Consider the following 60,948-nt stretch of genomic DNA (forward strand, 5'->3'; position numbering starts at 1 on the left):
TGGAGCCTGCTTTGGATTTTGTGTGTGTGTGTCTCTCTCTCTGCCCCTCCCCCGCTCATACGCTGTCTCTCTCTCTTTCTCTCTTAGAAATAAATAATCACTAGAAAACATTCTTTAATGGAAAAAAATAAAATTTCCCAGTACAGTTGTGTAGTGTTCTTTATCAGGATCCCCTACAGGTTTGTTGAGAAGTGGTTTATGGCTTCAGGTAATACGTCAGGTAGCTTACTAGCATATAAGAATGCCTTGACTGTGGTGTGTTTATTTTGTGCCCAGTCATTTTCCTAAATATTTTTATTATTAATTCCAGTAGTTTTTATCTAGTCCCTTAAATTTGTTAAGGGTGCAACCACAGGGTTACAGAGAATGATGTATGGTATTTTCTTTTAAGTTTATTTATTTTTGAAAGTGAGAGAGATACAGCACAAGCAGGGGAGTGGCAGAGAGAGAGGAAGACACAGAATCTGAAGCAGGCTCCAGGCTCTGAGCTGTCAGCACAGAGCCTGACACAGGGCTCAAATTCACGGACTGTGAGATCACGACCTGAGCCGAAGTCAGACGCTCAGCCGACTGAGCCACCAAGGCGCCCCTGAGGTTTTGCATTGATTCATGAGTCAAGGGGGTTGTAGACTAGTATATTAGTGTCCTGGGGCTGCTGTAACAAATGGGGTGGCTTCAAACAACAGAACCGTGTCACAGTTCTGGCAGCCAGAAGGCTAAAATCAAGGTGTCAGTAGAGTTGGCTTCTCCTGGAGGTTCTGAGGGAGCATCTGTTCAAAACCTTTCTCAGCTTTCCCTCATTGTCAGGGATCCCTGGAGATTCTTGTATCACTCCCTGTCTACTTCCATTTTCACATGGCCTGCTTCCTCATGAGGGTTTCTGTATATATCATGTCTTTCTTTGTAAGAATCTTAGCCATTGGATGTAGGGCCTGCTCTACTTCAATACGGCCTCATCTTAACTTGACTGCATCTGCAAAGACACTATTTCCAAACAAGGTTACATTCATGGGTCCTGGGGATTAGGACTACAACATGTCTTTTTGCAGGGGACACAATTCTACAGCATCCAGTGTGCTTGTCTCTGTCCAGTTTGCTTCTAGAGCTTTGGGGCCAGTTCATGAACCATTTTTCAAGATGTCTGTTGAAATATTGCTCGTGTCTGTGTGAGGAATGGTCATGGTAACCACAGTCAGCTTGGGTCCAGGAGGCCCTGAGAGGAGCATAATCTCTGCCATCACTTAGTTACAGGGCTTTTGTGGTACCTGTAACCTGTGTTGTTCCAGGGGGTGACATTCGGAGGGAAGTAAATTTTGGCTCAATCTAATTAATCTAATTTGACTTAAAGACCCAAGGGCTCTTTGGATTGAGGCCATCTGCCAAGGGCCGTCTCTCTGTGGCAGGAACAAGTTACATCATCCTTCACCCATCTGACAAATACGTACTGAGGCCTCGTATGTGCCAGGCAGCAGGCCCTGGGCCAGATGTTGGGGCAGTGACAGGTTCCAGAGAGACACAGGTGTTGCCCTCAGGAGGCTCACAGCCTAGTGACCCCAGAGGGACCCAAGCAGCCTGGGCGTCCACAGCACTCAAGATGTTAGGAAGGAGATTCTCTTTGGAGAGAGTGTGGCCAGATGACCACCATGTTCCCTCATAGCTAAGACACTGTGGCCTTTATGATCCCTGAGGCAAACTGTAGAGGAAAGTAGAGGTTTGGGGTGGGAGCGTGGGGGGTAAAATGAATTTATAAACAGAAGAAAAAAGGGTTGAGGCGCCTGGGTGGCTCAGTTGGTTAAGAGTCCGACTTCAGCTCAGGTCATGATCTCATGGATTATGAGTTTGAGCCCCGTTTTGGACTCTGTGCTGACAGCTCAGAGCCTGAAGCCTACTTCGGATTGTGTGTCTCCTTCTCTCTCTGCCCCTCCTTCGCTCATGCTATCTCTCTCAAAAGATACATAAACGTTTAAAAAAATTTTTAAAGGACTTAAAAAAAAAAGAAAGAAAAAGAAAAAAGGCTTCACATGAACCCAGAGGGGCTTTCCCTGGCAGGATGCAGGGAAGAAAGCAGGCTCCCCCGCACCATCATGCACGTCTGCCCACAGAACTTTATCTAGGCTCTCCTGACTCCCAGTCCAGTGTCCTCAGCCTTACCCCGCCCACCCTCAGGAGCAGACGCTCAACAAACAAACAATCCAGACCCACCGTGGCTGCTCAGGCTGGGGCCACCTCAGTGGGGAAACCAAATCCCTTTCCCCAATCTCAGCAGACAAAACAGCCTGGGCCCTAGGTGTTTCCCCTTCTGCCCGGGACACCCAGCCAGGGAAAGCAAAGCGAGAAGCCCTAAATCAAGTGTTTTCAGCAGAACCGGCCCGGGGGTGGAAGGGAGAGGCCTCCACTCTCAGCGGCTGCTCCTCCTTAATGATCCAAAATAAAGCCGGTGCCAGGGAAGTTAATCTGCCCTGAGATAGGGGGAGCCACGCCCTGAGGTGGAGAGGGAGCCAGCCCAGGGCACTGCGGGGGCCCAGGAAGCTGAGCCTGGGCGTCGGTGCCTGGCCAAGGTAAACCTTGGTCTGCGATGCCCAGGAGGGGGCAAGTCTGGTCCTCCAAGAAAAGAAACCCGCTCTTTGCTTGATTGCTGCCCTTTGACCACGTGAGAAGATAAACACATTTTTTAAATAGATCTGTCATCAGTGCTGGGAAACGCCTGGTACTCTACACCAGAGAAGTCTCACAAAACAAAGAATGCTGGTCGTGATCACAGCATTCCCACCCCCACCATCCATCCTCTTCCTGCTTCCCCCCACATGCACATGTGTCTTCATGTGTGAATGCACACGCACATGTGTGCACAGACTCTTACATCTATGCGAACAGGGGCACGTACATATTCACATGTTCATACCTTCACCTAAGCTTCACCCTTCCACACACATCCCCATACATATCCTCACACATGTGTACATACATGAGTGTGCCTACATCTACCCTCACACACAAGGACATATACACACACTTTATATACAAATACATGCATGCGTACACCTCCTCACACAAAGTGTCCTCACATATATTCTCATGCATACGTGCATCTCACACAAACATCCTCACACACAAACACACACCATGCATACACATCAGTACACAAACACACACCCTCAATCCCTTGCATGTATGCACACGTGCATGTACACACATCCTGACACATAAGGGCACCTCGTATATAAAACCACATGTGGGCACACATTTTCATATCACATGTCCTCACACACAGGCACCCATAGGTTCATCCTCACACACACATATTTTTTATAATACACAAATACATTCCCTCACAGCCTCACACATGGATGAATAGCCTTACACACACACACACACACACACACACACACACACACACCACTATTTTGCTAATGCTTCTCCAGGAATTGATAAAGGCAAAGCCAATGACTTTCTTATTGGGGCACATTTCAGTGTGAAACCCATGGCCTGAGACCCAGGTCACAGATGACTGATCCCAGAGCCTGGGCCATGGACAGGCCAGGTAGGGCATGTTCCTGCTGTCCGTCCACCACAGAAAGAGTCCACTGTCTGCCACGGCTTTGGAGTCAGGGCAACATGGTTCTCTCAGTGACCTTGAACAAGTTACATAGCCTCTACGCATCTTAGATTCTCATAAAACCAGGAAGCTAATACCATCTACTTCGTGGGATTGGAAAGATGGACATGACCTTGGTGAAGTGGCCATGCAGTGTAGGCATTCAAGGGAAAGCTCGGTCCATTTTGCCACCCTGGGTTACAGTCACTATTTCCCAGGTCTTCGGGCACGTGCAAGATGGAACTGATGAAGTCCAAGTGCAGAATATGAAAGGCAATTCACATTGTTGCTAGCAAAGGAACATTTTATAAGGTATCCAGCTGTCTGTCAAAAACATGTCCAGGGATCTTCTGAGAAAGTGACTATGGGCAGACAATTTTAAAGGCAGTGAGAGAGCTGTCATTTTTTTTGTCTCTAAAGCTACAGTAGCCAGCTGGGGAAAAGCAGAGGAAAGAGAAGCCATAGAAAAGGAGATCCAAAGAAACAGAACCTGAAAGAACTCCACAAGCTGCTGCCTGAAACATCTGGAAACATGCTAACAGGCATAAAGGAGCCATCTCTTGGCACGAGCTCTGAGAGCCGCCTGAGGGAGCTGGAGCAGACACTGTGGGACTTTTCTCCTAAGCTGTTGTAGCTTCCTCCTCAAGCTGGCTTGGTGTGACAGCTGAAACACAGAAACGTGGCCCGACTTCTCTGACTTCTCTTCCTTCCAACCAACACCAGGCCTTGGGTTTTCACTCTGTAAGATACACAGTTCAGTGAAGATGATGAGACTCATGTTTCTTGGGGGGGTGGGGGGGGAACTATAACGTTGTGAGTGCCAGACACCATGGTGAGTTCTGCACATGCATCATCTCAATCCTCATGCTAAGTCTGGAGGTGGCGATGGTGTGAAAGTTACGTCCCTTTTACAGATAGGATAACCACTCAGAGAGGATGTGAGCCTTGCCCAAGGTCACAGAGCCAGCAAGGGGTCCTGGTGAGATTTGAATCCAAAGCCCATTTGTCTTCTAACTGCTGTGCTCTCCTGCTGAAGAGAAGTAAGTGTTAATCTTCCCGGCTCTCCCCCGTACTCAGGGCCAGAACCCCCTGGGGCCCAACTGCCGGAAACGGAAATGGATGACCTCAGCCAGCCTCCTCGGCTCACAGACAGCAGGGAAAGTGAAGAAGCCAGGGACTGGCCCAAGATCACGTCGTGTGCCCCGAGTCTCATCCTCATTCCCAGACTTCACTCTCCCTGACAGCCCCAGGACAGAGCTGGGGAAAACCTTCAGAGACATCTCCCAGGAAGACAGCTGAAAGGCAGGGCCAAGCTGGGGGCTCTAGTGACACAGTTATGAGGTGATGACGATGGCATTGTATTTCCCACTTTTGAGAAATGTTCTGGCATCAGACAAGTCATGGGGGAAAGCAAGAGGAATTTGGCAGGGATCTGGTTATAAGCCATCTGGAGGCTGGTGTGAGGACAGAAGAGTAGCTGCCTGTTCAGTGTGGTGTCATTGCCTGAGTTCAGTCATAGTTCTCTGTTCACAGGAGGTGTGGCCATGACTGGGGAGACTCAGAGAAGGTGGCTCTCCCCCAAATCCAAAAGCAGGCCAGGGACATTCCGCCATGCCATTTTGCAGCCTCTGTCCTGTGGGAGTGAGCGAGGGCTCATTGCACACTCACCTGCTTGCATAGAAGAGCCTCTCACGCCATTGTGTCAGAAGTGTGACATTCTAGCATAATCCACCATTGTGATGCAACTCCTGTGTGCCAGGGACTGTGATCAGTATCTTCCCCATTTCTCTTGCTTCATTCTCATCACTGTGTTGTGGAGTCAGAACAATTTACCACCCCAGTTTCCAGATTTCCACTCCAGGACACAAAGGCCAAGAGGTTTGATGAGGTTACAGAGGTGATAAGGATGGATCCAGGACTCAAATCCAGGCAACCAAGGTCCCAGCCCAGGCTGCCACCCCTGACACCATGTCACACCTGTATCACTTCCTGGTACCTTGGGTCACCCCTGAGTGTCATTCAAGCATGAATGGCCAGAATTCCAGCCGTCACAACCCCCACCCCGCCACTTTCGCCCCCGAAATGGGGACATCACAGATATTCTACCCGTCCCCTCGTGCTGGCCTTGCTCACCAACGGATGAGTCAGCTGGAATTTCTGGACATCCCAGGCTCACAACCGTGGTACCAGGAGCTGTCAGGAGGCAGGAATGCTTGGAATGTGGCTCTGTGCGCTCAGCCTACACCCCTCTCCACCCCTGCACCCCAGGCCGAATCTGCAGAGAGGTTTGGAAGGTGAATGACACAGTGTTTGTCAAGGGTTTGGGACGACAGGTGCATTCGAAGATGAAGACAAAGACTGATTCTTTTCTGGGGCTGCCGGCACAGTTTCCCATCCCTCCCACGCACGTCCGCGTTCCAGGCCCGGATGCTCTGTGCCCCAGGTTCCGGTGAAGGGCGAGCAACCACTGATTAGGAAGCGAGAAGGAAAAAAATGTCCTGGGTTCATAAAAAAAAAAATGGAATGTTCGACCCTTTTGCCCATCTCTGACCTGGCCTTGCAACTCCACCATCCTGATTTGGTCTCTTGCCTGCTCAGATATCTTTGTGAATGCCACAGGGATTTTGCCTGCACCTTCTCTGTGCAGGGCTCTGTCTGGGCACGGGGTGGAGTGGTGAAGAGGGCAGGGATCCTCCTTCCCTCTTAGAGCTTTCCCTCTGGAGGGGAGGATTCAGATAACAAGTGAACGTGCAATTACCGAAGGCAGTCAAGGTGTTAAAGGAAACTAATCAGGGCTAGGATAGAAAATGGGTGTGTGGCGGTCACTTTAAAATGAAATCCAGGGCACCTGGGTGGCTCAGTTGGTTAAGTCTCTGACTTCAGCTCAGGTCATAATCTCACAGTTCGTAGGTTCAGGCCCCACGTCGGGCTCTATGCTGATAGCTCGGACCCTAGAGCCCGCTTTGGATTCTGTGTCTCCCTCTCTCTCTGCCCCTCCCTGGCTCAAGCTCGCTCTCTCCCTCCCTCTCTTTCTCTTTCAATAAACTAGCATTTTTTAAAAATTAAAAAAAAAGTGAAATCTAACCCCCAGAGCTGTGTACCACTAGATTTGTCACCTGCCCTGTCACCTCAGCTCAGGTCATTTCCCCACCTGGGTTCCCTTCTCCCTCCCACCTTTTCAGATGTGCTTCTCAGCCTCACCTAGTCCTCCTCACCCACGTGCCACTCTGTCCTGTGGATATTGGATCACTTATCAGGGGCAGGAAGCATAGTTGTCTCACCCACTGGTACCGTGTAGGAATTCCCTCTGACAGACATGACCCCAGAACCTTTTATTTTGGTGCCTGGCACTGGGGAGCCACATAATAAATACTGCTTTAAGGAATGAGCTTCCCCACGCTCTGATGCCTGGGGAAGATTGGGAGGATGCAGGGGGGTCTGAGCAAAGAAACTGCATTTCAGAAACTCTGGGTGCATGGGAGCCAGCCTGGAGCCTCACAGATTCAGAAAGTCACATCACCCGCATGCTGTTTAGGAAGGAGGAAGGGTTGAGGGTAAAAACTGTTTCATCAGCCCCTCTTCCACAAGTTTGGGCCCACAGATGTTGCCTTGATTACCTATCAAAATGAGCAAATGCCAAAACTCACCCAAGGCCTTGCTGACGCAGGGCACTGGAAAGAGGGAAACCGCTGGGCTGATTATCTTGGCTTTATCCGCCACATCTGGTCTAGCTCAGCATCTCTGCTTCCCATCTTTAAAGAGATGGTTGCATAGTTTGAGAATCTCAGAGCTGCAGAGGCCTAAAAAGACCTCACAGCTGACCTCCTCCCTTTGTAGATAAGGGCCATGTCACTAGGAAAGGCTGTGACTCACCCAGGGCCACACAGCTGGTGAGAGGCCCAGCTGGGACCATCCCGTGGCTCCCCCCTCCCAGGCCAGAGCTTTTCCCGGTTTTCCAAGCTGCCTGTCAGACCCCGCCAAATCATTTCCACATTCTCCTCCATCGGCGGCATTAGTAAGAGAAGCTGGCCATGGCCCTTTCTCACTCCCTCCCCACCACCTCACCAAAAAGGAAAGAGATTCCAGAACCAAACAAGGATCGTTTTTCTCTCGTCCTCTGATGTATTGTACAATCCATTCCAGGCTCCCCTCTGGGGGTGCAGCTCTTTGCCCCCATGTGATGCCATAAAAGAATGTCATCTGCTTTTCCATCAATCCTGAGAACAAGAGGCCATTTCTCAACTGGGAAGTCAAGCTACCATGAGCACCAAGGTGAAGGAGGGATGTCACATGCTCCTCAGCCGAGCCCTCTCTTTGGAGAGCAGGTGGTCCCAAGACGTCACCCCATTTCCCGAGCCCCTCTGTTAGGATTATCTCCTTTCTCCCAGACTGGGTCAAGAATCTTTCTGGAAGGCACTTCACATCCCTTCTAGAATGAAGGATTGCCCATACCCACTCCATTTTTTAAAGCTGTTGTAGAAATTGAGGCTCAGAGGGGTTGAGTTACCTGCCCATCACCCAGTTAGTGAGTGGCAGGGTCAGAATTTGAACTCCAGTCTGACTACAGGGTCCATCTCTTCCTAAGACATTTCCATGTGCCTCAAAGGAGCTGTAGGCATCCCAAGACCCCCCTGCACACATGCTCAGAAATAGCACCTCCGGCCTGAGTGTCCAAAGTCCCTCATTAGAGTCATCACCCGGTGACTCAGTCATGGGTGGCCAGGAAAGGTGAGGGATGGGCAGAAGAAAGCTATAGAAGAACCCTCTCAGCAAAGGTTTGATTACGGCAAGACAGACCCAAATGTGACAGCAAGGCCCAGCGGTTCAGGCGTGGGAAGAGGGAAGGGAAACTGGGCAGCAGGGTCTAGAAGCCAGTGAGGCAGGGCATGAGGGCAGCACCAGCCGGGAGAGGGTGAGCTCCCCTCAAAACCCCGCAGGGCAGCTCCAGGGCAGGGATTGGTTTTGGGGTGGAAGGGCCCAGCGTGACTGGGAAGCATTAGTCAGCAGCGGCGGTTTATGAAAGGAGGGATTGTCCGGAGCCTCCTTACTCACCGGGCTGATTGGGTCGTCCCCAGAGCCCGGGAGCAGGGCCGGTATCAGCGGGGACTGGGAACTCAGTGCCAAGCACTGCCCAGGTTGAATGACCAGGGCATCAGGGTCCGAGCGTGGGGGCCTGTGAGTCACAGCCCTCGGCTGGCAGGCTGAGTGTCCTCATTGTCCACTCGGCCATGGGACAGAGGCCCAGAGCCCTGACAGAAGGCCCAACTCCCTCCTCTTATGTTAGAGGAAATCAGGGCTGATTCAAGGGGTCCCTGCCCTCGGTTCTCTGCTGACCTGCGGCCCCCCTATCAGAAACTCAGAGAGTCAGAGTCACTCCCAGGCGGCCCCCTGCATTCACCCACCCATTTCTTCTTCAATAGTTCACGTGCTTTTTGTTATTGGGGTGTTTTTCCCCCAATTTTTATTGTTTCCAATTGTGAAAGTAATCCGTTGAATATTATTCATTCTTAACAAAGAAGGAAATCCTGACCCATGCTACAGCACGGATGAACCTTGGAGACACTGTGCCCAGTGAAATAAACCTACGTTGTATGAGCTCACTCCCACGAAGCACCTGGGATAGTCGAAATCATAGGGACAGAACGTAGAATAGAATTTGCCAGGGACTAGGGGGTGGCGGGCAGAGAGGAGGCAAGGGGAGCTAGAGCTTAATGGTCCAGTTTCAGCACTCGAAGATGAAAAAGTTCTGGAGATGGATGGTGGTGTGTTGATGGTTGCGAATAATGCAAATGTTCTTAATGCCACTGAATTGTACACTTACAGTGCCTGAGCGGCTTAGTCGGTTGAGCATCCAACTTCAGCTCAGGTCACGATCTTGCAATCTGTGAGTTCCAGCCCCACATCAGGCTCGCTGCTGTCAGCCTGTCAGCACAGAGCCCGCTTCAGATCTTCTGTTCCCCTCTCTCTGCCCCTCCCCCACTTATACTCTCCCCAAAATAAATAAATATTTGACAAAATAACTAAAATGGGAAATTCTCTATTTATGTATAATTTTATCACCATAAACACAAACCAAAAAAGTAATCTGTTGTGCAAACAGTACATAAAAGTAAAAGATAACTGGTCGATGTCCTCATCCCATCCTCTGTTATTAACAGTTTGGAATATTCCAAACCTTTTTATATTCCTGTATGTATGTGTGACAAAAGTTGGCCCTGAGCTGGTCAACTCTCCCCAGGAGCCAGCTAGAGATAGCTACCCAGCTATGCTCCTACTCTGTCTGTCTGTCTATCTGTCTGTCTCTCTCTCTCTCTCTTTCTCTCTCTTCCTGAAGGACAACGTCATATCTGCATTTCACTCACAAACCCCAGGTGCCCCCTCAGGGCCAGGCAGCAAGGTCATGGCAAGGTCAAGGCATTAACAACAACACCATCCAGTAAGGGATTAGCCCTGTCCAGCTGGGTGCTAAGGCTTCATACATGTAAATGCACTTCACACTTGTACCAGCACCATGAGGGAGGTCTGTTTTATGCCTGTCCCAAAACCCATTTCATAAATGAAGACTCAGAGGCACTGAGAGTGAGGAAGATACTGGATCCCATTACTAGAAGGAGGCAGGAAGGGAGGTTGTACGGCCAGATTCAGCAGTGCCCCGGGCTGCCTTGCACCCTGTTCCTTGAGCAGACCGAACCTTTATAGGGCACTTGCTCCCTTTGCAGTAATCCCTTAATTTCTGGCTTCCAGAGGGAAAGGACTCCTTGTAATTTTGTTCCCCGTTTTGTCCTCCTTGAGCCCTGAAACACAGTAGGTGTTCAACAAATATTTGCGGAGAGAATGATTCTCATTCATGTTTCTGTTTGATCTTCCCCCCACACCCCTGTGAGGTAGCAAGTTAGGAAATATGATTGCTGCCGGTGTTAGTCATCTGGCTAGCGGGCGGGAGAGATGGAGTGACTTCCTTCTGGTCACACGGCCAGGCCCGGCTGCTGAGCTGGGGCCCCAGGCTTCTGGCACACTTCCCAGGCCTTTCCAACTCTGTTGTCAAGACCTGGGCCCCTGCTGTTACGGGACAAAGATATTAATTGGCAGGAGGAATCCTTTGAGTCATTACCAGCAATAATAATAATAATAATTGTAGTCATAGTCACTGTAATCTTTAACTCATGTAAGCCTCTTATCAAGGACACCATTGAGGCCCTATTATATCAGTTCTACAGTTAGGCCCAGAAAGTTCGAGCAACTTCCTCAACATCACACGGCTGAGAAGCGGCAGAGGTGGGATTCAGACTCCAGAGCCCATACACTTGTGGACAAGTTAGCATCCTCAGCTGGAACTCACGAGACTTACAACAAAGCCAGGCTGAGGTTTGGTAAAGGAAGGTGCGGAATGACATGCCTGCCATTCCCTCCCTCATTCATTCTGCCAGTCGTCCAACTTTAACTGAGCCCCCTTGTGTGCTCCACTGAGTGGCCCTAGGACGCAGCCTGAATAGGATGAGGGCCCTCCCTGTCCCAACTGAGCCTTTGGCCAGGCAGGAGAGGTTAGTGTCATAATTATGTGGTTAATTGTTTCGTTAGAGCCAAGACAAGTGTCACCAAGGAGGGTTAAGGCTCTGCCAGTCTCCCGTGTGCACAGACCAAGGCTGGCAGCTGGGGAGGGCTGCCCTGTGAGGCTGACCTCTGGGCTGGAAGCTGAAGGGTAGGTTGGGGTCAGGCAAGCAGAGCAGAAGAGCATTCCAAGCAGAGAGCACAGCCTAGGCAGTAGCGTGGCTCTGACTAGGGTGGGAAACAGTGGTGTGGCTGGAGCTGTAGCAGGAGGAAGACAGGAGTTGGGGGTGGAGGGTGCCAGGGACAAGGGCTGTATACTACAGAACTAGGGCCACTGTAATTTTTCTACCTTCACTATTATCCTCAGAGAACACAGGGGAAAGGGCTTGAATAGATTCTCCGATAAGCATTTACTCCATCACACCATAAGTTTGTGCAGCTGTTTACACTTGACAGTGTGCTTGCTGTCCTGTTTGACCCTCACAACCATCTGTAGGGAGGAAAGGCGAGCAGTTGTCAGGCCCCTGTGCAGCAGAGGAAACTGAGGCAGGAAGAGGCAGTGTGCTTTCCCAGTGCCCCACCTCCGGTATGCCTGCCTTTCACGGTGGCCTTTTCTCCTCTGCAAGATGCACTTTCCTCCTCTGTAAGATGCACTTAACAGCACCTGAGTCTCTGGGTTGCCAGGGGGGTTACATGACATAAACCAGGTAAAGGGCCAAGCAGGTAAAGGCTCAAGGTCAGTGTTCCGGAAACGACGGCTACCATTATTATCATCACAACCATAATCATTACTCTTACGGTTCCGGCATTCAGCTTCTCCCTGAGCACCTGCTGTGCTGTGTGCGAGGCACTGTGCCAGGTGCTGGGAGGCGGGGAGGTGTAGGATGCATCCCCTACTCCTAAGGAACTTACAATCTAGTGAGGGAGGCAGTTAATTAGCAACCCGAGGCAGACAGTGAAGCACCCAAGAAGGAGCCGGGCACGGGGCAGGTGTGGCAGGGGAAGCCCAGAGGAGATGAAATCTGAGATGTACTTTGACAGCAGCGTGGCCCTTGGAAATGGGAGAGTGGGCGAAGACCCGAGACACCTCGGGTTAGTAGTGGGTGTCTCTGGCACTGGAGCAGATGGAGTGAGGCTGATGAGTTAGCACAGGCCACATGGAAGGGCCTTGAACTGCAGCTCCACGTCTGTCCCACGATGAGCAGTGTGCATGGGGGATCAGGTGTAAGACTCTCTGCCTAGAGGGTCACTGTCAACACAGCAATGACAAACGTAAGGCTGCATCATTCAATGAAGTATTCAACCAAATGGAGCACATGGTTGCTCGACAAAGCATTTATTTACAATTTTTTCCCATTATGTGGCTAATTTATGCACAATGCAGGAAAGAAAAGATACAAACACATGCACGCATGCACCAGGGGGAAATGTCAAAATCATTTGTAGTTTACCATCCCAGAGAGCCCTGGTTAACCAGGTTAACCAGAGTACATCCTTCCAGTCTTCTGGCAGGTTCTGTATGCCGTGATAGGGAAGCACAGGACGGTTATGGGGCCCGGGGAAGTCTGGGATGGCGTTGGGGGTAATGTGATATTTCGACTCGGTCTTAAAGGAGAGGCAGGATTTGGAAAGACCACAGAAGAGGAGAGAAATTCCAGGCAAGGGGACAGCATGGCTAGACACAGAGCCGGGGATAAAAAACATGGCTGTTTGGGCACCTAGTCACGTGTCAGCTTCTGTTCTCATGTGTATCTCGTGTTACCTCATTTGATCTTCCTCAAACCCCATGGTAGGGAGACAAGAGAACCCTCATGTTAGGGTAAGAAAACGGAAACACCCATACTCATTGGCTGAGACATGGCCCTGGTCCAGACCCAGGGCCAGCTCAGTCCCAAGCCCAAGGAACCATGAAGAGGGGTAGCTGGGAATGGGGACCAATTACTGGGACCTGGGCACATCGGGCCCCTTGTGAGGAAGAGAGAGGAGCTGAAGGAGCCTGGGAAGTAGGCAACAGTGGAGGACAGGGCATGAGGGGACCTTCCATGTGTCTGTTTCCGTACTGCAGTGGCTTTATCAGGGTCCCACAGGTCTTGACAATCGCCACTGCCCATCTGAAACCCTGCTTCTCAGAGCACGAGTCTGCTGCCCTCCAGGAGATAAGGCGACTCTGGTCATGCGACTCTAACTGTCGGTGACCAAGCAGAAGCCACAGCAGGGCTGATTGCCAGCTCTGTGACCGTGGGCAGGTGACATCACCTCTCTGAGCCTCAGTTTCCTCATCTGTCCAGTGAAAGCAGCCACACTGTTTCTCCTTTCCCCAAGCTTGATGTCCAGCCAGCTTATGGCCACCTTCCTCCTGGCCCTGTTTCCTCCCCCGTGGCTTCCCCCTTTCCCCACAGGGCACCACCTTTGCACCGCCCCAGACACCAGGCCTTTGCCAGGCTGGGAGTTGAGTCAGACCTTGGTCCACCAACATGCTGCTGGGGTGGACGGGCCCAGACAGCCAGAGGATTCTTGTCCCAACTCCCAGCTGGCAGCCGGTGTTTGCCAGGCTCAGCTGAGGCTGGATGAGAGGGAGGGAGGGGAGGAGGGGAGCCCCGGATGGGGAGGCTCTGATTTTGCCAGGGAAGGCTTTTGTGCTCTGGAATGCCAGTCCAGGGTAGTCAGCTCTGCCAGAGAGAAGACAGGCCTCCAACAATAATGTTTTTCCCTGGGTTTTCCAGAAGGCACCAGCTGCCTTCTAATTCAAACCATCAGGAGGAGGAGGAGGCTTACATGTGCTGAGTCTCAAACACCCGTAGAAAGAAAACTGTTTCTCATGCCAGACAAGAGCCAGCCTTGGTGGGGGCTTTGGTCAAGGGGCTTCCAGACGAGAGGCTGTGAGGGCCTCCCTGGGCATCCTCATGACCAGCCCTGGCCCTCAGCTGGCATCCTCCGGAGGCACATTTGCCACCAGAGGCCATCTGTGACTCCAAGGCTTTTGGAGTAATCATCATAATTGTTATCATAGTTGACATTGACTGACCTTGTATTGTATACCAGCAACTATACTAAGTACTTTACCTTCACTATTTCTCCACCACCTTCTATTATTCCATTTCACAGAAGAGAATGGTGAGGCTCTACAAGGTCAAAAGAGCCTGCCTAGGTCCCCCAGCAGAAGTAAAGAAGTAGGCTCCCTGTCCTGGGTCTGCCTCCAGGGCTTCAGTGCTCCAGGCCCTTGATCCCCAACAAATAAAAGATATGAGGGTACACACACACACACACACACACACTGATCATTATGAGCCTTATCAACATCAAATGATGTTCATCCCATTAAATGCAATTTCCTTGAATCTCTTCCTCATTGTTAATTGTAATATCATCTCTTCCATTTAAAATTTTATGTTCGTCCTCAGGGTACCTGGGTGGCTCAGTCCATTAAGTGTCCATTCTTGGCTTTGGCTCAGGTTATGATCTCATGGTTCAAGGGTTTGAGCCCCACATCACTGTCAACACAGAGCCAGCTTGGGATTCTCTCTCTCTCCCCGCCCCCACTCTCTTTCTGCCCCTCCTATGCTCTCTCTCTCTCTCTCAAAATAAATAAACTTAAAAAATAAATAAAATTTATATTCATCCAATATATTGTGTACATAAAGCACATCCTTTTGAAAAAAAAAAACTCTTGGGGGGAAAAAAAGTCACCTACCAGGTGGCCAGGATCAAAAAGATAATAACAAGTGATGACCAAGATGTGGAGAAACTGGAGCCCTGGTACACTGCCTGTGGGGGTGTAAAATGGCATACCTGTTTTGGAAAGCAATCTAGCAGTTCTTCACACAATGAAACATAGAGTCACCGTATGACCCAGCAATTCCACTCCTCAGTATCTACCTGAGAGAAATGAAAGCATGGGGCCACTCAAAGACACGTACAGCAATGCTCAACACAACACTGTTCATGGGAGCCAAAATGTGGAAACAACCCACAGGGCTAAACAAAATGTGGTCTATCCATACCACGGAGTATTATTCAGCCATGCGTGAGAGGAAGTACTGTAGCAACATGGACAAACCCTGAAAACATTATACTGATTGAAAGGAGCCAGTCACAAAAGTCATGTATGATTCTGTTCATAGGAAATGCCTAGAATAAGGAAATCCATAGGAACAAAAGGAGATTAGTGATTGTTCAGGGTGAGGACCAAGGGATGAGGTGGGGATATGGGAAGCGGTAATAGCCAAAGGCTGTCTTTTTGAGGTTATCAAAATGCTCTAGAAATGACTGTGGTGGGGATGCCTGAGTGGCTCAGTTGGTTAAGCTTCTGACTTTGGCTCAAGTCATGATCTCATGGTTCGTGAGTTTGAGCCCCGCATCGGATTCTGTGCTGACAGCTCAGAGCCTGGAGCCTGCTTCAGATTCTGTGTCTTCCTCCCTCTCTGCCCCTCCCCTGCTTGTGCTCTGCCTCTGTCTCTCAAAAAATGAATAAAAACATTAAAAATTTTTTGAAAAAAGAAAAAAGAAATGACTGTGGTGATAGTTGCACATGTCTGGGAATACATTAAAAACCATTTAAATGGGTGAATTGTAAGGTATGTGAATGTGATCTCAATATAGGCATTTAAAGGCATTTAAATAAAGGCATTTAAAGTAAATAAAAATAAATAAAGGCATTTAAAAAGAAAAGATTGAAGATGCAGGCTTTAAGGAGCTTATAAGTGAGGGAGGGCAAAGAAGCAAACAGTTTTATTCAAGACATCAGAAAGCACAGGCCAGGGGGAGGGGGAAGGGGTCTGGCTGAGGACAGGCATTTGAGTCCTGGGGTGGAAGTAACAAGTTTAACACATAAGTAGAAATGAGTGGTAGGTATAGCACTATGGGAAGAGAGGGAACATCTCTCAGCCTAGGGAGCTGGGGTGAAAGAAGAGGCGATCCAAGGAGGCTTCCTGGAATAGGTGACATTGGGCTGCATCCAAAGGAACAAGTTGGGCAAGAAAGTGAGGGGCAGAAAAAGATATCACAGGTGGAGGGGACAGAGGCACACTCAGAGGATGTTTTGGGGACTGGGTGGGAGTTGGGGAGAGTCTGAGACAGGATTCCTGCCTGGCACAGTAGGAAGGGCAGGAGACTCCCATCTGCCCCTACCCCGCTGTATCCCCTCAGGCAAGCTCTTGCCTCTCTCTGGGCCTGCATTCCAACAAAAAAAATCCCTACCATCTCTGATACCATGATTCTCTGAGGCTGAGATTGAGGAGAAGAAGACAAACCAATGACAGATGGGGGTGCAGAAGGAGAAGGGGTTTGGGGTGTCAGGGCCTGGAAACAGAGGGACTGGGGCCTCTCAGACACAAGCTTTCCAGCTTGTCAGAGCCAATGATGACCTGTTGCCCATGGGCCACGTCCCCCACCTTGACCTCCCCAGGAAACACGGTGCCTGAGAAGAAATCGAAACAGAAACACAGGTGTCTCTCCCTGGGCAGATTCCAAGAAAGAAAAAAGTGGCTTCTAAAGGAGAGAACCCATGAGCTTTGAAGGGAGGAAGGAAACCCAAGCCACGAGAGGAAGCGAGGGAGGGGAGGTGTGAGAGAGCAGCAGGTGCCCTGGGTGTGGGCACGCAGCCCATGGCCACCCCGTTGGTCTTGTTTGGGTGAACCCAACCACGGGCAGCTTCAAAGGGGCCGAAGAATTGTGTGTTAGAGGCACAGGCCCTGGAGATGGTGGGGTACTTCCCACCGATGGTGCCTGTCAGCTTGCCATATTCTCAGCCTCCCTCAGCCATGGTGGCTCTGGCCTTTATGGTCCTGCATTTGGAGCCAGAGGATCTGGGTTCAGCTTTGGGCCCTGTGGTGTCTTAATGGCAGTCTCTGGCATGTCAGTTTGCGTATCTCTGAAATGGGATTGCCACTTCTACTCCACCTCGGCTATCAGTGAATAGGGAGGAAGACAGTCGTGTGAAAATAGTTGGCCGACAGTGCAGAAGGTGAACTGTGGGCATGACGCTATCAACCTCCTGAACTGTTCTGTGAAGTGCTTTTACCTGTCAAAACATCTTCTCATGTGTTGCCTCCTCTGAGCATCATGGCCCTGAGCAAGGAAGGCCAGGGTGTCCTTCTGTCCATTTGACAAGAGACAGAAGTGAGGCTCAGAGAAGGTGCATGACCCAGGGCACCATGCAGCAGGTGGGAGAACATGGGGATGTTGGGCTCCCAGGGCCTGGACCTCACCACCAGTAGGCCCTGCTCTCCCAAGCAGGGTCGGGGAGATCCTTATACCTTTCATACAGGAGAGAGATCACCCCATGTTCCACATCACACTTCCTTGGTCCTGTGGGGGGATGTCTGGCCTAGAGCAGGGGAGATTCACAAACATGTCCTCAGATATTTAAAGGTGACCCAGTCGGTTAAGCATCCAGCTCTTGGTTTCAGCTCAGGTCATGATCTTACGATTCATGGGATTGAGCCCTGCGTCAGGCTCTGTGCTGACAGCGCAAAACCTGCTAGGGATTCTCTCTCTCTCTCTCTCTCTGCCTCTCCCCTGCTCATGCACACTCTCTCCCTCTCTCTCAAACAAACAAACAAACAAAAAAACAAAAAAACATTTAATGTTCATTAGAAAGAAAGTATTTAAAGGCTTCTCAGGGGCTCCTAGGTGGCTTAGTCAGTCAAGTGTCCAACTGCGGCTCAGGTCATGATCTCATGGTTCATGAGTTCAAGCCCCGCATTGAGCTCTCTGCTGTTAGCATGGAGCCCGCTTCGGATCCTCTGTCCCCCTCTCTCTGCCCCTCCCCCGCTTGTGATCTGTCTCTGTCTCTCTTAAAAATAAACATTTAAAAAAATGTAAAGGCTTCTCGAGGCTCCTGAGTGGCTCAGTCCATAAAGCGTCTGACTTCAGCTCAGGTCATGATCTCACGGCTCGTGAGTTCGAGCCCTTTGTAGGGCTCTCATGCTTTGTCTCTCTCTCTCTCTCTCTCTCTCAAAAATAAACATTAAAAACTTTTTCTTTTCGTTTAAAAGCTTCTCAAGTAGATGCTGAATGAGGCTAGTTCTGGGGCCGGAACTTGGGCAAACTCTGAGAGATTACGGGAACACAGAGAAGGAACATTATGAATACACTGACCTTAGAGACGGAACAGGCTGCCTGAGGGGTAGTGAGCTTCCCATCACTGGGGGTGGGGGAGCTCAATTCAGAGGGAAGTGAATTCTGAGGGAGGTGAGCCTAGACGCAGGCTTCTCAACCCCGGCACAACTGATGCTCTTTGAAGTGGGGGCTGTCTATGTACCCACAGGATGTTCAGGAACATCTCCAGTTTTTACCCACTAATACCAGTGACTCCAACCTCCTCACACTTTGTGACAATCAAAAATGTCTCCGGCCATGGGCAAGTGTCCCCTAGTACAAAACCACGTCCCAGTTATGACAAAATGGCTTAGGTAAATTTTAAGATGCCCTGAGATCCCATGATTCCATAGTTCTAGACAAGGAACCAAAGAGTCACTGTCATTTTTGAGCCCCTCGTGGCATGCATGATGCTGACAGTCTTCCATGCATCACTGCATTTAATGTTGTAATCTGCCTTGGCTGGTCTGTCTTCTTACTCCATTCTCCCTCACTCCTCTGCCTGCCTTACTCCAGTTCTTCAAATGGAACTGTCCCAAATCAAGTGTCACTCCCCCGGAGCTCCTTCCTGCTCCCCATCTCATTCATGCCCCTCTTTGTAATTCTATTCCAGCATCCCGTTGCTCCCCTAATTAGCGCAGCATCTGAGTGCCTCAATGTCTGTCTTCTTGTTAGACAGTGGGTACCTAGATGCCACCGGGGGCTTGCTCCCCTCTGGGTCCCCACATGGTAGGGGCTCCACAGACATGCCCTGAGGGAGCCAGGGGAAGAGGTCAGCTCAGTGCATCACTAACCTATCCTGGTCCAGTAGTGGGGGCAGGGGCCACCTGAGTCTGCAGCCCAAGCTGTCCACTGCTCCTGGTGCCAAGCCAGCCCTGAGCACCCCCTCAGGAGGCCACCTGCTGCCTGCCTGCTCCCTGGCTGCTCTGACCCAGGTCTCTGACCCAGACACCCGCTGGTGTCCGGACAGCCAGCTCCACAGGAAGGACAAGGGGCAGGCCATGTAAGCAGGTCTCTCCCCTACAGGAGGAAATGACCCGGATAGGGAGAGTGACCACAGGCTTGTTCAGTAAACCCCAGGTCCTCAAGCGGGTCCCTTTCTCCAAAGCTGGAGGGAGGTCAGTCTGGGATAAATGAGGGAAGCCTGGTCAAATCCTGGCTGAGAGAGGAACAGGGCAGAGGGCATTCCTGTTAACTGGGTATTCTGATTGAGGGTGAGCTGTGGCCCAGGACGGCAGGAAGCTCATTGCCCTTTGTGGGTTCAAGCTGGGGCTTGGAATCCAGTCCCCCCACTACCTTGACCCCGTGCCATCAGCTGGTTGAACTCTGCTAAGTCTCTCTGGCCCTTGGATCCACAGAGATTTCTTGTGTAAAGTGAAGAAGATTTGAACTACATGGTGGTTTCTGAGTTTTGTGGCTGTTTTAATTTTTTTAGTCCCCTTCTTAAAGAAAAATCTTGTGTGATATCCCAACATGTAATAAAACCCTGAGCTCTGTCTCTCCGTGTGCTCTATTCCCCCCCACCCCACCCCACCCAACCCCAAAACAGTCTTGGGTTACCTCTCCTCCCCACAGGGCTCTCTCACGGCCCAGTTTGAAACCCACAGGGGTTCCCCTGAGGCCCTTCTAGCTCCAGTGGTCTGCAATTCTACAAGTGACACCATCATATGGTGGAATGCAAAGGAACATAATGGGGGGCAGGGGTGTATATGGTGGCCCCTCAGGGTCTTACAAGGCCAAGAGGATGGCTGTGACTTGGGTTATCCTTGAACATGCCGAGATGGAAAATTCTGGTCATCTGAGTATTCTGTTTATTCTGTGGGTCCCTGGATAAACAGGAATTCACAGTACCCAACAAAGATAAACTTATGGAACTCATTACCCCAAAAAGGGTTATAGGCCCAGGATGTGAGCACACCGCAGCAGGCCCTGCTGTCTGGGTGATGGAGCCCAGAGAGGAGACACCAAGGTTTGGTCCCAGCCTGACAGCAGTGGCCACAGCCCCAAGACAGCAGCTGTCCTGAGGCTGTGACTTGGAAATGTCCCACAAGTAATTTCTCCTCCCTTTGCTTAAGAAACTGAGGCTCAGATAGCTGGAATCACTTCCAAGTAGCAGAAGCCCAAGTCCTCAGCTCCCCTGTCAGACGCTTCCCACACCATCCACCGAGTAGCCGTCAGCAGACCCGGGTTTGGGCTCTTAACCTGGAAACTGGAGCTGTTGGGCGGGAGCATGCCTTCCCATCAACACATGTGGGCTCAGATGGCTCTGGGCCGATAGCAGAGAAATGAATAAAGACATGGCCTCTGCTACATCAGAGGGACAAGAGGAAGAAGTTAACTCTGCCAGGCAGCTGGTGGGTGAGCATTTGCAGAGGTTTCATTGAGAAGGGGACGCCTGAGACCACTGGGAGGCTGAGTGGTCAAGTAGCAGATGGAGGCAGCAGGGAACGGCATTTCCCATGGAGGGGAGAGCCTGTGCTAGTGAGCAGAGGCATGAGAGAAGATGTCAAAAGGATTCCTCCAGCTCTACCTGCCTTGGGTGTTGCTGGGTCATTAAGAGATGATGAGGCAGAAAAGGTATGTGTCCCAGGATCAATATCTCAGAGAAAGAATAAGGGTTCTTTTTCCAGAGTCAGATTCTTAGGCTTCAGAGACCCTGGGGCTGCCCTTGGGAAATATGTCTGATAATTGTAGGAATTTCCTAATCAGTTCTTGCAGGAGCTACAGGAGCTCTTTAGAGATGATATAGTTTCCTGTGGCTGCTATAACAAATTACCACCAACTAGATGACTAAAACAACAGAAATCTATCCTCTCACCGTTCTGGAGGCCAGAAGCCTTCAAGCAAGGTGTTGGCCGAGTCGCGCGTCCCCTGAAGACTCTAGGGGAGGATCTTTCCTTGCCTCTTCCAGGTGGCTTCTAGAAGGTGGCTCCAGGCATTTCTTAGCTTGTGGCTCGGCTACATCACTCCAGTCTGTGTCTCTGTCTTCACATGTACTCTGTGTCTCAAATATGACTCTGCCTTTCTCTTATAAGGACATCTATCATTGGATTTGGGAACCACTTGGATAATCTGGGATGATCTCATCTAGAGATGCTTGACTTAATTACATCAGACCTTTTTGCCAGATAAGGTCACAGTGACATGTTCTGGGAGGTGGATGTATCTTTCGCAGGGGCCACCAGTCAACCCGCTACAGGGGTCAACCATTCCACAGCCTTGTTTTGAGGACACTGAGGCTCAGCCAGGAAAAGGCTTTTGCCTGTGGGTAGCCAGTGAGTGACAGAGCTGGCACAGGAGACCCTGGTACTGATGGCACCATTGTAATCATAGTATGGCACACATATCATTTAGTGTAGGCCAGACATTGTTCCATGTTGTGCATTTATCCACTCTGAGTGACTCCATTCTACAGAAGAAGACAGAGGCACAGAGAGGTCTAGGAACTTGCCCAAGGCCACACAACCAGTCCATGAGCCTATGCTCTCCCCTTAGGACCCCATGTGTCTCCTGATATGTGAGAGTCAGTACATGTTTGTGAGTGCCTGGAATGGTCCTTTGTGCAGCTCTGGGCATTCAAGGGGCTAGAACAGGAGCCTGTAGTCTAGCTGGGGGAGATGAGCATATACAAGATCATTTTGTAGAATGTAGGGGAGACGCCAGCCCAGGGGTGTGGGGAGAAATCTCACAGGAGAGGAGGCTGACATTAGGAGGCTCTCAAAGGAAGGATGAAATCATACAGAAGAAGAATGGGAAGGATGTCCTGGGCATGGAGACCGGGTGCACGGATGCAGTGAAGCAGGAATGAACACGGCATGGCCTGGGGCAACAAGCAATTTGTTTTTGCTGGAACATAAAGTGATGGGGTATAGGGTAGGCAGAGCACAGGCTGAGGTTTTGGACTCCATCCTGAGGGCACTGGGGAGCCACCAAGGATTTTAAACAGAAGCTACATTGGTTAATTTGTGTTTTAGACAGATTACACAGGCCCCAGCCTTGATGCAGGCCTTGGGCCAGCCCAGTGTTGCTGGGATTAGATGGGGAGAGCCTCTGCAGGGACCCCTCCTGAGGGTGCCACACACCTTCATCTGAAGCTCAGCTCCATGTCCCTGGCTTGGCAGGTGTGAGATGAATCGGAGATTTGGAGCAGAAGGATCTGTGCCTGGTTGATTCTCCTCTGTCTCCCCTTCTGTTCTAGAAGCCCAGGTCGTGCTGGAAGACTGGGTGTATGGAAGAGAAAAGGTCTACAGACAGAATTTAGCCCAGCACCTGCCTTCATGTGGGGGTAGGCAAATGGTGGCTTCGGGGAAAGACGCCTAACAGGGAATTAAAGGAAGTTGGCAGATCAACATTTCCCAGACCATGTCCATAGAAGGTAGTTCTGGAAGATCCATGAACATACTGTCTGCTCCATCCACATCTGACCATCTTAAAGGCTCTGAGAGGAGTCAGAAGGCAGAAGTAGTGTCAGTCCTTGCAGAGACACCCACCACTTCCCTTAAAGGCCCCCATTTCCTCTCCACTGCCTCCTTTCGGGCAGTTGTGTTCTCTATTACAGTGACCTCATGGCTCCCCTGTAAAAGGGATCTTGTGTTTTCACTGTGGGGTTCTAGTGCCGGGCACAGAAACAGGCACTGAGTGAATACATGAATGAGAGTCTAAAATGAGACCTGCCTCTCCAATAGGATTATTAAGAAATTAAATAAATGAATGCCTGCGAGATGAGTTTTCCATTAGTAAATTTTATAGCCCTGTTCACCTGTAAGGGAGTAGTTTTTAAATACCCTGTAATCCAAGAGGGCTTTACCCCCCACCAATTTGCCATGTACCTAAAATTCCACCATTAGTCACTCATTTGCCTTAGGGTGCTGAGGATCCCAATTAAAATGTAGATGTGTACCTAGTGATGTCTCTTTTGGGTCTCTTTTGAGCCACCAGCACTCTGATGCAGCATCAGACCATCATCATTGGCAATTTGTTCGTCAGATTAATCTAATCCAGATGAAACGACTTAAAAGTGGGAAGCTCCTATAGGAAAGACGAGGGAATATGGGACATAAAATGATGTTGCTGGGGACTCTGGGGGACTTGGGGAGCAGAGATGGGGCTATAAATTAACCCTGATGGCTGTCACGCAGCCACTCTCTACCACTGTTCCCATCCAGACAGGCCTGGACCATGTTCCTTCCTCCCAAGATATCCAGGTCAGGTGGTTTGGAGGGGGACGGGCCAGGGCTGGGAGAAAGTCTGGCCCCTTTTGCCCAGGGCTGCCCTTCTTCCCCCAGGGGTCTGAGCTGTGCTCTACAGGAAGCCCACATGACCCAGCCCTCCTGATCTACCTCCTGGCCACTAGGGTCAGGCCAGCTGTGGGCTCGAGACCAGACACTCCCAGGACTGGATGCAGGAAAACAGGAAGGGAGGTAGCTGCTGGTTGTGGTCAGGATTAGGGCCTCCCTCCTTTCCCCCTTTCTACCCCTGTCTCCCTAGACCCTCACCACGAGCACCCACCAGGTGGCAGCCCCTGCTGTCCAGCAGCCCCTCCCCCCTGGACCAGAGGAGCCTGTCTTAGTGGTCTTATGCAATGGGGGTTTGGAAGAAGTATTTTCTCTTGGCCAGAGCTGTTTCATTCTTTTTTTTTTTTTTAATGTTTTATTTATTTCTAGGAGAGAGAGAGAGAGACAGCGTGAGTGGGGGAGGGTCAGAGAGAGGGAGTCACAGACTGAAACAGGCTCCAGGCTCTGAGCTGGCAGTCAGCACAGAGCCCGACGCGGGGCTCAAACCCACAAACCGCGAGATCATGACCTAAGCGAAAGTCGGACGCTTATCCAACTAAGCCACCCAGGCGCCCCAAGAGCTGTTTCATTCTTGCCTTAAGCAGCCCAGGCAGCCACAGTGAGGCCACAAATGGGGAAACTGAGGCTCCTTCTCCATCAAGTCTCCACTCAAATGTTGCTTCCCCGATCACCTAGCTCCATCACAGTATTCCCATTGTTTCCTCCAGGGCATTTCTTAACCTGCTGACAGCAGCTGGTGTGTGGACTCCTTTATCATCTCTTATGCTACTTTGAAATGAAGTTGCATGAGAGCAGGAACTTGTGTCCAGTAGCATCTAGCACACAGTAGGTGTTTAATAAATACTTGTTGAACAAATGAAGGAACTAAGAACTGGGCCCGGAGAAGAGGACAGGTCTCTGCCAACGTCACTCGGAAGTCACTGAAAAGCCAGGCCTAAAACCTAGGCCCCCTGGACCCCCGAGCCAAGGCTCTTTCTATTTTCTTCCAGGCTGCATCCCCAGAGTGATAGTGCCCACTTTCTTCTACAAATATCTCCTCTATCAACCACCCCAAGAAAGGAGTATTTACTATGTGGGCTCCAGCCACACACCCACCACCCTGTGGCAATCATGTCCTGACATAAACCAGAGCTGAGAAAACTCTTTTATAAAGGGTCAGATATGATTTTAGGCTTTGCAGGTCATAAGTTCTCTTGCAGTTGCTCAACAATACTGTAGCATGAAAAGCAGCCAGAGATGATCTGTAAATGAATGAGCATAACTGTATTTCAATAAAGCTTTATTTATAAATCAGGCAGTGGGCCAGATTTAGCAAATCAAAATATAGGACATCAGGTTAAATTTGAATTTCAGTGTCCTGCACTGCATTTTGTCTACAACCCTAAGCTGGTGGGCCAGTGTGCCGATCCGGACATCGATTCTGAATTGGCATGAACTTTGGAAGTGACAGAGAAGAGAATCATCATGAAATGCTTACTGTGCTGGCGGCACTGGGCTGGGCACCTTCCTTTCATCTTCCCAGCAACCCTGCAAGGTGAGAGGTGCCCCCCCCCCAACCTTCTGACAACATAGGAGAAAGTGGGGACTTAAGGAAACTGAAGAGCCCAGTTTTTCATAGCTAGTCAGGTACAGAGCCAGGATCCAAACCCAGGGCAGTCTGGCCCCAAAGCCTGTGCTCTCCTAAACCTATCTCATTGTATTTTGTGGAAACCAATGCTCAGAGAGGTGAAGTGATATGTCTGGGGCACACAGCAATGTGGGTCCTGCCTAGATTAGGATGAAGGTTTCTTTGAGCTTCAGGGAGCCAACCAACAATTCTCTGAATGAACTTGTGTTGTGTCCACCTCTTGGGTTATTTCCTCTGTGTGGGTGTGTGTGTGTGTGTGCACGTGTGTGTGTGCACATGCACACATGCATGAAAGCATGTAAACAAGAGTGGAAACCATGGGTCCAGTCAGTTTCTGGGGGGCTGGATCTTGTAGATTAGATGGTACAAAATGATGTACTGATTGATGGATTCATTTTCACCAGGGCTTCTCAACCTTGGCACACTTGGGCCAATGATTCTTCACGCGGAGGTGCTGTCCTGTGCATTGCACCACAGTTAGCAGCACTCCTGGCCTCCACCCACTTACTAGATGCCATTAAGTAGCACACCCATCAGTTGTCTCCAGACAATGCTACACATCTCAGAGTGGCGGTGAGGGGAGGGGGACTGGAGCATTGGGAAGAAATAGCCCCAGGCTGAGAACTACTATATTGCCTAATTCAAAGATTTGAATCTCCTCGAGGGTCTCTGAGGAAACCTATACTCACCCACCCTCCAGAGGCCCACAGATCTCCCTAGACCTTAGACAGAAACATTCTGAGCATAGAGAACAGTACCACTGGGAAACCCTAAAAAGCAAAAGAAAGAGTTTACGTTAGCCAAGCCACGGTAAAAGTTGCTGTGAATACTGAATAAACCCCAGTCCCTGTAGCTGTGCTCTGTAGGCAGCCGATGACGCCTGAAGCCAGAGCTTTCAGAACCTGTCTCTGCACCCGAGCACCCCAAAGCTTGTTCAAAGGCCCACTCAGGGCCTGTCCTCATGGACCCACATGGACCCTGGAGGCTAGTCTAGGAAGCAGTCTGTCCTGTATTTCCTCTTGGCCCAGCGAGCTCTGTTCCAGTAGGTGTTTGAGGCTGACTCCTGAAGGCCCCTCAGACGGAATGAAATGGAGGAAATTAGGGGCCCAGGGCTGCTCTCAGGGAGAATCTTTGGACAGGAGACTTGGGGGTGCAGGACTCCTGCCACGTGGGTGGCTGCCTTCTTTCCATCAGGCTGGTCTGGTGGAGAAAATGATCTCACCTGCTTGGAAGAACCTTCGGTGGTTGCTGGGATCTGGGGTCGGGGAGGGGTCCCCAGGGCCAGACAGAGAGGAGCTTGGGGGCTGAGAACACCTCCCCCCAGCCTGGCTGCAGCCCAGACTGGCTGCCTGTGGTCTGGCCCTGGAGCAGGGGACAGACCTCCCCCGTGGCTGGCACTCGCTCAGCGGCCTCTTCCCAGCCACGGTGGGGAAAGTGAGAGGGGCTGACGTGGGGCTGACCTCACAATCGGCTCCCCATCATCCAACACCTCCCTCGGGGCTTCATTGCCGGGAAGCTGGACCTCCCTGGGGTCCCTTGGGGTGGGAGAAACAACTAGAGGATGCCCAGGTTGAAGTGGGGGAGGAGGTGTTAGGATCTGGGTCCCCAGCAAGGGCCAGGTGCAGGTGGGTGGGGGAGATGAAAGGCCCCCTTGCACCCCAATACCTTCTCTGTTTTCTATAGGAGACCTGAGGTTTCCCTTAGGAGATTCACCATGGTACAGGTGTTTTCAAAAGTTCTAGAAAAAGGGGCTCCTGGGTGGCTCAGTCGGTTAAGCGTCTGACTCTTGGTTTTGGTCATGACCTCACAGTTCATGGGATGGAACCCTGAGTGGCGCTCAGAGCTGATAGCATGGACCCTGCTTAAGATTCTCTCTTTCTCTCTCTCTCTCTCTCTCTCGGCCCCTGCCCCAGTCATGTTTTGTCTTTCTCTTTCTCTCAAAATAAATAAATAAACTTTTTCAAAAAGTTCTAGAAATGAAACAAGAATGGACTACTGTTGGGGACACCTGGGTGACTAGGTCGGTTAAGTGTCCAACTCTTGATTTCAGCTCAGGTCATGATCTCACGGTTTGTGAGTTCAAGCTCTGAGTCAGGCTCTGCGTTTACAAGACGGAGCCTGCTTAGGATTCTCTCTCCCTCTCTCTCTGCCCCTCCCCCCTCCTCAGAATAAATAAATAAACATTTAAAAAAATGAACAGCCCTCGCGGACAGTGTAGGAAGAGGTAGAGGGCACATGGATATTCATATGATACCTGGTCATTTAGCCTACATGCCAGACATTATTGCATCTACTCCCTTCAATGGCTATAAGAGGGCCATGTGACAGACAAGGAAACTGAGGTGTTGAGAATTTAACAAGCTTTTCTGAGCTCCCACAGCTGGAAAGATGAGAGACCCAGCCCTCTGCTGGGTGCTTACTGTAGATCAGCCCTTCTCAGACTCAAATGAACAGAATCCCCTGGGAACCACCCTAAAATGCAAATTTCAATTTGGCCTGTCTCGGGTAGGGCTGAGATTCTAAATTTCTTAGCTTCCGGGGATGTGGAAGAAGATGGTCTGTGCTCTGCTCATTTTACGTAGGCTAACACGGTTAAGCGCCTTGGCACAGGCTTTCAATAAATGGAAGCTAATATTTCTATTACCTGCGTAAAGTGCCTACAACATGCTTTGTGCATAGTAGGTGCTCCATAAACAGTAGGCTTATGTGAAATGGGATCATATAAAGGAAGAGTTAGGTGAATTCTAGAGCCCCATGCAAACATATAGTTGGAGCTAAAATGGACTTAAGACAGTCAAACTGAAGGAGTCAAGGAAGACTTCATGGAGGAGGTGCCATTTGAGCAGGCCCTTGAAGGACCAGAAAGATTTTCTATGTTGAGAAGGAGGAAGGGCCTTCTAGTCAAAGGGAAGAGCCAGGGCAAAGGTGTGTAGAAGTAAAAAGATATAGATATTTAACAGATCACCTCATGGCCAGAGGGAAAGGGGCAAGATTGAGGTGAGCCCAGAAGGTTAAATTGGGCAAGACGCGCTACATGATTCCCGAAATGAAAATGTAGGGTCCCTTGGAGGAGGTTGGGTGGCTGTATTAGTGTCCTCCGGCTGCTGTAACATATTACCACAAACTGGGTGACTTAAACCAGTCATATATTCTCTCGCAGCTCTGAAAGCCAGAAATCTGAAATCCAGAGGGAAGGTTGATCTCCTTCCAAAGGCTCTAGGGAAAGATCTTTCTTCACCTCTTCCAGAGTCTGGTGGCCCCAGGCGTTCTTTGGCTCCTGGCTGCATCCCTCCAGTCTCTGCCTCCACCTTCGCGTGGCCTCCTCCTCCTCTTTCCTCTGTGTGTCTCTTATAAGGACACTTGTCCTTGGATTTAAGACTCACTCGGATTATTCAGGATGATCTCTCCTGGAGATCTGTAACTTATTTACATCCCCCAAATTCTTTTTCCAAATAAGGGCACATTCACAGGTTCCAGGGACTAGGACCTGGATGTATTTTTTCAGGGGCCACCATTCAACCCACTGGAGTGGGCTACAACCCTCTTCAAGATGTGACCAGAAGAGCAGGCAGAGGAGGAAGCTAAGAATTCTACCCGTGGGCTGCCCGCGTCTGGCCTTTGCCTGTGACACACTCTTCTTCGAAGAGCCAACCATCCTTCTGGGGAACTGGGAGGGTTCCAGCTGGCCTGCCAGGGCGGAGGGGTGGTGCCTTGGTGAGCAGAGCCAGGAGAAAGCCTGCTGACAGGTAGACCCATTCCTGGCTTTGATTCATTGACCATCAGGGCAAAAACTGGACTGAGCCTCTTGGAATTACAAAAATGCCTCACACATATTTTCCTCCCAGCCGGTGGTTTTGTTCTCAGCCAGCAGAGAAGGCCTGTCTGCTCTGTTAACCCCCGCTCAGCCTCCCATCTCCTCGCCCGCGTCTGCGGCTCACTCGTCCCCGCCCCTCACCTCTCCCCCCAGAGACACCCTCTCTGAGCCACCAGTCATTGAGGCTGGAGTGGGCAGGGCTTGACCACGTCCTCATAATTGAAATATTTGGCCCTCTAGTGAAGCCAAAGTGGGGCGGTGCTTCCCCCAAGTCAAAGGGACAGATTCAAGCTGGGCTCTGCTCAGGCAGGAGGGGGCGTGGGAAGTGTCCTGGATACTGAAGCCAGTGGCCAGCAAGAGACTTTCTCCTCAGCCGCAGAGGATCCAAGTGCCCTTGGAGCAAGGCGGGGGCAGAGACTCAAGGCCCACTGACTCCCAAATCCTTGCCTTTGTCTGGTACCATCCTCCTCACCCCTCTCCTGGCATGGACCACCTGGCATCACTTCAGACTCACAGAATCTTCCAGGAGGGAGGACGTCATCTGATGTCCATTTTGTAGGTATACTGTACACCAGTTAAAAATGTCCTTCAAAATCCTAGGGACAGAGGGAGCTTCTGAGGCACAGTCAGCCCCTGTTGCACCCTCAGGACTCAGAAGCCCACTTTTGGGTTGGCCCAATGCCCCGGTTTGCACCTGTGTCATGCTGGGCTCTTGTAGAATTCCCTTCTTTGGGCTGCATTGGACACTGGGCAATAGGTTTTGCAAAGACCTCTACAGGAACAGCCCCTAGGAATCCACTCACTACTGCAAGGCCCATCACACGACTAGTACCACCCCTCGTGGGTCTCAAGGGAGAAATCACCTTCAGAACCAGTCCCAGGATAGGCTCTGTTTTCCCAGTCTCAAGAAAGCCTCTTCCTTTCTGACTTGCAGAATTGCACAACAGGTCGCATTTCTCCTTTTCCTTTTGCTGCCAGGAATCTCGGAGCCAACTTTGTAGCTCAGTCAGGATAATTATGTGGCCCCTCGTGATCTGAAACACTTATTTTTCTTTCTGTGGTCTTAGTTTTCTTGCTCTGCTTTTATATTCTCTGATGCTGATTCTCTTGATCTATTTTATCAATGTTTTTATTAGGTGCCTTATCTTGTAAGCTATTTTTCCATGCTGTTTAGAACAAAGAGGACTATAAACAAATACATACATTGTGGTTCCATTTTGATGTTAATTTTATTGCTGCAAGTATGGTAGTTTAGCATGATAAGTGAATTCCCCTACTGCATAGTCTAAATTTAGGGCAGAGGTGACCTGGGAAATTATTTTTCTTCTACCACTAATCCTTAAGGTCCTTGGGTATAAAGCCTGGCACATAAAGGCCCCTACCAGTTTTGACCAAGTGAGTTTCAGATGATGAACATAAAGTTGAGCAAACTCATGGGGCACCTGAGTGGCTCAGTCAGTTGAGCGTTCAACTTAGGCTCGAGTCATGATCTCGCGGTTTGTGAGTTTGAGACCCCTTGCAGGGCTCTCTGCTGTCGGCGGTGTGGAGCCTGCTTCAGATCTTCTGTCTACCTCTCTCTGACCCTCTTCCACCTCTCTCTGACCCTCTTCCACCGCGTACATGCTCTTTCTCTCTCAAAAATAAATAAATGTTAGAAAAAAATGTTTTAAAAAAAAGATGAACAAACACGAAGAGCATCGCTCACAAGCTGAGTGACGTCAGGTAGTCTTTTAGCATCCTGGGGCTTCTGTTTCCTCAGCTAGAAAACAGAAACAGTAATGCAGTCCCACCTTCAAAATGGTTGGGAAGATGTAGTGATGAGTAAGAAAACACTTTGTAAACTGTAAATTGCAGGACCACCATGGAACCTGTGAGCTGGTGAGTCCAGGGGATGGCTGTTGGTGACCATCTTGTAGGGATGGGAGTCCCCCTATTTTGTTGACCTCCTGAGAGCCAAGGACGGGAGAAGGCTCACCTGGGTATTGGGTTGCCCCTGGCTCCACCGCATCCCTGAGGTCAAAGGCCCCTCTGTGCCAGCCTCCTCCAAGCCTGGGGCTCACACTACTGTCAGAGGAGCCATCAGCTGGAAGTTTATCTACTCAGCTTGCCTCCTTTCCCATCAGCCTGGTCTCTGGCCCCCTGGACGCAGAGCTGTCAGATCCTGCCTTCTGCATTCATGGGGGAAAGGACCGCTTTCACCTGCAGAGAGAGCACCCGGGTCTAATTCATCCTGCTTCCTCCAGCTCCACCTAGTCGGGTCCTGATTCCCACAGTGTTTCCATCTCCCTGCTCATGGGATCCCTTTGGCAGCCCTGCGAAGTAGACAGAACAGCATTCATCACCGACTCCTCTTGCAGTTTCACTGATAAAAGAGCTGAGCTCACCCGGGAGGGTCACAGGACTGCAGAGCCTCTGAGGACCCAGGCCTCAAGGGCAGGGCCTTCCGGGCTGAGCAAGGGCCTCCCTTCCTCCCACCAACTGATTGTTTTTGCCTATTATTGGGATGGTAATCCAATAGCCAATCAACAGTCCTTTGTTCTCTCGGGCCAGGGCAGGGCAAAGCACAGAGCACCTGTCCTCTCCACAGGGACCAAGAGCTCCGAACTCCCCGTGCAGACAGAGGTGAGGGAAATACCTGAGGACTCGGGCACTGGCTGGGTCCCACAGCATGGCAGATATGATTTGACATCCCTGCACTTCCCTCATTTCTGTGCCTTGGTGCTTGTTTTGTTTTCCTCTCGTTTCCTAGTAAAGGCTTCTTTTGAAAAGCTTCAACCTTGTCTCCCAGGAGAGAAGGGGAAGAAGGAGGGTGGTGCTAAGGGGGAGTAGCCTGGCCATGGGATCCAGCCCGCTGGGAGGGGCCGTCATCTGCCGGACTTGGGCAGGAAGAGACTCAAACAGCTGTGGGTCAGGCTCCAGAGACCAGGCAGTCTATCCCTCCCAAGCAGCTGCCTGTGCTGCCCTTGGCGATTTACACTTGGCGTCTTTGTAGACTCAGGAGGAGTGGGAAACAGAGGGAGTGCAGGGTGGCCTTTCTCAGACTTGGGCGGGCACACAAACCCCCTGGGATCTTGTTAAAAGGTAAATTCCTATTCAGTAGGTCTGGGGTGGGGGTGGAAGCAAGATCCTGCATTCCTGATCAACTCTCAGGTGAGGCCAATACTGCACAATGTCGTGGGTCAAGGCCCTTCATTGCACAGAGAGCAGGGAGGACCACGACTGAAGCCCCTGCTGACACCTGATGCAGTGAGTGCTCTCTTCACCTTGGCCTCTGACACCTTCTATGTGCCTCTTTCATCGCTCACATCCTCCTGGATGTGCTCTGTCATTGTCCCCACTGGCCTGTGAGTTTCCAGAAGGCCTGGACTGTATCCTATTCATCTTTGGAACCCAACACAGGACCTGACACTTATAAACACTCACGAAAGAGCAAGTAGGTGACTCTCAGAAAAACTGCCCAGACCCTCAAATGAATCTCAGCTGGGGGAGCCCCAAGACCCAAACCCCAGAGCCTCTATGTCTATGGCTATCTGGTTCCAACCTCTCTTATTCCCCAAGGAAGGGGTCCCATGAGGCTAAGAAGAAGGTTGCAGTGGAAGGGGGTCCCCACATGTGAAACACACAGGGACAGGACAGCAACGTCCACTGCGGGAGGGCTGCTCAGGCCTAGAAGAGCTGGACAGAAAAGCTCTGGTCCTGGCCCCAGCATCCTGTACAATTCTGGACAGGACCCTTAGATTTCTTGCTCCAAAGTCATTCATGTCTATGCCCTTTAGCTCCCCTTGGACAGTCACTGGGCCATTCCTTGAGGACAGAGAATCAGCAGTTGGTATTTTCTAGATCCCTGAAGTTCCATGTAGCTCTTCCCATCTACATGGAGATTTGGAGCTAAGGGTGGCCTGTCAATAGAACCCCTGGTAAGTGTTCTTTATCTCTCTGAGCCTCAGTTTCTCTCTCTGTTAAATGGCTCTTGGAGACTCATGAGGCTACAATGAGAGGCTGGGACCTTTCTGGGCAACATCTCAAGGTCTGGAACCCACCCACCTTGGTCCACCTGTGCCTGCTCTGCCCACCACCCCCACACATCCATGCCAGCACCCTTGCCCAGCGGAAGCGCCTCCTCTTCCCAACTGCCGCCCTTTGTCGAGCAGAACTCCACTCAGTTGGATGCCCAGGACAGAGACAGTCCCAGCCCTTCCAGTCCCGTCTTCCCACATCAATACAGTCTGGAGAGCTTGCCAAGAGCAGATTCTTTATTAATTTCTCTTTTTTCTTAAAAAAAAAGTATTCCTTCAGTATAAAAAATAAATATTTTAAATATGACATCGAATAAATAAAAATAATCTGTCAGTATGAAACATTCCCACAGGGTACATTCATCAAAGAGGAATTTGTCCCACAAGGCCAAGTCCTGTCCTGTAGAAAGGAAGGAGGGAAACACGGAGGGACAAACAGAGCCAGCAGTGTGGATGGGAGACGCCCAGGTACTGGAATCGAGGCGAGGGGTGAGGGGTGATCTGAAAGGATATCTGTACCATCTGAAGGGAAATTCTCACTTGATTACAGCCTCCAGCCCCACATGCTGTGTCTAGTCTGGAGAGCCAGCAAGGTGGGGTGGGATGGCTTCAAGAGGAAGGAGTGGGGGGCGTCCACAAGGAGGGGCAAGGAGAGGAGGAGGAGAGACAGATAAACTGCGGTGCTCTTTTTGTTTAAAAGGTTTTTAAATAAATAAAGCACCCAGTATTCCTTTCTCCATAAACTGCAAAATGACTGTCCTACCCCCTCCTCTGATGACAGCCTCTCCCTTCTCCTCTTGACCCAGGATGCAGGTGTGGGTCCACACCAGCAGATGAAAAACGAGGGAAAGGACAGCTTCCTGCCCTGCAAAGCTTTTTCCACACAGAAGCCCCATATTTCCAGGATGCTGTGCAAAGTGGTCTGCTGGATTGGTTCTAGAAAGAGAGCTGAGGATGAGGGCTGAGGGGCAGGGCAGGAAACGGGGGCAGGGAGGCCAGAGGCAGTAGGGATGAGGCGGAGAGTCTGTGTTGGGCTCAGGAAAGGAGATCCCCTTGGTCCCTGGGCCTCAGAGTCTGGCCAGGTGGGCTCAGCACTGGTTGTACTCAAGGTGATGGGATGATTAAAGACCCAGCTGGCCCCAAGCCTTCTGAGCCATGTTCACCAAAGGAGCAGAGCTCCAGGAAGGCAGCAGGCTCAGACACTGGCTGAGGGTAAGTGTGACCCAGATGAAGACAGCCTCAGAAAATGTGAGGCTGTCATTGTATCCTCTGCCACCCGCCACAAAACAGCCTTGCCAACGGGATGGACAACTCCAGGCTCTGCACACCAGCCTTGCCCCCCCACCGCCCCAGGGGTCAGGACCTGCATGCTGCCTCACCACCTGCCACCTGGTGTGCATGGGTAAAGTGCTCAGAGAAGACAGAGAGGTGCAAAGTGAGTGCAAAGTACCATAATCACATTGGCTGAACCGCTAGGACCGCCACCGCTTAGGGTTTGAGAAGAAGCCAGAATGCTGCTTTTAACAGCTGCCCCAGCTCCGCACCCCCTCCCTTGCTCCCAGACTGGAGGGCGTTTCTCAACTAGCCTGGCCCCAGCACAAAGGAAAGGATCGGGTTCCCTGCCTGGGAGCCCAGACATGGGTGGGGGCGTGGGGGGATGTGGGGAAGGAGGGACCACAGCTTCCTGGTCCTCGGCCCAGGGCCTCCGTATCCTCCTCTCTAGAGCAGAGAGCTCCTCCCTGCACCACCCCAGCTTCCCGAGGTCCAGCCAGGCCCTCTCACCCTCTTGCTCTTGTGGGTGTTTGGGCCACCCGAGAAGGAGCTTCCCCACGGTGTGCAAGCACGCTGCGTGCTGCATCTGGACTATTCCAGAGCCCCTCAACTGCAGGCCTAGAGGCAGCTTGGGGATAAGGAAAGAGCAGCAAAGCAGGCCACCAGGAGTGCCTTACCCAGTGCTCCAGGGCACCATTTCAACCATGAATGTTGCCCCTGATGGCATAATTCCAGAAGGTGCCAGAAAACACAGTGTTGAATGAGCCCCCGGGAGCCAACCAACATGGCAGCCCTGGGAGAAGGCCCCTGGCCACTCCACAGACTGGCCCCACCTGCCTTGCAGCCAGGATCCTGATACCTCCAGAGTGAGTCACATTTGGGATGGGGTTTGGAGTCAGGTCCCTGCTCCCCTCCCCCACCAGGGCTGACCAGTTCTCAGATCCTGACCCTTCTCTGAGCTTCACCCGTAAGGCTTATTCCACTTGTAACATCTTTGACTTCTGGACCAGTCCCTGCTAAGGCCTGGCCCTGGCTCCTAAAGGAGCCATCATATTATTTCTGTTGGGTAGGAAGCAGGGAAAAGGGAATTAACTTTGCCATTTAAAGCACCAATAAGTTAATATATAAATAGGACATCATAATAAATAGACAATCATGCTGGGTCAGACACACAGCACTCTTGGCTTTCAGGCTTCTCTGAGACTCTGACCTCAGGTTTTACTGTCCCCTTGCCCTAGGAACCAGAGACGGCCCCTGGTCCCTCTCAAGTACCTTTGTGTGACCTCACAGGGCCTCCCTGGGTCCCAGATGTGAGCTGCCACTCTGAACTACCCAGGCCTTCCCATCCTTATAGACCATTGCCCAGAAGGAAGACTCTGGGTCCCCTCAGAACCTCCTCACCTGACTTTGCCACCTTCCCACCTCCATCCATAAACTCTACCTCCAGGTCCAGCCACCAGAGCCTGGCCATCCCAGGCTTCAGGAAAGCCTGCAGGCCAGAAGGAGAGCCTGCCAAAGCTTTCAGAACCTCTCTTCCTTCCCAGGCCTGAAGGTGGCCTCTCTGCCTCCCTAGGAGCCTGAATGTCAGCAAGCTCATTCTGGAACTTTCTGCCTCGTAATCCAGTCCCTATACCTGAGCTCTCCAATCATGTTCAAGAGAAGGAGCATCTCAAACCAGAACTCCCTTCTCTAACTTCCACTCACTATACTTGTAGGGGCTAAGGAGTCTTCAGGAGCCGAGCTCCTCTGGCCTGCCTGAGCCCAGTCAAACCTTCCAAAACCTACCTAAGGGGCAGCAAAGACACCAATGGTGGTCATTCTGCGGGGCTGGGAGAGTCCCCTGACCCCTGTTGTCTTGCCCCATGGTCAGGGTCACCATGAACAACTCGTACAGTTTTTTCACAAAGCCCCTGGCCAAAGAGACAAGTGGGGAGAGAGGTCCAGCCCATAATCCCCTGATCAGCCTGACACCCTAGTGCCCAGCTGCAGTCTCCCAGAGGAAGGGGTGCCTTCTTCTAATTGGCGCTGTAGATAGGCCCTGCCTATGGGAGTTTTGATTCTGCTCGGTTTCAGCACAGCCCATCCTAGAGGGGAACAGACCAGCCAGGACCCCTCGGGGTCTGCCAGCAGTCCCCACTTGGGTCTGGCGATGCTCTGGGCCCTGGCCACAGTTTGAGAGCCACCTGAGCCTAAGATCTCAGGTCACTCACTGCACGCCTCAAGACCTCCTGTCTAGAAGGCCTGGGCCACCACAGCGATGACCTGCTTATACTTCCCCAGGAGCTGACAGCCCAGCTTCTTCTTTTGAAAGACGTCCTTGCCTGAGGTGTCGGGGCCATAGGCCACGTCCACATGAGCCACGTGATACTTGTTACACAGGCGGCAGAGCACGTTGCTGAGGAGGCCTCGCATGATATCTGCAGTGGCATTCAGCTTGCTATGGAGGCTGAGGGCGTTGGGATTGAGGACCTTCTGGTCCCGGGTGATGTTGCCCAGGGAGGCACCAAGGTAGGCGATGATGCGGTACAGCTCCACTAAGCGGGTCTTCTCTGTGCCGTTGGCATGGAACGGCGGGAAGTCCGTCACGTTGGGGCCACACAGCTTGTCCAGGTTGTTGGGGAACGGCTCCCCCTGGGCCGTGTACTGAGGAGCAGAGAGGGAGAGGGAATGTGATGTGGGGGTCAGGGACAAGTGTTCCAGCCCTGTCACCAAGCCTCTGGGCGAGCTCTGGGATCTCAGCTTCCCACTTCTGACATAGAGAGCCAACTACTTGCCCTGTAGGCATCTTGGGATTGTTATGAGAGCCCAGAGTAATCGCGGTGTGACCACACTTGGTAAAGAATCAAGGGCCACACCAAGCAAGGGATCATCATCACCATCAGCAAGAGCTTCGGGGGACCAAAAGGAAAACACCATGTCCCACTTCCTGCAGGTGCAGCACACACACTTGCCCTTTCACCCACCATCCTTACCTTCCTCCTCAGCAGCTTTGTATCTCCAGACACCCAGAGCCCACCTGCCCAAAAGCATCTCCCCGGCCACCCTACTTCCTCTCTGTCTCTCATCAGCCTCCTGCTCCATGTGGTGGAGGAGTCCTTAGACCAGCAGTGCTGGCCTCTCCCTTCTCCCCCCAGCTCTGCCCAGAGTGAACTGGGTACCTTGGGAAAGCGGCTTCCAGTCTCTGAGTCTGGGCTGGAGGCGGGGTGGGGGGCTCAGAAGCTGTGGGAGTCTGGGTGTGGTTGAACCAAGCCTGTTCCCCATTCTCTCCTTCCAGCTCCAAAAGCTCTCTTCCCTGACCAGCCCCAATAGCCCAGGTCAGTACAGCCACCCTCCCCCCACCCTCCCTCCTTTCTTAGGACCTGGAAGGGGGACTTACATAGAGAATAAAGAGGGCATTGGCACTGCCATTGAGCTGCGCCAGTTGGTTCCTGATCTGGTTCATGAGGTTGCTGTGACATGGGTGGCGTGTGGCACAGGTGGTGTTGACAGGGGTGATAGGAAGGGGGCTTCCCGCCCCGTGTTTCCAGTGCAGAACCAGCAGCAGGGGCACGACTCCTGGGAATAGGCAGGAAGGAGCCATGAGCAGGGGGTTGGGGGCGGGCAAGGAGGCTCATGGCAGAAGATGCGCCTCATCTCCCCAGGGACACCAGTGCCCTGGCTCCACCTCCAGCTCTATCTTCCCCTGGTTGCTTCTAGCTTTCATGATGTTACTGCAACTATTTCTCTCTGTCTCTCTCACTTGCTCACTCTCTCTCTAGCTCTGCTTGTCTCCACTTCCCTATTTTTCCCTTCTCTTTCCTGACAGGACATGGGCTGTTCCCACTAGCAGGGAGCTGGGTCCAGGGCGACACCAACATCCAGCCCTTTCCCCTGAGGCCCCTGCCCCTCTGGCTGGAAGGCACCATGCTCCAGGCCCAGTGGGTCTCCAGGAAAAGAGAGCCCCCTATCTGCCCACCTCATAGGATGGTCCAGATTCCCATGCATTGCTTCATGTTCACTGACCCATTGCAGGCCAGGTCTCCCAGATTGAGATCCCATGGGACCCCGTGGGGGAGGGGGTGGATCTTCTGTTGACACTTTTCTACCTCTTAGAAGCTGTCATTTGATGCTGACTCCCAGGGCCATTCATCCCCTAATTTTGCCCCCCACCCTCCCCTATCTCTTCTATAGCTTTCCTTCTCCAGATATGGCCGCTCACCTATCTAGGACCCTCAACCCCACCACAATTCTGCAGTTTCTGCCCCCTCTCCAGCCCCAAATCATCATTCAGAACTCGTCCCCCAGCTCTGCACAGCTCCTGCCTCCATGCCATCCCCCTCTTGTCCCAGGCCCTGGGTTAGGACAAAGAGAATCCTGGGGTCCCACAGGCCCTGGGAGGCTTAGGGAGGGAAAGGAAATAAAGGAAATGGTGCAACCAGAAAAGAGAAAAGGGAAAAGGTCACAGGCAGCCAGGTGGGCGGGGGAGGAAGGAAAGTGAAAGGTGACAGGAGAGCTGGGAGCTGTCGGGGCCTGTCCTGGGTCGCCCCTCCCCCCAGGGCGCCTGCTTCCCCCATGTACTCTCGGGTCCCTTTCGAGGGGCCTCTACGGGTAGCCCAGCAGCAGGAGCTGGGGGTCAGTAGACCAGTGAGGCTGGAGAACTGGTGAGGCTGGGGTGAAGGGGGGTGCTGGAGCGCCGCCGGGATCTCCCCTGCTGGGACAGTGGCAGTCTCAAGTTCACTTCTCCTGGGTTCCCGTTCCTCCCAGCATCCCCAGGCAGTTCTGAGGCCCCGGGATGGTTAGGGCCCCCCCCCACACCCTCGGCTCACCTAGCAAAGACCACAGCTTTCCAGGCACTAGCAGATGGAGGCGGCACCTGCTTCCGTCCCGGCCGGAGTTTGCAAGCTGCTCGGTGGTGGCCGGTGCCCCTCCCTGGGAGCAGCCCGGGACGCGGTTGGAAAAGAGAAAGCGGAAAGACAGAAAGAAAGAAAGAAAGAGGGAGGGTGAATCGGGAGAAAGCGGAGCGGGAAGAGCTGCAAGAGAGAGTGGCAGAAACGAGGAGGAGGAGGAGAAGGAAGAGGAGGAGGTGGAGGAGGAGCAGGAGGAAGGCTTCGGCAGCCCCCCTCCGTTGCCCGCCAACCTGCGGGCCCCCGGGCAGGCTGGGCGCGCGGTGCCGGGACCATGTGCCTGCTCTCGCTCCCGGCCGCCACCCAGCGCCTCCGGCAGCCCGGGCCGGCTGCACCGGTGCCCCAGGTCCGTGTGTCTTCGGCGGGTGGGTGTCCCGCTAGCGATCGCCAAGTGCCCCAAGTTGCCGCAACACCCGCAGTGGGGCGCGGAAGCCAATGCGGGGCGGGTGGATTTACCTGCCGCCAAGACCTTCATTATGGGCTGGACTCCAGAGGGCCTTGGAGGAGACCTTAGATGCCGGCAGTTTTCAGAGATTCATGCTCAACGGGGAATTTGCCTGATTTATATACTGGAGCCTGTGTTGTAAGACAGAGAGAGAAACAGCTATATTTAGCAGGGATCCCCGTCCAGGAAGTTGTTTGAGGTGCATCATAGGAAATTATGAATGGAAGAAAGTGAGAGTGAGGGGGGGCAGTGAAGGGGGAGGGTGGAGAGAGCAGACTTTTTCCCTCTTCTAAGAATTTGATTGATAAAATTATAATGAACTCTTCAACAAAACAGCCTGTGGTTTTCCTGAGTGGCTGGCCCTAGTAGTTGTTTGAAGTTGGAGAGGGCAAGGAGGGTCCCCGGCCGAGTCATCGGGGTCCCCATGGCTGTAGGTGCTCCAGACAGCCCTGACTCACCTGGGTTTGGGGAGGTGGCTTGACACTAGGCAAGCAGATGGAGGCTGGCACCTGTGGCCTCCTGATCAAAGGATTTTGGGGACAGTGGGGAGGAGGCAGGCTGGGGCTTGGCTGAGAAGGAGGCTCCAGGAAGAGGGGCTGGGGCCCTGCTTGGACTTTAGACCGTAATAAAGCAGAACTGAACGTGGGCACCTCAGAGGTAGCCTCCTCCAACCTGCCCATTGCCACTAGGCAAAATGGTGCTCCAAAGGCAACAGGCTGCCCAGAGTCCCACAGGCTCAGGCCTCCTGACCACCATCAGCAGCCTGCATTGCTGACCACAGGTACCTGTGACGCTGGGCAGGAACTGGGAAGATGGGGAGCAGAGAGGTTGCTATGACTTAGTTCATTGGGGACAGCCCGGGGAGGAGCTTCTGGGAAGGTGTTGTGTGTCTGGGATTAACCTAAACTCTTTGCAACCTCAGCTTGCCCTTCAGGGGAAGGTGGTCCAGCATTTCCATTCTGAAGGGACACCTGAAGCAGAGACCCAGGTTTCTTCCTCAGGATGCTGAGGGCTGGCCGGAGACAAGAAAAATAGCTTGCCCCTTAAAACCTGCCTTGGAAGCCCCTTGGTGCTCAGCTTCAGAGAATAATGGCCCTCAAAAGGTGCCTCTAAGGTGTCTGTAAGGCAGGGTCACAAATTCTGGTGTCTGTCATGGCCAGTTAGATTTATAAATGAGTGAAGAGAGACAGGAAGGAATGGTGGGGACCAGGGCAAAATGAGCACAGGGACGCCTCCCCAAAAAAGCCATTTCCAAAAAGTGATGTGAGTGAGTGCTGGCCAGAGAACACATATCTGGCACCACACTGTCCCCTAAGTAGTCAGGGGGACCCTCTCTCCCAGATGTCTCATTCTCCTAGGGACCCCACCCCAGCCCTCCGGCCTGACCCTAACCAGAAAACAATGTGGGAGAGTTGGTTTTCCAAGGCCAGGGAGACACACCCTTTCCCTGACCCTAGCACCCCATACTCACCCCCTTGCCCATCCCCCATGCATGCCCCCAGCTCCTGCCTCTTGCCACATCCCGGACCTGCCCAGCCAGGCGTTCCTCCCTCACCATGCCAGGACGAGCCGTCTTGCCTGCTGCGGTCGGTCCCCCTGCCCCCACACACACCCTGCCCTTTCCAGGCTCACTTCCCCCATGCTCTCCCAGCAGGGCCTGGGATGTGGGGTGATAAAACTGCCCATCCCAGCTGGCATTTCCCAGCAGGAAGGAGGCTGGTAGAGTCCAGACTAGCTCTCCTTCCTCCTCCCTGCCTTCCTCCTGGTCTCTGCCTTGGAGGGCCATAGAAGACCCCACCTGGCACTTGTTCCTCCCATACACCTACTGGGGGGGGGGGCATATGACCCCAGGAGGCCCACCTACCCCAGCGTAGCTCAGACCACCCCAGAGCACAAAACATCCCAGCTCACCTCCCTCCCTTCATGATGCCCCCACTCCTTTAGTCTCCTGCACGAGGACGTGACATGAACACAGAGCACATCAACATGAACACTGGATCAGCCTCCAGTCTTAACGCCACAGCTCCAGGACCCCTGTCACCTGGCTCATCCTGGTGCTTCTGTTGTGGAGCCCAAATCCATTTGACCAGGGCCCCACTGTGGCCCCATCTATGGATCCCCTTGTTCCCCCACCTGACACTCTCACTAGGTGCCCTGATTCTCCTGGAGGCTGCCACCCTGGTGCTGCAACTCTCCTGCTCCAGTCTCTTCCCTACATCCTTCCGAGTGGACTTCCGGGTCCTCATATTGCCTTCTGGTTCCTCAGATCCCTCGCCAGTCCTACAATCCACCCCCAGTCGCCATGTAATCTCAGCCCCACCCCACAGGAAACAGGAAGTGGGGGCAGAGTCTAGAAGATACTTAATTCCCTCCCCAACCAGCCCGCCTCCCATGCCTCAGTTTCCCCTCTCATGGTACCTGACTTGGTCCGTGCTCCCCAAGAGCTGTGGGCCCCTCGGCACCCCAGGCCCAGCCTCCCTTTCCTGTCCATGTCCAGGCACCACCTGCACTGGGCCTCTGGGGGGAATCTCGAGCAGGGTCTTGGAGCGCCAGGCTGTGAGCTGCCTGCAACGTGGCCTCGGTCCCCAGGAATCGGCCGCCCAGACCGCGCTCCAGGCCAGCTTTGGTCTCCTGGAGTTTGTTTTCTTCCCTCCCTCTCTACGCTCTGTGTGTGTGTGTGTGTGTGTGCGCGCGCACGTGTGTTTTCCCCTCCGCTTCCTCACGGAAGGCATCCTCCCTTCTTGGCTGCGTGCTCCCAGGGTCATGACCCCAGGCCCCACCCTGGAGTGGCAGCCCCAGCTCGGCCCCTTCCAGCTGTGACTTCATCCCCAGCCTGTCCTGCTCCTGCACCCTGGACCTGCTGGGGATTTGACCTGCCTCAGAGTGAGGGGGACCGAAGGGTCCAAATGGGGTCCTTCTCTGCCTGGGCAGGGCAATGCCAGGTCAGGACCCCAGGGTGCTGTCTCCAGGTGGCTGTGCCAGCCACTTGCTCATCTCCTCTCCAGGAAGTAAGCCCATGTGTTGGTCTCCCCTGGGCCCCTCAGGTCTCTTTCTGTCCTCCGCACTCTGCCGCATGCAGCCATCCAGGCCTCCTTTTCTGCTGATTCTTACCCACCATCCATGAGCCTCTCCTAGAAAGTCACATGTGTTTTATTTTTCAGTTGGGGAAACTGAGGCTTGGAGAAATCAAAGCACTAGCCCAGGGCCATGCAGAGACAATACAGAAGGGTCTGGAACCCAGGCCTCTGGCTCTCAGGCCACAGAGATCCCAGAAGCACCTCCAGCTCTTAGGGAAGCAAAGGTTGGTGAGGAACACATAGGCCGCTTCTTCCAGGATGTCTCCCCTGCACACAGCCCAGACCAGCTCGAGTCTGCCTCATCCTGCCTGCTCTCTTTTCAAGTAGAGACAAGTCTTATTCCTTGCTCTTCGAGGGCTTGGATGGGGTCTGATATTCATTTGTACTCTTGACAGCATCTGGCTTAGGGTTACACCAGAGTAGATGCTAAGTATTTTTTAAAAGCATTTCACAATTTCCAAAAAAAGCTCTCTGTGCCAGATGTCTCGTGGAGAGACAGTGTGGAGCTTTGTGATTTGAAGCGTGGACTTTGGCCTCACTCAGAGCCAAGTTTGGAGGTTTGGCTTTGCCAGTTATGAGCTGGGTAACTTTGGAGAAGCGAGCACCTCCTGGCCTCAGTTTCACCATCAATAAAATGGGAATAATGGTACCTATGCTGTGGGTTTGCTGTGAGGGGTCAGGGCTCAGCACAGTTCAGCAAGCCCTCCATACATCAGCACGGATTCTCACCAGGTGAGGATCCTTACCTGCCCTGTGAGGTAGGGGATTTTGTCTCCGTTTTACAAACAAGGAAAGTGGGCACACTCCAGGGCTGAGGGGGAAATGCTGAGAGGGTAATGAAGGCAGGACACCCTTACAGATTCCAGCTTGAAGGACACCCCGGGAAGACCAGACAGCTTATAAGGGGGGGATAGCATGCCGGTGTGCTTACTCTCCCCTTGACCCGTCCTGGCCCCTGACCACCCCCACCCCAGGCCTGAGCTGAGGACGGCTGACCCCGGGCTCACCACCCCCAGGAACTGATTCACCCCCAGGCCCCATCTGAGAAGGAAGGAGACATAGCTCAGCTCAGAGGGGCTTGAATCACCAGCCGCCCCCTGCGGAGCCCCAGGGGGGGGGATGCGGGGGCGGGGGCCAGCCCCCTGCCTGTCTGTCTGTCTCTTTTCTGGGCCTCGGGGCACTCAGGGGAAAGGGCAGCGTGGCAGTAGCCATCGGGAGGGGGGTGGCGGGGAGGTACCCTCACAGTCAGGCATCCTGTGTGGGCAGCCAGTAGCAGTTACTCACCAGGTAAGCAGCTCTCTGGGCATTGGGGAATTCCCCAAGACCAGTGACCCAGAAACAGTGCTCTGGGCAACCCCCACTGCCCAGGCCAGCCCCCTCCTTCCCTCACCTTCCCCTCCCCTGTGCCCAGCTAAGGTCTCAGTTCTCTGAAAAACCAACCAGCAACTGCTCTTAGCCACCAGCTTATGCCCAGCCCCTTGCCTTGATGTTCCCACTTGGCAAATGAGCTCAGGGGAGTCAGATGGGCCAGGGAGGAAGGTGGGGGTCAGAGGCTGTGGTCCAGAACTAGGGCCAGTGAGGAGCAGCCAGAGTAGACAGGAGCAGCTCAGGAATTCCTGGCACAGCCTGGCAGTTGGGTGTCCTGTCCAAAAAGGCAAAAACACCTCATTATTCAACACTTGAGAAGTGAAAGTGTAGCTACACCTGTGGCCCCAGCCTGCAGCCGCAGCACCACGAAACCATCCATATGCTCTCGTGGACTTTCCTGTGGCCCAGGGCTCCGTTTTGCATGTCAAGCTTGGGACAGCCAGGGCTACGCTGGTGGCAGTGCCCATGGGTAAAGTTGTGGCTTAGAGCCAGGCAAACCTGGGTTCAAATCCTGCCCACACCATTTACCAGCTGTGTGACCTGGGGCAACCGGCTTCCTTTCCCTGAGCCTCGATTTCCTCTCTGGAAGTGGGGAACCCTATAGTCCTGTCGTGAGGATGTGAAGTGGGAAACACAGATAAATTGCCTAACATGTGACAGTCATTCTAACCAGAGATCTGAGTAGTCACAGGAGGGGCTCCAACCCAGCTTGAGTCAGGGGTTTGGGTCTGAGAGTTAAGCCAGGGAGGGCCCCTGGGTCAGTACACAGAGCATGGCGTGGGTCTTGGGGGGCAGGCAGCCTTCCAGAACCTCAGCAGGGGAATAACTTCCCACCTCAGGGTTCTGGAGAGCCCAGCTGTCTTTGGGGCCCTTGAGGCCCAGGCTCTGGGCATATAGCCTGCTCCTTCTCACCCTCACCCCATCAAATCTCTGGCAAGGACCAACTATACCCCTCAGGGCCAAGCACAGGCCAGAAGCCATCCTGGCCTGCCTCCAACTGCCCCCATCATCACCCGGACATTTCCCGGCTGGTTCTGCGTCAGGAATCACCCCCCTGGAGGTGAATCAGAATGACTGCATTTTTTTCTTCAATTCTGATAGAAACTGCAAGGGAAGCAGCAGCCCACGGAGCCCTGATCCCATCACTGGCAGGGTCAGGGGCCTGCCTCCAAGGCCCGTGCTGTTGCAGGAAGCCCAGTTCCACTCCGGACTCTGCCCTCAGCATCACCATCTTTAGAATGGGTTGCTCACCTCTCTCTTAGTTCATCAGCATAGCCTCTGTAAGCACTTTGCCCTCCTCCAGGCTCTCCCTGAGTCTCCAGCTAGCCTGAGGCTGTAGCAGGAGGATGTCGAGAGCAATGCTTTCTTTCGTGCTATAGGTTTCAGTGGCCTCTTAGCGGCCCATGGATTCAGTTTAGAGGGCTGCCTCCAGCACTTTCAAAATGGAAATGGAATAGCAAGATCACCAGGCATCTCCTGGAGCAAGGGCCAGCACTGCTCCACGAAACTTTTTACCGTTGTCTGTATGTGTCAGCGTGCACATCATCTTCTGGTTGCAAGGTGCAATGTGTTTCTAAGTGTGGGTCGTGGTCAAAATCTTTTGTAAGTCACTGGTATCGATGATGAAAGCCAGGCCCTGAGGGGCTGAGGAGTGACTTGCTCAAGGTCACTCAGCGGTTGGCAGCAGGGAAATCATGACTTCTATGTCATTCACCATCCCTTCCAGCTCAGGAATGGGCGGGAGATGCTGCAGGTGGGGCGGGGCGGATGCTCCTGATGTGGGGTGGAGGCCTGTCATCACCTTGTGTGGGACAAAGGCCCTCCCCAGGGCCCAACCTCCCACTGTCCACTCCCTTCCGCAGCCTCAGACCCCCAGTTCCCCACCCCACCCTGCCCCACCTGGGTGGGGCCAGGATAGTCATGGGCCTTTTCTCACTCATCCATGGGAGCCCTTCATCCTCACCAAAGGCGATGGCAGGAGGAAGTGGCCATGGTCTCTTTTCTAGGGTAGCCTGCAACCCAGAGGCTGAGTGCCTGCCGGGCATCCCATGGGTCAGTCTGTCTGTCTGGGTCTGAATGGGCACTCAAACATGAGTGTGCATGTGTAGCAAGGGTCTGTGTGTCTGCACGTCTGTGTTCAGCCATGCCTGACCCTATAAGTGTGCACATGTGTCTGTGCAGGTCTGTTTGCTTGTGGGAGAGAGCTGAAGCATGCACATCTCCGGCTGACTTTGTGAGCCCTCTGTGTGATTGTGTGGATGTGTAAGTGACTATGTGCGTGAATCCTGTACACGTATGTGTCTGACCTTGTGTTTGTGTGAGTCTGTGCATGGCAGGGGTCTCTGGGCACAAGTTGGGAGGCATGACCATGTGCGTGTGTGTGTGTGTCCTGAGTGTGTCTCCAAAATCCCTATCCCTCACCCTCCAGCTCCCGCCCCTGGGAACCATGTGGCAGCCTCACATCACAGGGGCCACCAGCAGCTGGTTTCCTCCCCACCCCGCCCCAGGCCCCCCTGCCCTGGCCACCCTGACTCTTGGTGCAGGGAAAAAGCTGATGTCAGAGCTGAGCTGACAGCTTCCTTCTCCCACTGGATTTTCCAAAAGAGAGAGACCACAGCTTGGCTCCTATTAAATAATCGTGGGGTGGGGGGATGGGGGTGGGGTGGGGGAAGGATGTTTCACTCAATGATTTCCTGAACTCAGAGGCAATAAACAGAACAGGAAGCAGCCCTGTGGACCCACTCAGCCTGAAACTGGCCAGCCAGAGGTGGGGCCCAGCCTCCCTCCCGAGTCAAGCTCACTGGAGCCACCCCAACCCCAGAGATGATGTCAGGGAGGCAGTCAGGCCCTCTCTCCAAACTCCCTCAGCGACTGCAGGGACTGAGGAAATGTTCTGAGGATAGTGGGTGGGAGGTGATAAGATGGAAAGAGCAGAGTGGCCCCCTCCCAGTGGGTGGGGAAGATGGAGGGAACGAGGCCCGGTCAGGGTTGGACCATTCTCTTCCCTGGGAAGAGAAGAAAGGATGAGTTCCCTGAAGTCAGGGGAGAGACAGGGCCAGGTAGGGGAGTAGCTTGTTGGGAGCAGGGAGAAGGCCAGGCCTGCCCCTGCCTCCCTCAGGCAGTCTAGATATGATGCCTGTCTCCCGCAAACCCTGCACCTTTGGGCCACTCCAGCCCTGCTTCCTGCCCTTTCTGAGGCCCTTGGCTGGCACACGACAAACCCCAAAGGCCACCATGGGCCTTTCTCCCAATCAACGTCCCCCAGAGCAAGCTATTACAAAGTGCTTCCTAGAGCCCCTATTATTTCCAGTCCTAGTCCACACCTCCAAGGGAGGCAGTTTAATCCTATTTCACAGACGTGTAAACTAAGGCTCAGAGAATTGAACATTTGCCTGAGGCCACACAGGGTGTGATGGAGCCAGTTCTCCCCAACACCCCCACAGCCTCCCCACAACAGGACCCAGGATGGCAGATGTGGCCCACAAGCTGGGCAAGGCCTACTGGCTGCAGGGGTCATGGGGGCCCCCGGGATGAATCGTCCCTGGGGAGCCCCTCCTTCTGCTTGGGCCAGCCACTCAGCGGCTTATCAGCCACAGGACTCCATGACACAATCCTGCTCTGATCTCCTACCAGCAGGGCCCCTTCCACTCCGGCCCCACCCCTGGACCCCGTTTCCGTTTCCTCCGTTTCTGGGTGGGACCAGCACTGCCCCAGGATCAAAGTGGGCTGTCTGGGGCGCCAGTATCCCTGTCAGCCCCTCAAGCGGCCAGGAGTCTCCACATCCACTCTGGCCAGTGGGTGGCCAGCAGGGGACCCTCACAGAAGGAGGATGGTGGCCTATAGTTCCCCATCCTTAGATTCCCTTCTGAAAACCCACTTCTCCCAAGAGGTCTGAGGAGAAGGGAACTTAGAGATCATCATGGCCTCTCCTGGCCTCAGTGTCCCCATTTGTAAAGGGAAAAGGTTGGGAAGATGCAACTGAGGGGTGGGGGAGAACTAGGTGAGCTCAGCAATTGGCCAGACCTCAGGTCCAGTCGTAGCTCGGACACTTAAGAGCTGTGGCCCTCAGACAGGGCCCCTCATCGCTCAGACCTCACTTCCAATGTCTACAAAACGGGACAAAACGTCATCAATTCGTGAGGGTAGCAACACCCTCTGGAAGGTGTGCCTAAGTTACTAATACTAACCTAGCTGTTAAAATTCCACAAGTGGGACCCAGAGAAGGGAAGTCACTTTTCCAAGGCCACAGGCCACATAGCAAATTAGTGGCACGTCTCCCAACAGCATGTGGGTGACTTGCCTCACTTGGACTCTCAGACAGAGAGTTGGGAACCCTGAGTTTCAGTCCCCTTTGGTTGTAAGAATTCCAGAACGAAGCTTCTTGGAGTCTCAGCTTCCTGAGCTGTATGCAAAACAGGTCTAGAGAAGGCCATTAGTCTCAAAGGATCCAGAAAAGTCTTTTCAAGATGTGGACTTTGGGGTCTGGTAGTGGAGGACAGAGAAAGTCTTCCAGTTGCCCTGGAAAGCTGAGCCAGGCAAGGTTGAGAACTAGGTCCCTGGCTCGGGGCCCTGCTTTCTCCTCTCCCCAGCCTCTTAGGTCCGCTCCAAGCCGCGGGCTACAGCGCCCCCCACTGCCCAGCCAGCAACAGCCGCCTTGGCCACAGCACCACCAAGCCCCAGGCTGGCATGGCTCCGTTGGTGCCTCCCCCAGGGCAGTGCAGGGCGGGAATTGGGGGGTTGCGGAAGTGGCCGGAGATGCCTGAGGCTCCGAATGGAGGGTAAGAGAGGCCCTTGGCCACACCGGGGAAGAAGATACGCCTAGGGGTCCTGGGGGGACCTTGGTCTGGCCCAGCACCCAAGGGAGGAAGGGAGTGGGAGAGCCCCGAGGATCGGCCGCAAGGGGGCGCCAAGGACCACACTCAGTGGGCTGAGGTCCGCACGGCCTGCCTCGATCCAGCTGGAGATCTGGAAGGAAGGACTTGGGGAGACCACCGCCCTTTCCCACCCACCTCAGGCCCCAGGACTACCTAGCTCCCACCTAGGACAGGCTCTGGGGACAATGTTCCCGCCATCCCGGAAGCTTCTCCGCAGTCAGGAGCAGCTGATGGCAAGACTGGGGTCAAGTCCCTTCTCAGGTTATTTGTGCCAAAGTGCCCTCTCCTCCGGTGCAAAGCTCTGCATAGACTTCAGTTGTGTTTTTCCTTTTTCCTCACCATGGCCTTGTGAGCTGATGCTTCCACAATTAGGCCCATTTTACAGAGTGGACAAAGCAGAGTGGTCGAGCCCTGTGCTTGACAAGGTCAGAAGTGTAGGGGCCATGACCTTGACTGACCACACAGCCCAGAGCCTCCAGTGAGGGACTTCACTTTGGTAAAGACCCCTACCCTTCTCCCCAAAGCATAGGCAGGTGGAGGGTCCACCCCCTGATCCACCACAGCCCCTTCTAGAGGGACAGGGACCCTCCGCCTGCCACATCTCCATCTGAGGAAAAGCCAGGCTGCCGTGGCCTCAGAACCCTCTACTTCTCTGGAGTACAGGGAACTTGAGAGTCCCTTGGGAATCCAGGAATCAATACCTCAAAGAAAAGTGACTCTCTGGGATCACACAAAGCCAGGATCCTGGCCTCCCCATCCAGTTCTCCCTCCTCCACTCTTCCATGATCTTTAACCTTTAGCAACCCATGACACTTTCGAATCTGGCATCCGGTCTGTCCACTTTACCTCAACATCTTTGGTGAGATGGGCAGGGAATGTCTTACTATGCCCATTACACAGCTGGGAAGACTGAGGCTTGGAGAACCTTCTGAGCCACCAGGTACCCCCCAAACACTGGAGGATTTGCCAGTGGTGAAGATAAATTTGGGGGCTGGCGTCTACCCTCCACCCAGCCCTGCCCTGTCAAGGAAGCCTACCTTGGTCTGTTCCTGTGCAGGCCCCTCTGGAGTCTTGCAGGTGTTTTCCAGGTCTTCAGTGGGACACCATCGACTTCAGGGCCAGGCCTCCTCTGCTTCCCTGTCTTGCTGAATCTTCTCTGGAGACAGCTCCTCACACTGCCCCCCACTTGACTTCCCGTCAAGTGCTGGGTGGCCCTGAGGCTCCCCCCACTTCCACCCCACCCCCTGGCTGAAGGGCTGGGTGCAACAGGGGCAGAGAACCCCAGGCCCCTGGCCAGATTGTGCCTGACAGGTGGGGCAGGGTCTTCAAGGTGGCCGAGGGGAAAAGTGGGGCTGGGGCTGGGGAGGGGGCGACCCTGTGCCCAGTGCCCCTACCCAGTGCTGCGTGGCAAGGCCGCTGGGACCTGAGTCACAACTGACTGGGCCGCACCCAGCCTGCCTGGGTGACCCAGGCCAGCATAAGGCGATGACTGAGCAGCCCTCCGCATGACCGGCCGGGGTCGGCCTTAGGTGTTTTGACTCAGACCTGCCACAAGCCGTGTGCACCAGGGCCATGCCCCTTGTCCCTGTCCCCAGAAGAGTCACAGGGCCGCAGCTGCCCCCCTGGACACAATGCCCCCCCAAGCCACCACACGCCTCCTGGGCACCCACCTCAGAACCCTGGAGTCACCTGGCCCGTCTGGTTGGCCCTCCTCCACAGGCTCCAGGGCCCCACCTGCCCAACCCACCTCCCTGGGAGACCTTCGCCCCTCCCCGAGCCAGGGAGCAGAGCCCAGCCCTTGGGGCCGCCCCAGGAAGCAGGGAGTGGGGCTGGCCAAGTGGAAGGCCTCCCCAGCGCTCACCGTGGACTGTGAGCCTTGCCTCAGCATGGAAAAGGAGGTCTGTGTGCACTCTGGTTCCCAGGCCTGGTGTGGAGGGTAGGAGGGCAGGGGGACAGGGGCACAGAGAGAAAAGCCATGAAGAAAGCAATAAGGAAAAGGGAAGATGAGAGAAAACACAGAGAACGTTGCTTGTGCACCTGCTCAGTAGCAGCTTGCAATAATGCCGAAATAGTGCAATATGTGTGTTGTCTCCTGGGAAACCTGTCACAGCCAGGGCGGTGGGCCAGGTTAGCCCATTGTACAAAGGGAAATGCTGAGGCTCAGCCCAGGAGGTCACACAGCTTTAAGGGCAGGGTGGCTGGGGTTTTAACTCATTTTGCTTAACTCTCAAGTTATTTTCTCATCCCTGGAGAAAGAGGAGGGGGGAAAAATCACATTACTAGTTGGTGGACAGTGAAGGCCATGGGGGCCAAAGACCTGGTTCTGCCGTTTGCAACGTGTGAGTTTGTTTTGTGGGTAGGTAGTAAGTACACCCATCCCCACCTTTTCCCAGCAGTTTCCCTGCCCTCTGGGCCCTTGTCCTGGGGAGCTTTCCATCCTGTGTGTTATATGCAGTTGATTGAGGATCTGTCACCTTGAAAAACTTGAAAAAGAAAAAGAAAATCTGGCTTTGAGTTGAGCAAAAATTCCTGAGCCTTTGTCCCTTCACATAACCCCTGGGGACAAAGCATACACTGTCAGCTCACAGGGTATTGCCACTCCAGGAAAATGTGCCTTGTAGAGGATCAGCTCCTTCTGATGCACAAAAGCATTATTTGGGCCCCTGACCCACTGCCTGTCACCGCGATGATTGTGGAAACCCCAGACTCACCATCAAAGAAAGCTTATTCTGACTTGAGAAATGGCACCCTGCAGGCTATCTGCAGGCCACCCATGGCCCCCAGGGAAGCCCCCATAAACCCTTCTGGATGAGGGAATCAAGGAGGAGGGGGCATTTGAGCTGGAGCTCTGGGCGGAAGGATAGGAGGCTGAGGCTGGGGATGGAGGGTAGGGGGGAAGTGCAGGTTTCAGGAGGTCAGGATGCCTGGATGGGCTAGGGGGCCAGCAAAGCATGGATCAAACACAGACATGAGCTGGCAAAGCTGAGCGGGCATGAGAGCAGGGGCTTGGCCTGTTACGATGAGGGGGTTGGAATTGGTACCACAGCAATAGGACAGGAAGGAGTCACTGAAGGTTTGGGAGAAGATATGGTAGCAGTGACATTTTTGACCGTGTCCAGGGAGCCAGGACCTGATTGGCTGTCGGGAGAGCAGGAGGCGTGTGCCAGAGATGGAATGTGGGAGAAATCGAGGGACCTTATGACCAACAGAGAGAGGAGAGGCTGAGAGAGGTGAAGGTAAGGACTGGGTTCTGGACTTCTGTGGGGGGAAATAGGAAGCAGAAATCAGGTGTGGAGTGGAGGTGACCCTGGTATCAAAAGGGCTCCCAGCAGATGTTCTTAGAAGTTGGGTCTGTAGGCTTGGGAGAGCACCAGACTGGAGATGGCAGTTTGTGGACACCTTCCGCTGAGGTGACAAGTCCTCGAAGGTGAGACCCCTGAAACTCCCTCCCCAGATTCTGGAGTTTCTTGATCTGCTTCCTAAGGGGTGGGTACTGTTCCAGCTCAAAGCCAGACACCTCTCCGGAGGCTTATCCACAGAGTAAGGGGCTGGCAAGGAGCCCAGACAGGGGTGGTAGACAGCCACCCTGGGCTTCCCAGCTCTTCCTCCACAGACCAACCTCTGCCCACTCCGTGGGCAACCGCATGCCTACCGCAGCACCAGGTCCCCTTCCGCTCTGAGAACCTGAGCGTGCCTGGCTTTCAGTGTCTGCCACCTCCCACCCACAGCTTCCCAGCAACTCAGCCTGAGGAAAGCACCCCCACCCCCATACTGGGGAAGGGCAGAAAAGAGAGAGGCCCGGCCCCCTGCTGTTGGTGGCACCTGGATGGCCACCAAGCCAGCCTCTCTGGCATGCTGCTCACTCTTACTGGGTTCAGGCACTGTGCTGGGTGCTGAGGCGAAGCAGAGGGAAGCTGTTGGTGTCACCGTCCTCAGCAGCTCCAGGCTAGTGTGGGAGGCAGATGGTAAAACACCACAGCAGGTGAGAGCCTCCCAGTAGGACAGTTTTAAGAGAATAACCAAGTTGCTGGACCCAGACCATGGGTGGTAGGGAAGAATAGCGAGGATGCACTGAGCAAAACGACAGGGAACAGTGTTCCAGACAGAGAGGACAGCATAGGCAGAGGCCTCAAGGTAAGAGGGAGCCCTGGGCGTATCAGAAGCCAAAAGGTGGCTTGTGTGGCAGGATCCTCAAGAGCAAGGGAGAGCCCGGTAGGGGACAGTGGAAAGCTCTTACTAGGTACTTGGTAGGTTACCTGGAATACATTGGGCACTGCCAGGAAGACTGTTGGTTGGAAGTCAGGGTCCGGAGTTCTGCACTAGAGTTCCCTCTATAATTTTGAGTAGGATGCTTCGCTTCTCTGGGCCTTTTTGATATAAATCAGTGACGCACCCCATCTCACTATTTGCTGATTCTTGAATGCTTGGAGCCTTTGTCCTAGCTGTTTCCACCACCTGGGGGCCTTACCCCCTCTCCTGTGCCATCCAGGTTTCAGAGTGGATGGAGAGGCTTCACCTCTTCTAGGGCCATACCTGTTGCCAGAGGTTCTCACTCTGTGACATCACTCGCTTTAGTTTTGCAGAGCTCATACCCCAGTGTCCTGCTGGTTCTTCTGCGTGTCTGTTGCCTGTCTGCCCCCAGCCTGGGAGCTCTGTGCCCTCAGACATTCATGACATTGCTGGCCAAGTTACAGAGGTTGAAGAGTAACAGAAGATATTCTGGTATCTAACAGACCTGAATTCAGCATGTGCCTGCCCTCCCAGAAGATTTGTTCTGAGGACATGGGCAGGTCACTCAGTGTCCCTGAGACTTCTTATCTGCAAAGTGGATCGTATCTCTTGCAGAGAGTCCTGCCTGAGGCCCTCTTTCACCCCTGATGTTAAGTCCTTTTCCCATCTTGGCCCAGGAAGTGGGCCAGGGACTGATCCAAGTCAAGTTCATCCATCTCTGTTAGCTCTTCCTTTGTAGCTGCTGCCTCAGCACATCATCAGCATATATGCAACGTCATGTTGTGTACAACTTTAGGGTTTGCATTTAATCCTCAATTTATTATTTATATTATAGTCCTATTTACTAAGTGGGGAGGGGGCTCCTTTATATTGTGCTTCATCATTAATAACTCAATACCTGTTCTGTTTCTGGGATGTGGTATTTTTGTGCGTGTGCATTAAAAAATTTCAAAACTGAAAAAAATGGTGGGGTCATGAGCATCAGGAGGGAGCCCAGTGTTCTGGGGGCCAGATGGAATCCATACCCCCCTGGGGCCCTTCAAGAAACAGGTTCAAGCACACAGCAAGTCACAGTCCAAGTCTGAGGCAGGGTCTGTTACTTTCTTGTCCATGTCATGTAACACGCATGAACACACGCACCCCCAGTCACACACCTACAGAGGCCCACACATTCCACCTTCCCTTCCCTCCTCCCTTGCTCCCAAACCCTCTAGTCCCTAGCATCTCAAGGGAGTCGCATTCAGACACGATCAATGCCCTGTGTTTGAGATGCCCCCACAGTCTGACCCCCTCTTCCTCCAAGAGGCGAGATTCCCTCAAATTCTTTCCCAGAAGGAAACAGAGAGACACAGGGGCTTTAGAAACCAGGCAAGTTTTAAATATATGTTGGCACAATATTAACATTAAATACATATCATAAATAAGCCTTATAAATAGAAAACAGGTAAAAACTGATAAAAAAAAAATCGATAAATTAGTCATATCCCTGCAAAGAAATGGCCCAGCAGCTTCTGGGACTCCAGCATGAGAGTCTGGGATTCAGCATGAGAAGATTTCATGATGCACCACCAGGGGGAGGAGCCAGCAGCCAGGACCCAAGACTGGGTGCTTTCAGGCACCAGGTCTTTATGCCTTGTCCATTTGCACTGCATTTGATATCTACTCTATGTCACAGAATCCCAGTTACTGGCAAGCAGAGAGGGCTTTACACGGTCCCCAACCTTCTTGAATCACGAAGAGAAAACTGAAGTCCAGAGAGGTAAGGTGGCCTGCCTGAGGCTACACAGTGGGTTAGGGGTTGAGCGGGGACTTGAGTTCCCTTCTTAGACACCCCCACCCCAATCAGCACTCCTTCTAGGACATTTTGCCCGTGTCACAGCTGCCTAAGTGAGGTCACCCAGATGTCTAGGTGTCTGGCCTAAGACTGGCAATGAGGCATAGGAGGCCAGCTCAGGCCCTGACCTCCCCCTCAGAACCACACTGCCGTGGAAAGGAGGAAGTCTGGGGTCAACAGCCCTGCAAGTCATGAGAGGGAAGGGCCGGCAGGCCTCTGGGGAGCAGAGCAGGGGGGGCAGTCAGTCTGGCCATGAGTCAGCCTGTGTCATCAGACCCCTGAATCAATGGAAAGTTAGCCCCGCGTGGCCTGACCTGGCCACCCCACCGAGACTGGGGAACTCAGGGCTGGGGGCTCAATAGCCTGACTCTACCCTCTCAGCCTGGAGGAGGTAGAGGGGCCTGCCTGGCTCCCACCCCTTAAAGTGCACTTCTGAGAGGTGGGGAACAGAGGAGAGCTGGTTTGGAGGCGGGAAGGGGGGCATCCTACAGAGTACCTGCGAATCCTTAATCTGCCAGGGGTACCCCTAAGGCTACCGGGGCAGCCAGCCCCTGGGCATGAGTCTCTTGTTCCTCCTGGGGAGATGCATCCTGCGAGCCCCCTTCTGCAGGCCCCGGCGAGGGCTGTGTCTCCGGCTCCGACTCGGGCTCTCCCCCCACTCTCGGAAGACCTGCCCCACGGAGTGCATGAAGCGGTGGTAGCCATGCAGGAATCTGCAGCCCTCCAGCCTGCGCTGAAAGGCGTCTGAGATGGGGGTAGGTGATGGAGAAGCCCCTGGGCCTGCCAGAGTGGGCTCCGCCTTCTCCACGGAGCCCGGAAGCAGCTGGGCCATGCAGTGAATATTGTTCTTGAACCCGCGAATGTTCAGCTTCGCCATTTTTAGCTTCTCTAAGTCCTGGGCTTTGGGGATGTCCTTCTGTAAAGTTCTCAGTCTGTGCAGAACGTGATCCAGTGTGGTGGCAAGGATCTGCAGGAATTCCTGCCTGCTGAGCAGCTGCAGGGCATCTTTGCTGGGGAAGGTCCCGGGGCGTTCTCGGCAGTGCTCCTTCAGTCCATCCTTGTCCAGGCCATGGATGCTGATCTGGAGGGAAAGGAGAATCAGAGGGTGAGTGCTAGAGACACCACCACCACCATACACACACACACACACACACACACACACACACACACACACACACACACACGTCTGCTCTGGTCAGCCTTGAAATGCTCAACCTCATGTATCTCATGTATCCCATCCAATCCTCCCATTGTACAGATCAGAAACTGAGGCCAGAGAGGGGCAAGGACTCCCCGGTCACTGCAGGCAGGGACAGAAGGATGCTGGGGGGCTAGCTGGTTGAGGTGACTGTGCAAGCCATGATGGTAGTGTGAGGAGTTTGGCGAGGGGGTTAGGGGGGTGGGGAGGGTGGTAACTGTGAGCTTTTTTAGGAGGACGGGACTCTGTTTTGTTCACTGCTATATCTCTGAGGCCTACAGCAGGGCACACGGGTAGGTGTACATGGAGTTGAGGTTTTCACTTTGGCCCACTGAGCTGGGAAAGCTGTATTGTCTCCTTGGCATTTCAGAGTTAGGCCTGGAGTGTTCTGTGTAGCCCTGGAATAACAACAGGGACTTGGTTTCCCCACCTGCCCCATATTGAGTGGGGGTTGGGTGAATGGGAGTTGGGTCTCATCCTCTCTGGGCTCATTCCTGCCCTAGGCCTGCTGTTCTCTGAGACCCAGAAGCCACCAGGGGCCAGGCGCTCACATAGGGGTCCAGGAGCATGCTGGTGTGCTGCATGAAGTCCGCCTGCTTCTGGAGCTGCCCAAGGAGCTCTTGGTACTTGTCCAAACAGCTGCCCATGGCCGGCGTACTCAGGAACAGGAGTCCGAGGACCCGAAGTCCGAGGACCAGACCTGGGGCAGAGAAGGGGTGTGTCACCTGACTTGAGGAGGCAGGCGGCTTTCAGAGGGGAGGGCGCCTAAGAGGGCCTCAGGGGGCACAGCCCATCGCCTCAGGCTTCATGCCATCGAGGGGGGGGGCTGTCATCACCTCCCCCATAAGGCACTGCCCAGCATCCAAAACAGTGGCTGCACTTCACCATGCAGGCCTTTGAGAGGAGGCTGTGGGGCCCAGTTGGACCTCCTGCACTTGCCAATCTTCCCAACCTCAGGATCTGACACAGGGTAGCCCAGTGGGGCTGCTGCCTGCAAGACCTCGGGGTCCCCCATAGCAGAGCCTGGCCCTCCTTGCAGCTGGGCTCAGCCTGGGAGCATCCTGGTGCCCTGAGCTATGTCTGTACAAACAAAAGACACTCAATTTTACTGACAGGAAAATCAAGGCACTGAAGGAGAAGGGTTCACCCAGGTCACAAGGCTAGCATTATCCTGGATCTCTTACACCTTCCTCTCTCTCCCTTATTGGCCCACATCTGTCAGGCCCACCAGACATGCTGTGAGCCAGAATGTTCCGTGTGGGAGGAGCATAGTTACTGCTGGCCAACCTCCCCACACCCACCCCCCAGGCAACGGCAGCCATGTGGTCGGAAGGGGCCTGTGGCGCAATGGCCCGGAAGGCAGTGACACCATGTTCCCTTCCTAAGAACCGTTCAGCTGCTGGGGAGGGATGAGGGGCTGGCCACCCAGGCACGGCAACCACAAGGCACTCCTCACCACCTCTTCAGGTATCTGCTGCTGCCGGGTTGGCGGGGGGGCGGGGGTGTCCATGTGAGCACCATAGGCACATGGGACTAGGGTGTCTTCATGGGTATGTGTCCAAGTCTGTGTGAGGTGAGAGGAAGGAGCTGGCCACGAACAAGCATTGTGTGCAGTCGACCGTGGGGGCCCAGGCTGCATCTGGGGGTTCCCAGGTTGGTGAGATTGTGGGCTCTGAATGACATCACATGGCTCTGTGTGCATGTCACCCTGTGGGTGTGGCTATGTGTGCTGTGTGATTGTGTGGTTTCCAGGGTCCCTGGACCCAGCTAACTGTGTGTATCCATTCCAGACCCTGTGAATCAGGGCAAGAAGGAGGCCTCGCCGTCCCTCCAGACATCACACTGTTTTCCTGCTTGGCCTCTGCAGCTTACTCCTCTATCCAGCACGTCTCCCACCTCCCTCCTGCTTCTCTGGTTTCTACCCCAGTCTATCTCTTTCCCTCACTCTCTTGTTGCCTCAACATCACCTCTCTTTTAGAAGCCTGGAGATAGTCCTCCTCTACCTTGTAAAGATGCTGTATTCTCAGTGGACCACTTGCTTTGCCTGACCTCCCAGCTCTCCCCCTTCTCAGCATCCTTCTGGTGCTCAGCCTTTCCAGCTCCCAAAAGACAGAAGGTGCCCCTGCTCCCTACTGTTGCCCGTGGGCACAGCAAGTGGGTACTGGTGGAGAGGAAGGAAGTACTTACTGAGCAGTGTCCTCCTCATAAGCTGTGCCCGCATGCTGGGTGCCCAAGCTCCGGCCGGCGCCTGCTGGGGGTGACACCTCCTGGCTGGGAGCCCTGCGGGCTAGCAGCCACTTTATGCCCGCCAGGGCGATTGGCCAACACCTCGTGAGGTGGGTGGGGAATGGGGGGGAGGGGCAGGCCTTCTGGGAACATGACCCCAAAAACCAAAGTTTCCACGGGTGGCCAATGGGTGCTGGGTGCGGTGGCATGCCTGCTCCTCCTCCTGTTTTCTTCGAATTCGTTCTTCAAGGTCAGCCCCACGCCCAAGGGTGATGCAAACCGCAGCCTCAGCCTTCCTGGGGCAAGTAGGGAGCATGGGGGTCCTTGCCATCTGCAGGGAGCTGTAGCCAGTATAAAGGGGAGAGTGTGCCAACTGGGGCCTTGGAGGACTTGTAGACCAGGCTTGGCCCAGGAGCCATCAGCCTCACCAGCCACTGTGGTTTGGGACTGAGGGGAGTGAGACATCTTCTTGAGTGCCCTTCCCGCCCTCCTGCTGGGGCTGTTGGGACATCTGTGAGCGGAAACCACCGGGCTCTGGGCACAGAGCCAGACCTAGGCTGGCAGCCCCGAGATTGTGGTTCTGGCCCCAGGACCTGCATCCCCTAGTGGGGCTCCCAGCCATCTCCTTTCCCCCATCATGCACCCTCCTCACACCCAATCTTCTTTATTCCAGGCCCATTGCCCACAGCCAGGCCCTTTCTTTACAGACAGGGTCCTCTGAGGGAAAACAGGCAGTTAAAGCAAGAGAAACAGGAGGTTAGCTTCAAGCCCACTGACATGCTGTGTGACCAGAGGCAAGTCACTTAACCTCCCTGGGCCTCAGAGGCCCCACCTGTAAAAGGAGGGTTCGAAAAGTATTTCCTGGTCCAGGCTCACAGAGCTGCTGCTGTCATGGACATAAAAGGCAAAAGTCTTTTGAAGAAAAAAAGAAAGATGAAACTCTAATTCCAAGTACTAGCTGTTGAGGGATGGTGTGAGGGACCGAGGAGATGGGGAAGCTGTGAGCTCAGAGGGGAAGCCAGGGCGGGGGAGTCGCCGTGGTGACGGTTGGGGACCAGGTTTCACTTTCTCTGAAAGATAGTGATTGTGGGTTGGTCCTCTGTTTCTTGCAGACCTCTGGACGTCAGAGTGAAGGAGCCCTGGAGATCACACCTCTCTAGTCAACCTGTTACTTTGTTTAGGGCGAAGTAAGGCCTGGGCAAGGGCAGACAAGGGGCTGGAAAGGCTGGCCCCGGCCTGCAGGTCGTGCCTGGCACCCCCAGCATATCTACCAGGCCTGAAAGGGGGTCCTTGGCCTACACCCTCAGAAGCCCAGTGGGGAGGGGGCCTCTGAAGGTTGGGAACCAGGGTGGGGCCTTTGGAAGCTGCCAGGGAGGCCTGGGCTGCTCCAGCGGGGGAGAGCACTGGGCCCGTGGAGCCTGGACAAGGAGAGCTGAGGTGGCCGGGAAGGAAGAGGGTCAGGCACTCTCCTGTCCATCCGTGTTCCCAGCACCCATCATGACCACCAGGGCTGTTCCGGCCTGCTCTCTCCTCTGTATACATGCCTACCATCACTCATTTATTTGTTCAAAAATTTTTATTTGGCCCTACTCTGAGCCAGCCATTCCCAAGTGCTAAGGATCCAGTAGTGGGGAAAACCAGACACACCCCCATGCCCAGGAGGCTGCTCGTCACCCTCCACCCACTCTCTGGCACCCCAGCATGGCGCTTACCACACCCACCAGCACCACCCCCAAGGGCCAGTTCTGGATTCTCCTCCTTAGAGCGTCGCTTCTGCTAAATTCCTCATCTCTATGTCCACCCCCACAAGACAGTTTCTTGGGGCCCATGCCAAGCTGGGATCCTTCTTCATTTCACATCCCTGATCTCATCTTGCAACAGCCCTGAAAGGGAGAGCTCCCAGGCAGGGATGCTTTGGCTCCTTTTAATGGGGAAACTGAGGCTTGGCTCCAAGCAGAAAAGCTACATCCAGCGGGAGAGCTTCTTGTCCCTCTCAGCTACCGCAGATAAACCTCCACACTCAAGAGAAAGCTACCTGCCTTTACTTTCCTGTATCTGCATCACCCTGTGTGGAAACAGTTAAGAGGAGGGGACATTCAGGGTGCCTGGGTTCAGTCAGTTAAGTATCCAACTTCAGTTCAGCTCATGATCTCACAGTTTGTGAGCTCGAGCCCAGTTTGTGGGCTCGAGCCCTGCATCAGGCTCATACCGACCGTTCAGAGTCTGCTTCAAATTCTCTCTCTGTCTCTGCCCCTCCTAAACTTGCTCACGTGTGCTCTCCCTCTCTCTCAAAATAAATAGACTTAAAAAAGAAAAGAAAGAAGAGGAGGGGGCATTCAAACCAGGGCTGTCAAGTCTAAAAGACGACTCTCTGATCACGTAGCTAATGGAGGTATGGTGTGCAGGCCCCAGGGACAGGGCCACCAAAGGCAAAGAGGGTTTCTATATTAGTTTGCTTGGGCTGCTGTAACAAAAGAGCACAAAGGGAGGCGCCTGGATGGCTCAGTCAGTTAAGCGCCTGACTTCAGCTCAGGTCATGATCTCTCGGT

General features: G+C 53.3%; 2 protein-coding genes across 2 annotated transcripts; both read right to left on the reverse strand.

The window, feature by feature from the left end:
• Positions 1 to 33,272: 33,272 nt before the first annotated feature.
• LIF (LIF interleukin 6 family cytokine) lies at positions 33,273 to 50,047 on the reverse strand. Its single transcript, XM_039225136.1, has 4 exons — positions 49,949 to 50,047; positions 39,604 to 39,723; positions 37,641 to 37,819; positions 33,273 to 36,907 (listed from the first exon to the last, which is right to left on the reverse strand). The coding sequence occupies exons 2-4, from the start codon at positions 39,620 to 39,622 to the stop codon at positions 36,497 to 36,499; spliced, it is 609 nt and encodes a 202-aa protein (XP_039081067.1). The 5' UTR covers positions 39,623 to 39,723; positions 49,949 to 50,047; the 3' UTR covers positions 33,273 to 36,496.
• Positions 50,048 to 54,605: 4,558 nt separating this feature from the next.
• On the reverse strand, positions 54,606 to 58,465 carry OSM (oncostatin M). The gene is made up of 3 exons (XM_039225920.1): positions 58,361 to 58,465; positions 56,725 to 56,873; positions 54,606 to 56,056 (listed from the first exon to the last, which is right to left on the reverse strand). The coding sequence occupies exons 1-3, from the start codon at positions 58,392 to 58,394 to the stop codon at positions 55,508 to 55,510; spliced, it is 732 nt and encodes a 243-aa protein (XP_039081851.1). The 5' UTR covers positions 58,395 to 58,465; the 3' UTR covers positions 54,606 to 55,507.
• Between the last annotated feature and the right edge of the window lie 2,483 nt (positions 58,466 to 60,948).

Source organism: Hyaena hyaena, unplaced genomic scaffold (genome assembly GCF_003009895.1).
Source record: "Hyaena hyaena isolate Hyena2069 unplaced genomic scaffold, ASM300989v1 scaffold_19, whole genome shotgun sequence".
Lineage (NCBI taxonomy): Eukaryota > Metazoa > Chordata > Mammalia > Carnivora > Hyaenidae > Hyaena > Hyaena hyaena.

Excerpts from the sequence above, each read along its gene's own strand:
- LIF (XM_039225136.1), bottom strand. Across the intron at positions 36,908-37,640 it reads ATGCCCTCTTTATTCTCTAT|TACACGGCCCAGGGGGAGCC; the intron begins GTAAGTCCCCCT and ends TCTGCTCCTCAG.
- OSM (XM_039225920.1), bottom strand. The coding sequence starts at position 58,394 with ATGCGGGCACAGCTTATGAGGAGGACACTGCTCA. Across the intron at positions 56,874-58,360 it reads TATGAGGAGGACACTGCTCA|GTCTGGTCCTCGGACTTCGG; the intron begins GTAAGTACTTCC and ends TCTCTGCCCCAG. Across the intron at positions 56,057-56,724 it reads GCATGCTCCTGGACCCCTAT|ATCAGCATCCATGGCCTGGA; the intron begins GTGAGCGCCTGG and ends CTTTCCCTCCAG.